Below are 72089 nucleotides of genomic sequence, written 5' to 3'. Positions count from 1 at the left end.
CCACATAGATTTATCCCAAAAAGGATTATTTTCTTTAAAGCAACTCTTGGAATTGAACGATGGTATGTATTGGAGTTCCAACTCGCTGAAAGGTCACCTTAATCGTTTTCGGTGAATTGGTTTTAAACCACAGAAGGATCACAGGCTCCATAACATATAAAATGTAGCACTCGGTCTTCATACGGAGGCCCTCCGGAATAAAAACCAACGAAGTTTATCTTCTTTACTTGAAATCCCTGCCCAAACCAAAAGGGGTCGACTATTAACCCGTTTCCGGGAGATTCTGACCGTATCAAAACTTCGGAGAAAACATCCTAGGTCCTTATGGATGATTCGATTCATCAAAGTCCTTGACACGTTGATCTCCTTAGCCATTTTTGCCATTTATATGTTGGGGTTTCTTTATACTTTTAATTTAACATTCCAGACGGACCTTGAGCGTCCACTTCTTTGTTTACCATGAGCGTTTCCAGTCTTTCGAATCTTTCTAACTTTATATTTAACATAACTGAAACTGATTGAAGTTCTCAAATCTGATAAATTTGAAGGGATTATTTGACAGCACGATTAAGTTTATCTCCTGTTTTTCTTAGATGATGCATCAAATATATGATAGATATATTATATATATATAATTAAGGTTCCTAGAATGGCACACTGTATGTATATTGTTGTAAAGATTTATAATTAACAAATAAAAGTATATATATACCAATTGACAACTGTTGAAAACAAAAATACGTTAATAACTTTAACCACGAAGTCTCTAAAAACACAAAAAAACTAGAATAATCATTTGGAATGAATATATAAAAAATTAATATTGTAATCATTTCTTCTTTGCAGTCTTGTAAAACAAAAAAAAAGAGCGCATCCCATATTCATTTCAGTGTTTCCTGACTAGATATATATTTAGCTAGTAATGTATATCGTGTTTTTCATATTTTTAATCATTGAATATTTTCATATACATAGTACATTTCGAGTCCACATATTTCTTTTATGTTCATTATTATATTGTAGGGTCCATAGTGTTAAGGCATTTCATGAATTCAGAATAAACTAGCTTTTTAAGTCTTAACTATCGAGTTCACATCAAGTAGTGAATTTCTCCGTGGTGAGTTCATGTCGAGACAACAAGTCTCGAGTCTAAGTCCCTACCTCTTCCTCTAATCAAGAGACACTTTACCATTATTATCGTCTATCTATTCTTATTCAGTTTAGGTATGTGATATATTTTTATAACAGGGATCGTTTTACACCTTATAACTTAATTACTATTTGTAAAATGCCTACCAATTCAGAAATAATTAGGTTACAGATTGCAACTTTTTTTATTTTCCCATGTAAAAGAATACAACTATTAAAAATAAGCTGCAAAACAATTAAGTTCAAATAAATGTAAAGTAGTTTAGTTTTTTAAATTTCTGCAAAGGAATGTAGTAAATAAAAGTAGTATTATAAGTGCAAATATATTGCAATAAATGAAACTATTCATGTACTTATTTGCAAATCCTATGCACCAGTAATTTAGTTTATTTCGGTCTTGTTTCTCTAATACCCATCTATGGACCCTCCGATACTCCCGCTTCAAATCCTAACCCAAGTACTTTCTACAGGGGTTTAGCCAACCCTATATTAAAATGGATACTTCAATTATATAAAAATGTATCTTATATCCTTAGCAGTTGAAAAATATTATGTCACTAGCATCAGTGAAAAAATTGAATACTTTTTTACAATTATATTTTATAACTGTAAATTTATAATTTAAAATAGTAGCTGAATAAATGAATATTAAATTTTGTAGACTATACAGGGGCGTCCACAGGTTTATATCTATATATTGATCGATTGATTTTTTTTTTTTTTTTTTTGGGGGAGAGAAGGGGTTGGTTTTTGGATTTATTTTTATAACAATCTTTTGAACAAAATTCGAAAATGAAATTTAAAATATAAAATTTTTTGGAAAAAAATTACAAAACCCATAGCTACTAACAAAAAATTTATTTTTTTTCGAAAAAAATTTCAAAAATCCACAGATGTTCGTTGAACAAGAATTGAAAAATTTTAAATATCAAATTTTTTTTCGAAAAAAAAATCATAAATTCAAAAATTCACAACTGCTCACAAAAAAAAAAATTAAATAAAATATCAAAAATTATTTTTTTTGAAAAATTATTAATTTTGAAAAAAAAATCAAATATTAAAAAAATGAAGAATTTAAAATGTGAAAATTGGGAGGGTGACTTCAGCCCCTCCAACACACCACCTGCGGACGCCCCAGCTATATATATATATATGTTATTTTTTAAATAATCCATTTTCGTCAAAAGAGACATGTTTTATTTAGAAAAAGACATCTCCCACTCCTAACTTTACATTTTCCTTCATCATATTCATTTTTGGGATAGATTAATAATAAGAAGACATTCTTCGAAACTTTGATAATTTAAAAAGTTGCAAATACTTTAGAAACTGATTAAGTACCAAAAAAATACAATAATTATATGAATAATTAATATTTTCATAAAAGATGAATAAGAAATGTGATCCACACAAGATATTAAAAGGAAATTTCAGTCACTGGCGTGGATAACCACCCTAGGCAGTTAACAAATGGTTAAACTGTTCGGGGGTGTCCATAAAATTATATATATAAATTATTATTTTTATTTTTTTTGTTTTGATTTTTCGAATTCAAAAATACAAAGTTCTCCACGGAAAATTAAATTTTTGGAAAAAAAAAATTGATAAAATTATTATTATTTTTTTAAATTTAAAAAATGAAGTTTCAAATATTTCATTTTTTTGGAAATAATTTAAAAAATCCCAAGCTATTCACAAAAATTAAATTTTTTACTCTGCTGCATAATTTGCCGGAATGAGGAAAAGAATTCTAGTAAAAAGTAAAAAATTCTAGTAAAAAGTAAAAAATTCTTTAATTTAGGGGGGGGCTACAACTTCTTTAATCCACCCCCTGCGTTCGCCTCTGCCATGTTTTCAAAAGAAATTTGTATAAAAATTAAACAGAAAAATAGTCCGAGTAAAATGTCGCAACAAAATCAATCCAACGCTTTGCAACCTCATATTCCAAATAAATATTAAATATGTACTTCAATCTTTATTAATCATACTGTTCATACATTAATAATTAAGTAAATTCGTAGTGTTTTTTAGCTGACGCGTTTTTTTGAAATTGGTTATATGAAGAATCGATCAATGTTCATTAAATACAAGACTAGTCAACAAGAGATTTGAAGGCCAAACACAGCAGATCTATTAAATAACTTTCTTTCTCTTTTTTTTATGATGTCATTGGGTGGAGATAGAATAGAGACTTGGAGATAAATACAATCTCATACTTTCAAAAGATAAGGTGTTTACGAATACTATAATTTTCAGCATTTGAGCTAATTTTATCAATTTATAATGTCTAAAGTAAGTTTAAGTTGAACAATATATATATATATAGGTACCTAAATGGTAATTCCATTCATATCCTATTTTTATCATAGACCGTTTATATTCTGTTTAATTAGGCGAAGAAAAGTGTGTGTGACGTATCTATTTGCTTAAGTCCGATAAACACATCATACCACCGATTCCCTAAAGATTCTTCAATAAGGAAGACATGGATTGAGGCCTGTAGATGACTTTAATGTTCAGGAAGCTAGAATTTGTAAAATCATTTCGAGTCTTCTTATTTTAAGCGAGACCTTCAAAATGATCTCTTGGGATTTCCCACTCAAAATTTATTAAAACCCGGTTCCATGCCATCTCGTTTCTTACGAAAATAATATAACAGGCCCCAAAAGATAAAGAAAGCAGAGCCATCAAGCGAAGGAGGAAGAATGAAATTAAGTCGCTTTTAGATTCTGCAATTCTTCAAAACACGATGCCTGAGACTGATCACCATCCTATGCTCCAAAAAGACGAACTTGACCAGACAAAGGAAAAATATCTTACAGATGCAATCACTCAATATGATATCCTAAAACCCAAATCAAAATTTGTATCAGAAATTAAATTCCTTAGAAACAAACTTCTGGTGCCAGAGTAGGAAATTTAAAATCTTTGAAGCATGCGTTGATTATCGTGAATAAATATTTTCGTGGGAACCTTAGTCTATCCATAAAAAAGATGTGTCATATCATCTAAGACTAGTAAGTTCAATCGTGGCTATACAAAAGATGAAATTGTAACTGGACTTGTCTTAAGAGAAGAAGAAGTTGCAATGCAAAGCTTAAGAAGATTTGATTCTTACATTTGATACATGGTTTGATGTTATGAATTTTCGTAGTATATTGGACGAGAAGAAAATGTCATGTGGTTTTGGGTGTACATTGGGAAGAGCAGCGTGGTGCATTAGAGAGGATGGAAGTTTTGATCACCTCCATGAAAATTAGGAAGAAATCGAGAGATGGTTAATACGGGCTTATCTTCCATGGCAAAAAGGGATTATTAAATCTTTAAAATGTTTATACAATGACTTGGTTGAAAATGATCCATTGACTTACATCTTGACAACCAGACTTAACCAAGATTGTGTCGAAAATATCTTCCGTAGGTATATTGGGACTGAGACTGATTTTTGTTTTTGAATTCGACTATTAATCTCGATATTATTATCTGAATATTTTATTTTAGAATTCGTGGTATATCTGGTGATAATTCTCATCCAGGACCGGTAGAAGTCAAAATGGGGGAAAATGCTCAATTCTACGTCCAAGATCCATCTGTACAGATGGAAGAAGATTATGAAAGTAGACCTTGTTATACAGCTCAAATATCTCAAAAGGTTAAAATTATTCCTGATCCCGATAGTGAAGGGATAAACCCTCCAATCGACTCATAGGAAATTTTGAACGATTTTGAACTTGTAAGAAATTGTCAAGAGTCAAAATTACTTGAAATATCCGAGAATGTCCAGTGGGACTGCAATTTTCAAGGGCTTAGTTATGTGGCTGGATACATTGCAAGAAAAATGTATAAAAAATACACAACTCTCGGTACTATTTCGTCCCAAGTTCCTCATGAATCATCACTTTCTCTCTGGATAATGCATTTATCTAAAGGTGGGATAATAGTCCCAGAAGAAAATTTCCTTAAATATTGTTTCCTATTTAATGATGAATTTTCCCAGTTTCATTCTGATTTAGATTGCAACCCAAATTTCATCTTTCTATTTTGGGATTTTTTAAATGAACAATATGGACATATATTCCCCGAGGACGTTTTTAGGTTTTTTTCTAAAGAAAGGACATTTATCAGAGTCAGAGCCTTAAATTATAATTTAAGGGTAAAGGAAGCTTAGAAAAATGAAACAAATTCGGCAATTTAGCACATAATTTTTTTTTTTTTTAAATTGATTTTCTAATATGTTCGTATATATTTTTTAGTATTAAAATAAATTATAAAAATATCCTAAATCAGGTTTCAGTGGTTTTTCTACTAATATGCATGAAAAGAAAAAGGATATTACGCTCCAAATTATAAACTATAATGCTAACACATTTTATTGGTTTGTTAAAAATAAATGATGTGAGATAATTATGATACTTCTATTTTTTATGCTTCCACCCAATGACGTCAGAGACAACCATCCTATTTTTTCCGAGGGAAATAAAAATTGTTGCTGCCAAACCTTGTATTTAAAGAACATAGGAATGTATTTTCTTTTCCATAGCATTTGTCATTATTATATAATTCCTGAGTGGGGAATATCAACCTTTCATCAACAAATTCAATTATATTCAAAGACCTGATTGAATATTCGTGTATGCTCATAAAAGGCGGAATGTGACCATGAGGATTTGTTGGAGTTATAATTTTAAATACTCGTTAGTCTCAAAGTAGAATTGGAGATCGACATCAGAGTAATTCTAGCAAATTAATTGTTTTTTGTAATGCATTTTCAAATATTAAATTTTTGAAAAAAATTTCACAAATAAAATTTCAAATATTTAATTAGGTGGGAAAAAAATTCAAAAATGCATAACTATTCACATGAAATTGAATTTTTTGTAAAAAAAATTTGGAATATTAAATTTTCTAGTTAAAAGTAAAAAATTCTTGTGGACGTCCCTGTTAATGCTTCTTTTCAAAAGCACTAACCAAGAATATTAATATATGCATTTAACGCTTTTAACTCTCTTCAAAATTGTAATTCGTACTTATAAATGGTATGAGGATATAATATTTGACTATTTTTTAAATTAAAACGATTGTTTATATTTACAATTAGTTTTTAGTACTTTATAAGAAAATTCATTCAGTAATATATTTGAACAAATAAAAAGTCGTTAAATAAATTGTGTGAAAATTAGTTAACGGCTAGACATTAAACGGATTGTTTCAATTTTTCCATTGTTATTATTATTGTCATAGAATTGATATTTTATCTAGGGTAATCATATTTCGAAATACAAAAGAAAAAGAGGATATGTCGATTTTACTGTTTTTTATTGTTTTGAAATTGACTTATATTTTATGTCGATTTGAAAATCCCATAAAAAGACGGATATTTCATAAATGAACAAAATTAGTCCCCAGAAAAGATTTAACAAAGGACATGTGTGGGAATAAAACCGACCACACTACTCCGTCTATGTAGAATAAATCAATTAGTTCATTTATGTTTTGTTTTATTTTTAATGACCTTTTCTGTGTACTTTTTTCTAGACTGTATCAATATTTAGTTAAATTACGTTTTTATAGAAAATGAGTATATTTATATTTTTTTAAGCCTACGTAAATAGCCCAAAATTTACAAATGAGATGGTTTTTTTTTTCTCTAACACTCCATAGGGATCCCCCGAGTTGAGTATCAAGTAGTCGCCAACAAGTCCAAGTCTATGAATATTTTTATCAACTATAGTTCTAGGGCTTCAAATATTTTAATCGAGTCAAGTTCATGTACTCAAAAAATAAAAGATACTTTATGGAGTTACTTTTTATCCAGTGAAAATTTGAAATGACTTTCTAGTAGGAAGTCTCAAGTCTAGGTTCCCATTTCTACTAAATAGTCATATAATTAATTAATATATTTATTCTTAGGAAAAACTTTTTAAATGAGTAAACTATAGGATTTAGCTGTAAGGTTTACAGCAAATTAATTTTGTTTCAAATTTAAAGACGGATATAAATCAATTAATTGAGATCTATGTTCACATTTAATTAGGGACTGTATTTCTTAAAAACTCTGAAAAATTAAGATAATAATATTGACTGATAAGGTACTTATATAATTCTTAAATATATAAATATAATAAAAACTTTCGAGATTGTGCAATTATAAAATTTTTAACAAAATTAACTTTGGTATCACAGCACCAACATACAAATTAAACTTCTTTTTTTTGGTCATTGAAATACTCATTTCTTTTCAAATTTAATGTCATATAAAACTTGTTGTATCCGAATACGTGCCAACATGTTTTGCTCAGGAGTTAATTCATCAAAGAGAGGAGCAAGGCTTCGACAAAATAATTGATTTGCTCCTTCATTTTTAGGTACATATTTATCTTCAATATTTTCGACTTTTTCATCTAACTTCCTAGAAGCAGTTGTGCTATCGTATTCACAAATTGAAGGAAATTCTCGTTTTCGACTAGATGACTCCTTGACTGGAACAGTAATTTCCGGTATTGCTGATAGGGTAGAAAATGAAGTTGTGAATAGATTGGAAACATTGAGTTGCTCCGGGGATGAAACAACGACTTCAATATGTGGATCGCTCAAAAACTCTAGCTCGCGGAAGAAATTGCAAGACGGTAAACGCGTTTTCTTGACTTCACTTTTCATTAGGCGATCTCGTTTAGCCTTACATCGAACATAACCCTCCCTAACGTTTTTCCAAATGATTTTTAATTCATTTACTAAAATGTATACATAAATTACAACATTAGTCTAAAATAATTTATTGATAAGAATATAAAACAGAATGAGAGCGTAACTTAAAATAATGTTCATCCAAAAAAATTACTGATTGCAAATTAAAAAATATATAACACCCTGGAAAGAGTAATTTATTTCTCAAATTTACCCGATGCTATGACACTATGTTCTTTCTCCATTATCTCACGGATTTCATTCCACGCTATTCTCTTCTTTCTCACATCCTTGTAGTCGTAATGACTAGAATTCCAAATTGAAGGCTGTTTCGATACCTCCTTTATAAGAGTTTCTTTATCAATCTCAGTGTTTTCAACTTGATCTTTGGATTCATCGAATTCCTCGTCTTCATCCTTTGTAGTCATGATTGATTCACTTGGAGCCATTTTATGAGCAAAATAGTTTTCAAGGTAATATTATGTTAAAAGTGGGTATGCAACAAATATCACTGATCTGCGATAATATGATGATCGCTCGGAAGATATCTAAGCGCATAAAAAACGTTAGCTTACAAATAATGAAGAGAAGCAAGAAGTTCGTCCACTCATGACATCATCAACGCTTATTTGACTCCTTGACGCCCTCTCATAACGTCACTATACCTTGCTCTATCAAATATTAAGCGTAGTGTTTAGTAGAATAAATGCCAGCCCAGAGCTTTGTGTTCGCCTGCCTAACCATATTCTAATTCAACTCTATTCGAATAAAAATAGATAACAATATTATTAAAATATTATGCTCTCCTCCTACAACATTTAAAATTGCATGCCCGTACTCCGCGCGCAGCCTAGCTCTCTTTTTGTGATGACTGGATGAGAATAGAGTTGTTTTTCAATCGCTCGTTCCAAAATATGTTGCTATGAATTATATATTTTCTATTTTATGTCGACTCATATGACTGAACTCTTTTCAAATGATTATTATTATTGACATTGAAAATTATTAAAGAGGATAACATTTTATTCATATGTATATTTTTATTACTGGAGTATTTTTGTACTCTACTAATGTACTGGATTATAATTTTCAAGTCTTCCCATTTTACAAACAATATTTGATATATTTATTATCAAATTTTTACTAACAATAAATAACAATGTGGAACATAACATAGGATCAAAATTTCTACCAATGAGATTAAGCTAAGAATATAATTTATCTTTGAGCGCAGGATCCAAAACTGATCTCAGCTTTTATTTGGGTAGACAGGTTTAAGAAACATCTAAGTTTAAAGTAATTTGGGAGTATTATATTATATTTTTCATAATTAGGAAAATGATCAAATCGATATACAATTAATAATATTCATTTAAAAAAGGGTTTTATTAATTCTGTATCTTGTTCTGAACTCAACATATTTCCATTTTTAGGCTGAAAAATGATGAAAAACGACACGTTTTAGATCCTTATAATTTATTAATCATTCATATTGATACGTAATATCAACTTCTGTATATATATAAATTAGAAATTGTGTGTGTGTGGATGTCCTTTATACGTTTCCAAATGATTAAACATTAGAGGCTGTGTACCTCTTTTGAGCTGGGACAGCTACGACGAGTGTTTCGATTTTTGGGAGGTTATATAAGGGGGGCTTATGATATACCCAAAACCCGTTTTTTGCCGCTCAAAGAGACTAGATAGAGGGTTGAGTTATTTGTCAATAAGTAATTGGCGTTTAGAAAACACATATACGAGTTACACCGTTTTCTAAATTTATTCAAAATCAAAAAAGTTATGAGCTAAAAAAGCAATCGGTGAAAATTGCAATTTCGTTTATTTCCGATTTAAAAAAAAATGAACTTCCAATGAAATATGGGATTAGTAAATGGAATATATTTGTCTGGAAATTTGTTTGTATATAAATTTGTAAAATAAAAATTGATGTTTAACTGAAATATCTGTCATTTTCTGAATAATTTTCAATGTGATTTCCCTCTTCCTCCTTAGCCCAAGCAACGCCGGTTAATCCTATGAATTTCCAAGGATTTTGGTTTGATTTTGCATTTCTAAGTGATCCTATTATTTTATGGGATTCACTAGCAAATAGGCCACATTATCTTGGGACCTGCATCTTATTTTCATACTGTACACTTGTACTTGTATGTATGAAAAAGAAAAAAAAGGATTGCATCTACCTTATCTGCTTTTATTAATATGGTAGAATACTATTAGTTGCCTTGTAACTTTGAACGACTGTATTTAAGTCATTTCTGAGTATTTTTCAATATATTTTCCTCAGATAGGCGATATTTTTTATATATAATATTATGTATATTTTTATAATAAAATGATTTTAGCGAAAAAATCAATAATATATTCAGAATAAGTGAATATTACGCACTAAATATGAAATGTTCATGTGAAAAACCGAACAATAAGATCTTAATTTGTTATCTATCTTAAATATAGAGTTCAATATAATTATATTACTAATATAAACGAATATGATGCCTTGAATAAGCCCCTTTTGCCTTGTGATTTTGAATATTATCTCGACATATATACATGTATATTTTAGTAATAATAGGGAAATAAAATTTTCTAACACATTCCCACTTTCATATTACTTGGAATAGTTAGTAATACAGACCAATAATTAATAGTTCTTCAACTAATATATGATATCTCTACTCGCCTGACAAAAATCTCAATAACGAAAAAAATTTGAATGTCCAAAATAAAACTGAATGAATCAATAGGATTGAAAAAAAAAAAAGAAAGGAGAACTCATAAATAGGGAATAAAATTTTTGAAGAATATCATTGATGTTTTGTTATGTTTTCAATGAATACTAAAAAAAATCTTATTATTATTTCGTTAAATTTTTAACTTATTATTTGTGTGGAGATGCTGGATCTTTACAAGAGTAATATATCAATATGATGACAAGCAATTTGGCTATTAAGAAGAGGACTCCCGGCTCAATTAGTTTAGAAATTGCAATGGCATTAAGATATTCCAACAAAAGTAGACAGAAGTTAAGAGGTCTATTATATATTTTGTATGACACATAATCACTTAACAGTTCCAAGTTACTGCATTTTCTGTAATTAATTTATTTGTGTGGAGATCCTAGTTCGTCGCTTGAGTATCATTCCAATAAGGTGACAAACAATTTAGTTGTTTAGAAGAGGATTTAGGACTCAATACGTTTGGGAATTTCAATGATATTCTGATAATTCAATAGAAGTATACAGAATTTAAGAGGTACCTTATATTTATAAAAAAATACATAATCACATAACAGTTTCAAATAACTATTTAAATGATTTTGCAGACCAAAATATCAAGAAAAGAGAAGCACATTATCTTTAAGAGTCTACAATCATCTTACACTTGTTTTCCAATGACAAAAGAGACTCAGAAGTAATAAAGAAATCAAGTGTGAGCCTGAAGTGTCCAGGTTATATAATTATCCCTATAGACAGTGTTACACATAGTCCAACTTCTAAATGGAATTGATATAAGTGCAATTGAGATGAGTGATTTCTACTTTATATAAATCAAGGACACTGAAGGAATCTTATTAATGGAATAGTTTCCTTACAGTAGGAGACGATGCAGAGTTGGATAAGAACACTCACTGCTCCTCACTGGGTCTTTCAGTTGGTTATTCTGTGGCTTTATGGAACTCCTTAGTTCTTATTTGTAGAAAAATACGATGATCCCGTAGAAGATCTAGAGGAATGTATATATATCTAATTTTTAAATGTCAATGATAAACGAGATCAGAAGTCACTATCATAGACCTTGATATATCCTTTGCACAATGAACGATCCTTCCATTACAGGAGATGACATCTACCGAGTGAAGCATAAAGAGGTGAGACCTTTTGAACAGACCGAGACATTGAAGAGATTATCGGGACGTGTGTGAATTGGATATCCAAGCGGAAAAATAAGAAAGAAGGATGGATGGTTGTAATTCCTCGGTAGGAAAGATCCATATAAATAACCATGAATTAAATAACTTTCCAATCTGTTCCAGCTCTTCTTTCCCCTCCCTCCTTCTCCTGATTGCTGAGTAATAATGGAATTCCAAATCCTACCTACACGCGTCCAAAGGTTTTGTGAATAAAAAAGAAGCTGTAAGTCCTCTTTATACAGTTTATAACTTTAGTCGCAGCTAAAGAGACTATAAGCCATGAAAGAGGAGGCTTCAGACCACCGACCTATATAATTATTAATTAAGTAATTAATAATTACTTATTATATAGGTCAGTGCTTCAGTCTAAAGGCTTTACTTCAGACAAGATGGTTGAAATAAAAAGTAAACAATAACTTTGCAGATTCACGTAACCTCGATCAAAGAATATAGAATATAAATATCCTTCGTAGAAAATTAGGGTTATGTATTTTTTTTTAAACAAATTTTATAATATTTTTTTACCATAATTATGGTTCAGATAATATGAACTATGGTTTTAATTAATAGTTTATGTTTCTGGTTTATTCTAAAGAAAAATTCATAACACTGTCCGAAATGTTGAGTTCTATTAAATTAAATTCTAAGACGAATATTAGTCAAAAGACGTGATATAACAATTAACTCCGAAAGAGATGAAAAAGTGGATACACAAATTTTAGACTTATCAAAATTAGAGATACCTATATATAATTATTAATAATAATTATATATAGGTATATATATTTTTGTAACATTACAAATTATCTAAAAATTTACTACACATACACACATAGAGAATTAAGAAAAAGAAAGAGGATAAAATGGTTGAATGATGATTAATAATATTAATATTATATTAGACTGTATTTTGTCCGTGCCATTTTCATTTTTTCACTGGATATTATGAATTAATTTTGCCTTATAGCATATTTACTATGTGTTTTTGAGGGGTTAATTCTAAGATATTCATCATTACATGTAGGTATTTTTGAATATTTTATTTTAAATTATGAAATGTACACATCACAGTATTTTGAATATACGATAACCCAAAAATAAATTTAAAAAACTATATAATAACACTGCAATTATTTATTTCATATATATCCCGGAAATTTTATGTTTTTTTATAGGCGCAACTATTATGAGCCTTTGATTTAATATGTGACATTATTTTATTAAGTTTTTAAATTACATCAAGTATAATTTAAAAAGATTTTATTAAGTGTTTCAAAAATGGTTTGTTGTTTTTATATGTAAAATAATAGTAATCCAATTACTACTTAACAAAATGATGGGGGACATCGTCTAACAAAAAAATACTTTTGCGGATTTACTTCTTAAAATTAAATTTTCTATTCAAATATTTCATTGATTATCAGATTAAAGAATTATAAGTATATTAGAAGAAAATAATAATGTAAGAACTAAGGTTAATAATTTCTATTAACCTCAGTAAGATAAGCAAATGTAAAACCATTAAACTAGTTACATATTAGTGGGAATATGAAGATCATACATAGATCATATCATAGAAATAATTTATTTTTACAACTATACTACTAATTATGTTATTATTATATAAAGCAAAATTAATAATAATTTTCAGTCATGAAATGAAAATGGGACGGGCACAAAACAGTCTAATATAATATTAGTTTTATTAATCATCATGCAACCCTTTGATCCTCTCTCTCTCTCTCTCTTACTTCATTCTCTATGAGATGTAAATTGTATATATTTTACATCCTTCACCAAAAAGATGATTCCTAACTTTAACGGATAAAATGTTCTATCTAAACTTTACTTTTGGTAATTTTATTTGTAATTATCGTTTGGAAAAATATTAAAAGTAATGTCTGTAGCAATTCCAGAGTGAAAAATATACTCTACGCAAGTTTTTGTAATCAAAAACAATTTTATTTCAGTTCAAAAATGTTGTCTTAGTAGAATAAATATTAATTGTAGTACGTGACTTCACATAGATTCTCTGATGCTGATGAAAAAAAATGGAGTAATAATGTACAAAGTCAATTAAATTTTGCCATTTGATTTTTAACCATAAAAAAACATATTCCCCTACCTGAGGTTAAGTGATGGACCCTTGGTTCACTCCAGATATTAGTAGAACTCATTAGTCATTACACTAGTTCTAGATGTCAATGTAAAATACATTCTTGATAATTATACATGACGCTTCTTTCCCTTAAAATCTATTTAGCCCATAGAGAATATATAGGGTGATAAAGTTATTGAGTTATGTTATGAGTTGAATCTTGTTAGCTATTAATAATACCTGTGGCTTATTAGTTATTACTTATCAATAACAACTAAAATGTTAGTTATTATATGGATGCCCCTTAAGCAATCTATATTCATCTATGCTTTAGTTCCAGTCAATAAATTTTAATACTATTTGGTGGAGCACAAGCTCTTTTCTAGTAACATTACTCCAACCACGCAACCTTTTGTGCTAAAAAATATCATTTTTTGAGAAATTCGACTTGATAAACTCATATGAGCTTTGTAAAATTATAAAGCTATAATATTTGTCGTAGTTTTAATTTTATTTTAACATCACGTGATATTTTAAGCAACTCTTTTATTTTGGGTAATATTTGAAATCCTAAAAATTTGTTTTTGAGCAAAAAATGAGGATATACTTAAAAGTTAGATTTACTCATTGATTACTTAACATCTGGATAAACTATTCTCTTTTAAAATCACACAACCTCTCCATTAAAAGTATTTCTGTTTTGATTTAATAAGTTATATAAATATATTATTTTATCATAAATTAGATGTAAATAAATATTATTTTGCATAGAAATTGATTATTCATTCCATACGTGAAAGATACCTTCAAATTGTGTGGTTCCTTGTTGCAACAGTCGTAAAACATCTGATCGAGGGCTTAATGATAATAAAATAAGAACTTCTTTGCATAACGTTCCAATTTCAAACTTTTTTAATAAATAGAAATCGGCTATACCAATAAATTATATACCTGGTAAAAGATACTATATATTTATTATTGTGATATTACCATATTTAGTAATAAAAATCAAAGTTATAATTAAACAAAGGACCAGTGTAATGTAAATGGCTAAGGTGAGGTGTAAACGGAAAATGTTGAAATAGAATTAAGGGTGCAAAATTTTTTAAGAAAAGATGATATTTCAAATTTGTCAGAGCTCAAACTAAAATTAGATATCAATTGTGTGCCTACAAAAATTATAGTAGGTTGAATGGACGATGAAGTGCAATCAATATCTGTATATTACAAAATCAACGAATTCTTATTTAATTTATGATTGATAACTAGTTTTAATTCATTTTAGGTTGTCCAGTTATTGGATTTAGTGTAATAATTCAAGAAGACTTGAAATATCAAATGTGGAATACTGCAAATAAGATTTTAATGAATGAAATTAGTTATTGGTGGTGGCAAAGCAAATAAATACATATAACGAAGTTTTAAATTTACTTGTTTTGTTTTTAGACTAAGTATGAGGGCGTTACGGAACAAGATGCAATTATTAGAACAAACAGCTTGAATCAAACCATTTCTGATCTAGCTCAATTAATTTCCTATTAAAAAAATATAATTTGTTTCCAAGCAATACATGATAGGATTTTAAAATAAAAAGAATAATTATAGAACTGAACAAGAAATAAGTTTATTTGTTACTTTAAAGGTGAATTACTCTACATCGAGTTATCAATGTAATCATGAGTTATTCCAATTAAAGATTAATAGCATTTTTATATGTAAATATAATGTAATACATAAATACCGGAAGTAAAAGTAGAACTTGCTGTCACAATAAATTGTCATAATTAATTTGTAAAGAAATAAATATCAACCCAACTTCATTAGGTGCCGTGTCTTCAGTTTCAGTAGTGGCAATAATAATGATTTGTTGCATTAAAATAGGCACAATTTGGAATAATTCATGCTTAACATCTTGAATAATCCACACTTAGGTCCTGTATCCATAATATAAGTTTAAAATTGCTGAAGTTAAAGGTACATATTCAAGCAGACATCGTCTATATATGTATATATATATATCTACAGCGGAGGATGAGGCATCCTTAATAATAAACTCTTAAAAAATGAACCACCAACAAAGAATCATCTAGGAAATCAAAATCAAATCAGAAAGTACGGAATAATTCATGCTTAAAATCTTGAATAATCCACACTTAGGATCTGTATTTTCAACGCTTTTAATGATTCAGAAAAGGGAGATAAATTCCAAAAACAAGAGGTAAGACAAGAATTACTAAATGGGAAGTCATCTATCGATAAAAACAGGTTCATAAAGAGACCTTTTTCTACAATACAAGATAAATATGATGAACTACAAAGGAATTGACAATCTCATAAATATGTTATGGGTATTCCTTCAAAAATGTCTTCCTTCGATGTGGTTTAATAAGAGGTCCTTCCTCCATTCTCGCTAATAAAGACGATCTGCAATTAAAGTTAGATCTAAAAAAAATAAAAGAAAATCTTGTATAAAAATAGCTATTTCTCCAACAGAATTGAATTATACTTGATCATTGCTTTTGGAGGACTCCTTCAAGTTTCACCACCAAATAATGAGATTTTTCGACAAAATCTTCTACCAAACGACCACAATTCCATGATTGATAACTTAAGTTACAAATGAGGGGTTTCAATTAACCATCGGATAAGTCCTTATCTCCACGTTCATGATTCATCAATTTAAGAAGAATTGATTCTTCTCTTCTACCATTGTTATTTAATAGAATTTTTTTTTACTTATTTTAAAAGTTCTAATAATGACGTTGCACAGCTTGTGTCAATCCAGATGTTAAGTAATCCATGATTTACTTAAGGTATACAACTAAAAATCAAAGTAGAATTATGTTAAAGTATTAATTATTTAAACTGATGAATTTTTCCTTCAAAAATAAAGTATCAACTTCAGTTCGTGTTTGTAGAGGATCATTATGTAGTACGATTCATTCAAATGTTAATAATTAATTAATATAAAATATTATTTTTCAATTGATCTTTCAATACTAATTTGATTCATTCATAAAGTCGGTATAACCAAGTGTATTTGGGGTCAGAACTAAGATCACAAAATAATATTCCAAACTATAAATTAAGAATAATTTATACTTAGATGTGTGTTGTTTTAATTTAAAAAAATATGTTGATTTATTATTTTAGAGACTGAGGATTTAATATTTAATTTCTAGAGTATGATTTGAATAGATTCTTAAGGTTAGATTTATAATATTTAGAGATCCTGGCACCGAATCTGTAGCTATTTTAAAATTTGCAACTCCAAATCATAAATAAATATACATATTATTTTCTGTGTTACAAACGACTCTGCGAGTAAATACATGTGACTCTGCTGACTTCCGGCTCACTCATCAGTCATAATTATTACTTGATGGGAATTAAATGTACCTAGTCATATTATTTTGATCGTTTTTAAACACGGGAATGGGGATATTGGAAATCGATACACTCTACCTAATGTTTCCAGTTGGTTCTATTTCGGCAACAAATATAAGAATCTTGGTTATCCTAATAAATTAATTACAATTATTTATGCAACATTAATGTAAAATATTTCATATTATTTGAATAACACTTATTCAAATTCCAAATCCATTCAACCCTATTCCTAAATCCACGATAATTTCCCACCTCAATTAAATGTTATTACTTAAATAACATTATTAATCCTTCTAAGCTTTTGAATTAGGGATATTAATAATCGATACAGTCTGTATGAAGTTTTATATTCCTTTCTGTTTGGGAACTAACACATTACAATCGTTATGAATTAATACATTATAATTAAAAAAATAATGGAGGATATAATATTTAATATTATTTGATTAAAACTTATGGTATAATATTTTACAAACCCGATCTGAAGTTGACACTTTATTATTGAATGGCAAATTCATCAGTTAAAATTTTTACTTTATCAATGTTTTTAATTTTTAATGTTTTACCCAGCCAACACATAACGAAATATTAATGCTAGAATATAGTTAAATAAAGGTTGGTTATAACTCAGGTTGATGATTTTACTGACCATCAGGGATAGATATAGTCTTAAGTAGTTTGTCCTGATTAGATTCTTTGCTAATTGAGATTGAGAGGGAAGTCGAGCCGGAGTCTGAAAAGAGTGAAAGAGTAATAATATTGTAATATTAATAAAATATAATATTACACTACGGTGCGATGAATCCAAGAAAAGAAATGCAACTTTATGAGCTATTTAATCTCATTGATAGTAAAAGTAGATACAGTAGAGAAATAAGAGGCATTCCACCATATTCGGGCAAGAGTTATGATTCATCCTTTCTTTCTATCGATGGAGGTTTTTTTTTCCATTTCTTAAAGCCTCAACTGAGACCACAACTATGATTCATTAACCTGTCACAAGTAAATGAGTATTTTCGAAATAGACTCAGCCTCCCAGATACGTGAGTCCTTACTTCTTCTCCTTAGTTATAATAATTAATAATATATAAACAGTACAAGACTAAAGATTACTTCTTTATCATTATTCCTTTTTCTTCTTCTCCTATATAATTAATCTGTTCGAGATACAACAGTAAAGTTCGAACCGATAATAGAAAAGCATCAAAAACCGGCGAAGATGTCATGCATCAAATCTACTAGAGGAAAAATTACGAGCGGCAAAAATGTAGGCCGAAAAATGTAGGGGGAAAATGTTAGTGATAAAACTACCTAGAATCGTTTGAGTGGTTAGTGTCGCTGCTATTCCAAAAATATTTTTTTTCTACAACTAAATTAATAAGCTAAATTATTATTTTAAGTTAATTTTTTACTAATTTTCCAGCAATGAGTCAGGAGTGGTTAGCCAGACAAGCCTAAAGAAAGAAGTGGAAGAGGGTTTGTCAACAGATGGAATCTGTGCGAAATGGATTGAGCGAAGAAATGCTACAAGAAAACAATGTACCCAACGTTGATCAGCTTGAACCGACACAACAAGAACCTATCAGTATTCGGGACTCTAACCTTCCTTATTGTTATTGTCAGATACTGAGCCTGAGAATAGGATGACGACTGGAATACAATTAAATAAAAGGGTTTGTCCTGAGATTATTGAAGATATTAATACTATTAAGTTCTAACATTACTACTATTGAGGATAGTGAAGTGCAAAACTTACTCAATAACTTTGTACAACACTGGGCTTTGAAGCACCATATTAAACACTCGGCACATGATGATCTTCTTGTTATTTCTATTTATATTATAATAATATATATTTATTTTTCATAAATATTTTTTACATGCTATTCTTTTATGAATAAATAAATTATTATTATTTCCGCCTTGGTGTTATATGTACATGTATATGATGTTAATATTTTTAATTAAAAAAATATAAAATTGTGGTAAGTAATATTCTGTGAATTAGAAAGTGTTTTCATTACAATAGGGTTATTAAGGAGTTGATCACAACCATTCAACATCTAAGTGATAACGTTAGATTAGCGTTATTTAAAACTAGTTACTTGTTTTTAACTACCAAAAAACTATGAAATAACGTTCGATCAACGTTATTTGAAAGTAGTGTTTAACTATTAAATAACGTGAATACAACACTTAGACAACTTTCCTGCACAACCATCTATTAACCATGGAGCAGCCAGAATTAACGTTTAGACGACGTTCAGACAACTTAAAGATTACGTTAATATAACGTTATATTAACGTTAAATTGTTGCTTGGGTAGTCTGCATTTAATCCAGATAGCTAGAGGTGTCAATGTATGTAGACTTGAGGCGGGTTACCACATCCATCGAGAGTTCCTAAATGTGATCTATATACATAAAAGAGAGATTGTGTGTGTGTGTAAATATCGTATATATGTTCCCACACTATTGAACCTAGGGGACTGAATTTTTTTGCATGGGTCCCTCTTTTGAGCTCGTATGTGCTAAGACAGGGGTGTGATTTTTTTTATTTATTTTTTTTTGGTGAGGAGGGGTATAAGGGGGCTTATGCTATGCCCAAAACACAAAAACCGTTTTTTGCAGCTCATGGGGACTATAAAGGGGTTTGAGTTATTTATTAAAATGAGATTGGCGTTTCAAACAACAGCTATACGAATAACTACGTTTTCTAAATTAATTCAAACTTAAAAAAGTTATGGGCAAAAAGAGAAATCGGTGAAAATTGCAATTTCGTTTATTTCAGCTACAAAAAAATGAACTTCCAATGGAATATGGGATTAGTAAATAGAACAAAGTTTGTAGAAATTTGTTTGGAGATTAGTTTGCATATAAATTTTCCCAATAAAAACGGATGTTTAACTGAAATATCTGTCATTTTCTGTATAATTTTTCAATTTTTTTCTTTCTCTTCCCCCCATTTTTCCATCAAACGTCAATTTTCAATATATATAAAACAATGCCACAAAACGAATCATTTTGGACATAAAATTTGAGACTCCAACTGATCAATGAAATATTTTCAATTTCCGGAACATTTAGTTCGCTAGTTTTTGCAATATTTGAAATAATGAACCACTTACCGAGGGTTACTTTTTCGACAACATTATTTTTAATAACTTTTTTTGTTTTTGCAAGTACGGGAAAAATATTGATAGGTTTGTTTTTCTTTTACAATTCCAATAAATACTATTAACATTTTTTGGCAAAATTAGTTCCAAAAAGTTTGTTGCAATTTACTTCGCGAATTTCGATTTGGGATTTTTTTTTGAAGTAAATAGAAAATGTATTTACTTTGTAGATTACTTTAATTAGCCGGATTGATATAGTATGAAGAATCCAAGAGAATTAGAATTGTCAGGATCTTTTTCGACAACAACGAAACATACATTAAGTTGATAATTTTGGAAAGGATACAAAAGTGTGCGAGGAGAAGGGAAGAAATACTTATGGTATCATTGATTTTTTTTTAACCAGTATCAATTTATTCTGGTGCTCATTTAATAACACTACAAAAACAATAAAAGTATCTAAGTACATAGAAAAATGCAAATACCAATTAAATTTTCCAAGAACAATAAAACGACATAAAAAAAAAGAAACAAAATAAGTAAAACCCTTGTTCATTAAAATTTCTAAATAATTTCTTGCGATGCTTAAAATAGATGCATCAATTTCCATTTTCTTTGCCTTGATTGCATAAACACAGTACTGTAATTTTACGATTACTGCATTCAGGTTTACGTCACTTTTTGATATTAAAACAAAAAAATCCTGTCGCTTTATTGGTCTCCCAAAAACCATTTCTAATTCTTCTGCCAATGCGTCCTATATTGGCCACAATGTTTTATATTCATATATAATGTGAGATGTTGACTTTTGCTCTTCCCTACAAAAGTAGCAAAGTTTGTCGTTGCTTTAAAATGCTGATACTTCCAGGGTTCCAGTGATCACACTGTAAGAAAACCCTTTTTCAGAAGGAGTCAACAATGGGGTCTGAAAACTATTACAGGCTTGTCTTTCAGTTAGCTGTATGTTTCTTCTCTTTAAAACATTTTTAATCAGTGGTAGTGATGATTCACGCCACATTTTTCTTATTAATACAACTTTTATCTTCACTCATTTACCTCGGCAATTAAATAAATGTTTCAATCTCATTAATTCAAAGACAACTTTTAGTGATTTCAAAATCCCCCTACGCCTTAACTACTATATCTACAATTTGAGGATGCTGGTAAATAAATCCTGTCTTCATTATGTGAGTCCCAAGATATGTAACTATTATTTATCAAATTAAAAAAAAACACACATTTAATACTGATGTATATTTAAAGATTTTCAAGCCTGAAACCTGGTCTTCTAACTCACCCGACATTAACTCTTTGGATCTCTATGTCAAGGTCAAATTAAAAATACAAGTTTGTGAATGTTCTAGCTATTCCATCGCAACATTAAAGGCCAACATTAAGAAATTTAGTGCCATAATACCCACTCAGGATATGCTACCTGCAAGTCCTTCCAAAATGACCTGGAGCTTGAAATTAAGGTCAAAGATTATCATATTGAATCATTATTAAATGTAATATTAATATTTTAAATTTGATTAAATGTTTAAATAGTTCTTAACATTTTTGTTGTTCTTGATGACGCTAGATTATCGCTATTTATTTGTATAAATTTATCCATTTATTGTCCAAATCTTGTAAACCAAAATTTATATTAATTTTATTTTGACTTTGAATAGGGTTATTCACAAATACTGATTCACATTAAACACACTAAACTCAGACTGAGTTTGCAGAGAGGGAAGACTCCCCCAAGTCCTGAATTTTAATATATGAACTTCAAACATATATATTTAGACATATGTACCATGTTAATCAATTTTGTTTTATTTATTTAAAAATCCACATTGCCTTAACTATTAGATTTACAGTTTGTATAAAAATAAAAAAGATTAAAGATGGCAATAGATTAAAAATGTAAATGATTTAAGTGTAAAATAATTTTATACCTATGAAAACTTTTAAATAAAATGAATAGATATGGTTTTTTTTATTGCAACATAAGCATTCAATACTTAAATTTTATTTATTTGTTTTATAAATAAAATATATGTTACACCGGTAAATATGACAGGTTCTCCCCTTAGGGCTTTGGCGTTGAATGATAATGTTTATTGATTTTACTAGAACAAATCCAATAAAGCCAGAATGAGTAAAACCTCTTATTGAAACAGTCAAACTGGTGATCCCGGCGTAATGGGTAGAAGCGGCCGGTTGTAGAAGTGCCTCAAGTGACTTGTGAAATTAAAATTATTTCCTATTAGCGGGACAAACCCAAGTCCTGGTTTTGCCGACTTGAGGTTCAATTGAAATTGTGTAAGGTCTCAGAAGAGACTGAATAATATTACCATTTGCTGTCGGCTGTGGACGATAAAGTTCTTGATGTCTTTGACAATGAGAAGGAGAGTTTGGGGATACTCCTTACTCCCAAGGTTAATAGAAATACAAGGTTATACCATCATGTAATCGAGCTTGCTATAATTTTCAATCGGATGTATTGTACTGACTACTGGGCAAGACAGGCAGATTTTGACAAAACACGCAACCATAGTCTATAACGTCACTATTACTAGAATTTTCAATTTAATGTATCGGACCGGCTGCTGGGTAGGAAATTTTGACAAAAGATGCAACCACTCATCTACTATAACGTCACATTAAAAGTGTGGTGGAAGTCAAACATATGTCGTACATGTGTTATGGTATAACCTTGTATTTTTATTCACCTTGCCTTAATCCGACCTAAAGTCAAAAATTCTCAAAGAATACGAGATATCAACTCAGGACAAAGACTTTTTAAACTGATTGAGAATCCTGGTGCTCACTTTGTGACTGAGATTGTTAGTCATACAAGAAATTACCTTTCGAACATAAACAATCTGCAGGAAGCTATAATCAAGCAGATTCTTGTGAGGAGTCTTCCAGATCCCCAAAGGAGTGGACTCTCAGTGCAGTTTACGGATGTAAGCTTAGAAGAACTTTATAAGAATTGTAAAATTCAATTCAACCATGACGGATACTTCTAGTGTTTTAAATACGATCAAGGAACTCCTAAGACCCCTGCTTTGTGTAACTGAAAGAAAGAAGAAGAATGTTTCTATCATCAAAAACGGGGAAAGAAGGCATTTAAGTATGAGAGGGGTCCCAAACTCCTGACTCAAAAAACTAATATGGCGTCGTACAATTGTCCAGACGTTAAATCTCTATAATTCCCCCAACAAACTCGGACCACTTGATACTCTGTATGGAAGTCCATTTTAAATTTTAAAAAAGTACTAAGAATACTTCTTTCTGAATAGGAGGGAACTCCAACAAAGGAATCCATCAATTGATTGAAATCTGCCTACATGTATTTATGTGTCTCAATAGTTCTTATTTAAATTTAATTTTTGTATTTTATTTAATTTATAATTTCTACTCTCGTGGCTCGGAATCCCTACCCCAAAAGGGAGGGGAGTAGTGTAGCGATTAGCTAAACTGGTAAATATGACCGATTTTCCTCTAAGGACTTTAGTGTGGACTAATAATGTTAATAGATTTTACTAGAATGAAGCCAGTATGTTTTATGAGTATAAGTGAGTAATACGACCTGTTATTGAAACAGCCAAATATATAATTTAATTTAATTACTAAATAATGTTTATAAATTATTCAATATTGAATTAAAATATGTATTACGTTTATTGTATTATTAGACTATTAATATTTTTATAGTTGTTTTAAGATTTTTGTATAAATAAAATGGTACACTTTAGTAATTTAATTATATTTATTAAGATGATTTAAATATAAAATTAAATAATATATATGTATTTTTTTAATAAATTCAAGCACATGAATCTATTTTACATTGAACAGGTGGGTTTAAATTTATTTAAATAAATGTAATTTGTTGAATAACATTACGAAAAAGATGAAAACATTGTTGATGGCACATTCATTGAAGACAAATTTTATTTCTTGTCTTCATGATGGCCCTTCTACAATCATTATGCAAAAGAATAATTTGTGCAATATAAAAGCTCCATTAAATGTTCTTTGCAAACCCAGAACCACGAACTGTACTTCATTAAAAAAATTATAAGATATGGCCACATTAAATTTAATCTTAAGGGAAAGATTTCATCACAAAGGAGCACTTTTATATTTGTGTTGGACGTTCCTTGGTAAATGTAAGGTCCCATCCATCAAAGTCCTGCCAAAAAGAGAATATGAAAGGACTCCTCTATTATTGTACCGACCTTTTTCGCTAATGTCAACTATATTAAACCTTATTGGAGAAAAAAATATATTAAAGTTGTGACATTGAATGTAAATACATGAAAACGAAAACAATACCAACATAGGTTTTGAAACGTACCAATAGAATTAGGAAAATTCAACAGCTCTTTATATTCTAACTAATTGATAGCCAATCATCATTGGCAGAAAGAGCTTTAACATATTCATCCTTACAAAAAATTATTTAAAAAAATTATTATGTTACTTTAAGTTATTGTTAATTTTACCTCAGGAGCTTCTCAGATAGCGTTGAATGTATTATGTACCATACCATTAACATACTTTTTTAACCCATTTATTTTTTTCAAATTTTGTTCTGAAATTCGAGTATATCAATAAAAGTGTCATAATGAATACTAAAATGTTAAAAATAAATGTCCGTAATTGCAAATTATAAAGAAAAAACAAATGCTGCAGGAACGTAACCATCGGCATATAAATCATTTTGTGAGTTATGCACTCGCAACAAACGGTTCTAGAATTTTATGAGTATACAGTTATAGTTTTTCTTTTGTAAATATATATAGAAGAACAAATTTAATAATTATTAAATAAAAAAGTATAATATAAATTTTTAAATTATATTGTCATATTCTTGCAATCATTTTTGATGTAAATGCTCGGTCTTCCTTAGTTGTAATATACCATATTCAGTTGGTCCTATGGTAACAATATTATTATCTTTCCACCGGATAACAACTATACTGGAATTTGTGTCTTTAAAATGTTTTTTGTTCCCCCTAGGTGACTTTTTGTACACCTAGCCACTGATAAAAGGGCACTTATCTACCTTTTTTTTTATTGTCCAAGTACCATCATGACCTATATTCTTGATTTTTCCAAAAGTTCTATAGAAGTGAAAAAATTATCAAAATATAATGAAAACTTTTTGTTAGGGTAAGTTTTTTGAATTTTTTTCTAAGGCTTATAGAATATTTCTTCACCTTAAACAATATTACTTGTAGCTTTTGTTGTATTCTCTATGTTTTCCTTGGTATGATGATATATCAAAGGCGTAACCCTTTAGACCAGCAGCAATCCAAATCTTGTATCCCTACCAGATGGGCTTCCTTCTGATGAATTGCTTTGATGGGTGACATCTAAAACAGTGAATCATATCTTTGTCAGTTTGGCCTAAAACTTCTTCAAATTTGTGTTTAATTTGTCCAGTAATGGCGTAACCTTTTTCAAATTTGTCGTTTGATGTTTGGAATTGGATTTCTGCATCAAAATACTTCATAACTTCATCAAAACGATCTCGTCTCATAAATGTTGCTATACTTACATTATGTACATCTGGATGCAATTGCCAAAATAGTTGGCGACGTAGCACAGAGCAATAACCTGGCACTAACAGTATTCCAAAGAAACATTTTATTCCGTTTGAATTTAGTGTAAAGCCGTGCTTACCTCTTTGAATTGCATAGTTTCTGATTGATTTTTCTAAATATTATATGCCCTCTTCAGACAGAATCAGTTCAAAAAATTCAAGGGAATTTCTTCGAAGACTTGAAGGGTTGTGATTAAATTAAATCAATTTTTAGCCTGATGTATATTGGTTTTATTAATGTCTTCTTTAATAACAAATTCGACTGAAGAAAATACATTTAGCTGTGAAGCAGGAAGATTTTCTAAACTCACGTTATCTTCTTCGCCAGAATCATCATCAGTAATATTTCTATCATTAGGACGGTAATTAATGCTTTTGGAGTTCCAGAAGATTTATTATATTAATCTGACGAATCACTAACATCTCAAGACAAGTCCGAATATTTATTTAGTTCATCTAGTACTTTGTTGAAAGTTAATTGTCAGAAATATTTGTTATGATAGATATGCAATAAATGAATAGCAGGAAATCAAATAGTTCAATATCGATCGTTGCGGTCATGCAACAATTAAAATTTTAGAAATTGACATTTACTATTGGGAAGCCATAGTAGTAGCAATATTTTTGATAAATACTATACATACTATGAACAATGTATCAAATACCACAATTTTTTTTTTTAAATATTATGGTAAAAAAATTACTTGCTTGATCGCAATGACATTTTTTGATAAAGTTCCCTCGTCTTCCCACGCTCTTTAGACAATAAATTATAATAATTTTTTAAAAAATAATACAAAAATAAGGCTAATGCTCATTATTTTTACAAGAACAAAGGTTTTAAGTTCGTAATTTTGTCGTATTTTGCACTACTACAACGAGCAGCTTAAATGGAAAAAGGGAAACTATATGAAATTGACGTTTAAAAAAATATTAAAAATATCATAAATATTTAATAAATATAAAACCATCGTACTTGAGAATCCCTGGATATAAGCTATCTTATGGTAACCGCTAACCTCTCACCGGGACTAATTGGTTCATAATCATACCGAAAACGTTTTCGGCTAGAATGTGTGTCACCAAACTATCTATTAATTATAAATTAAAAGTATATATTAGAAGTTTCGTGATCATATAATTTCATTTCCCGAATAAGATTGTTCAATGCACCTTTTTCTTCCGTTTAGAGAATAAACTTAACCTACTAGCAGATAATGAAGGGTCATTTGATTCCCCTGTATTATCCATATTATAAATATTTCTTATCGTCTTAATGATGTCTGATTCATCTCCATATGTATCAAAACTCATTTTCAATTATATTTTATATGTCATTACAAATTAAAATGTTTATTGTCAATCTTGGAACCATATGAGTAACTAAAGTGCTTCAACATTTTTTTTTTTTTTTTTTTTTGTGGTATTTTCTCTCCTACAAACAAGGTTCATTTTAAATCACAGAACCTTTGTATTTTGACTCAACGAATTTTCGACGCTTGAATTTTATAATATGGAAAGTTCTTAAAAATACATTGTCTATTGGTCCGTTCCAAACCTCTACACACATGTTTACAAATTATCAATAGATGTGGTAAACCGCTTTTACAGTTTCTTTTTGATTCACAAAACCTTTGGACGCGTTTATGTAGGACCTGGAATTCCAAAACTCAGCAATCTGGTGAATAAGGGAGGTGAGAGAATAGCTGGAACAGCTTGGAAAGATATTTAATACATGGTCATTTGGATGGATCTTTCCTACAGAGTAATCAGATATATGTATGGAGCTTTATCCATACATCTATCCCCTAGATTTTGATTTTTTTTGTAATTTACCTACATAATATATATTGGCAAATGCTATTGATTGATACCTGTTAATGACGTATTAGGTCTTTTTCTCCTAAATACAACACGAGTAATTGTACCAAATTTGTGTCATAAAAAATATCCATTAACTTCATCAATCTGACAAATAAATTCGACGTACCAAAGAACTTGAAAGAAATTTATAATACCTACTTACCTGGAATGGGAAATATCATTGTAAATACCGTATAACTTTATAATGAATAAAAATTTAGCAACAATTAAAAATTATAGCATTCCACAAATTTGAATAGACAGGACATAATTGACTCAAATATGTCTATGAAATATTTGCCTGTATGTATATACAAAGTCCAAAATTAAATTGGGATTTTCTGCTTTTCTTGATTTTTGTTCAATATTGTTTTTATGTTGACGTATCACATCGGTCAGTAACGTCTATGATTAAAGTTGATAATGTTGACATCGGAATACAGTTATGTTTGTCATAACTTTAGGTTGCAAAACACAAGCGAAACGTGGAGTTTAATCAAAAAGATAATCACCCCTCTTCTTCATGTGGAAGTTGCTATATACAATTGTGCACTGGATAGATATATCTCTACCGATGAGATCTAACTAATTATTAATAATAAAGTAAATGTCAAAATCATAAAATTAGACAATAAATATACTAATAAAAAAAAATGTTAGAAATAAATCCATCTGAAAGATTTAGAGCAAAAGCTAATTATGTAGTAATGCCCGGCGATATTACTCCTTATTAAGAGCATCAAGAAAGATTTCCCCCCCCCGTTATTTATGCTTATATAACAGCATACTATTATCATGAAGGATATACACAATTGCTAATTATAATGCTACACCCAATGCAACTACCCCCGTTGTTGCGACCATTTAAGCAGTTGTTTCTGCCTATTAAGAGTTTTCTGAACACCATTTCATGGAGCTTATCAACCATAGCTAATCCTTAAGGGATAAAAAAGGAATATTTATTGACTGTAATATTGGAAAACCTAATTATCATACCCAAGTCTTTAAGTGAAGAAACTAGTCTCAGACAAACTAGTTGCAAACCATCCAAAGCTACTACTCCCGTTGTTGTGACAATTTCAGCACTTTTTTTGCCATTGAATGAGGTGTGTATCATAATATTGATAATTTTGGCTAAAATAGAATTATATTTTAGGGTTAGATTAAAAAATTTGAATACTTACTGTTAGATAGTACAAAATTCAGAGTTCCATTTCGAAATTAGTAAATATTTTATACTTTTTACTGATAACTTGATCGTCATTTAGTGTGGATGACTCAAAACATTTTTATATGTATTTCTATAAATGACATCAGTACCAACATCCTCCATTAATTTATTGATGGTTCCTCGTGAAGGGATAGGTTTACCCGTGTATTTCTCCATAAATTTTTTAACATAGATGATTACCAATGGATAAGGTTATATTACATGCAATAAGCATCTTTGTGAGATCAGAGTTTAAGTCTGACTTGATGTATTCATCATTAACTTGATTTTTTAGATGAATATCCATGCTCTTGATATGAAATGAGGATAATGAGTGGCATAGAATTCTAGACAGGGGACTAAAGGCACATTTATATCGACAAATCCGACAAACCATCTGTTTCTCATCCAGTAAGTATTTTCATGGGCCTCCATTTGCATAAATCCAGACAGAAGGCGACGTTATTTTAGGCATTTTATTCAGTTCTCTATCGACAGTCAGCATCTAATATTTTATTAATATTGCATAATAAAGGCGGGAATAATAACGTTCTTGATTGATAGAAGAAGATGTATATTATTTAATCAATGATGCCATAAGTATTTCTTCTCTTCTCCTCGTACGCTTTTCTATTCTTACCAAAATTATCACCCTTATCTATGATTTATACAAGGAATACTCAAACAACTGGAAGTGCGTCTTAAAATTGTGCTCCCTTTTTTTCCACACACAGAGGCCATCATTCTTCTTTTGTTTTAGTAAAAATGAAGAACAAAGGAAATGTAGTTTACAATAGTTAACTATCAAATTCATATTAATTTGTTTAGTTCTTACTTAGTTAATAATTCGGGTACATTGTATAAGTTTGCCGCACCTCATACTTTCTTCTTCTATCTCTAAATTGGAGATAGTGACAGCGGATAGTTGAAATTCAATTATCACAACCTTTTAATAATAAGGAAATAGCTAATATATTATTGAAATAGGAGGAAGGGTATTTCGACTCAATTGGCTCAGGAAGGGACCGGTCATTTTTTTGTATAATGTCACTATAATGGAAGGGAAGGTAATCAAAAAGTGTATCAAAAGCTTAAAAAGTAATACCGGTAGTCCCAAATCCTGTTATGGGCTATAAAAATAGAAGAAAATTTATTGCAGTAATTCATTTTCTCCCCCAAGGCCATATCACAATTAGGTGACATTAACAAGGATCTTAATTAAGGTGTGCCATATGTCTCACTTGCACCTTCTCCTTGCCCTCTTACACAAACCCTATCTCTAATTCTTTCAAATAAAAATCATTCTTCAAAATTGAGGAACGGTCATTGATGTCTAATTATTTCAAACATGTACTTTATAAACATTTAAAAAAATAATCTCCTGTTGTCATTATTTCTGTCAAATCAGTAATATTAATTAATTTTTTTAATATTGTAATATTGAATATTATAATGGCCCAAAATAAGTCAAATAAATACTAAGTCCGTAAAATTCAGTAAGTAAAACAATAAATTGGGAATTTCTCTGAAGTTTTTAAATTTTTTTAATCACTGATAACATTACCATTTCATTTCTATTGAACATATCTAGGAATACTCAAAGGATTCAAGTCTCATACAATTGCAGTGAGACATACAAATTTTTAATCAATCTTATGCAAAAAATTGAATTTCTAATACATTATCCATCAAAACAGTTCAGAATATCTTATTTAGAACCATAATACTTCAAATGAAAGGCACCATTTTGATTCATATAGGCAATATAGGCTTTAGAATTTGTGTCTATTTCTTTTTTCTCACAGGTGGCAAATTTTAAAATGGCTCTACGATAGATAAATCTGCAAAAATCAGTCATCAAAAAGTCTTATGTGCTCAATGATTTTGACGACTCAAGATGAACAGTTCTAGTGGTCATATCTGCAAACAAACAAAAGTATGATGTGTTAACGATAGAAAGCTATAAGGGGATATTTGAAACCCTTGGGATGGGGTAGATGTCCAACTATATCCACGTATACATGCTCGAAAAGGGACTGTGTCGGATTTAAAGGTTGAGGGAGCAAAACGTGAGATAAATATATTGCTGGAAGAGAATTTTGATGCAAATTCCTGGATGTTGGGAATGGGGTACCGATCTATAACTGACTGTCCATTCAGAGATCTGTAATCACCACAAGGATGAACTCCTCCATTTTTCACTGGAACGACATGTAGAGCATTGCTTTGGGACAGAGGATGCCTTACTGTATTAAAGAGTCAAATTCATTTTTAATTCTGTTGAAGCACTGGGGACCCACATGACGACCTTTGGCATGGGCAGGTCGTCTAATGGTATCGATTTAGTGGGTGAATGTATGTTTCAGGGGAATTGTCGTCGAGTAAGGTTGAGTAATGGAAGATAATTCCCAAACAATGGCAAAACAACGATTATGGGATGCCATTGCGGTAATTTCAGTAGTAGGACCAGGGCTCAAGGCTCCAAATGTAGCAAGGAGTACGGCAGAGTTCAACAATTTTCTTCTTTTGAGGTCAACGACCAACCCTTCATGGGTTGAGAAACATTGCCAATGTGGAATGCCCATTGAACTCGCGTCTCAAACCTAAATTTATCTTCAAAAATATTTTTCCATTTCCTGCAAAATTGCTACTGTCCGCTGTATAGAGGTATGAAGTGGGATGGCGAGAGCGATGGTTGGAATGCGTTAGGATGACACTGACGGATGCCCCAGTATCGATAAAGAAACTTAGACGAGTTAGTAGATCTGTCACGTGAAGAAGTATTGTATCGGTATGCGGGCAAACAGTGTGGACTTCTACTACTTACTGTCAGAATTTAAACGGTTGAATTTCTATACTTGCAAGGTTTTTCGCATTTGAGGATCTTGGCTCTATATCTGCTATGTTAGATACAGACAAGTCGGCGGGACAATGAAGTGTAATGCCTTCTGGATGTGGTGTGACTTCTTCTTGTATCTCTGCTTACTTATTTCTCGAGGCGAAGTGACATCTTTTTGAACTGAATCAGTTCACTAAAAAGATTCGCTCACTGCATGAATCACTTCTAAGATACACCCCTCCAATAAAAATACTTTGCGCCATTTTTCAGAATGATTCAAACTGATTTAAAAAACCTGTATAGAATCAATATAGCAAAAATTATAAAGATTAAATTGTTAAGTATTAAATATAAATTTATTTAATATACATTTAAAAACATAATGGTGAATCATTGATTACTGCATTATGTATTAATTTGGATCAAACTGTATTGAATCCAAATTAGTATTAAGGAAGACAAGCTGGCTGACTTTCCTTATGTACTAAAACTTCCATATCGCATGAATGATGCATAACATCTTTAACGTGTCGTCTAGTTAACCCAATAATAATGAAAGGGTTCATTTTAGTTACTATATTATTTTTAGTTAAGAAAACCTGCATAACAGGTGGTCCGGGATATATTTTTGGATATTATATGGGATTTATGATGCTCAAGGAAGTGGCTGTGAATTTTTTCATTTAATAGTTTGAGTAGACTCAAATAAACTGCTACCTGAATGTGAGAAATACGAATAATCTGTAAAGGATTAAGTTCTTTTATTAAATAAGTTCTTTTAGTAAATCAGTTATTTTGATGACTCAGTTCTCCTAAAGATGTAGTTCTTTTAAAGATGCATTCTTTTAGTGAACCAGTTCTTTTTTTAAACAGTTCTTTTAAATGATATATTCTAGAAATCTATAACTAGCCCCGGCATGATCCTATCAATGATGGTGATTGTTGTAACTTGTAGGATTCAATCCAGAGTTGAGCTTGAAGCAAGGGAGAGTAAGAAGGGCGTGAGGGGCCCGAACAATTAGCTTAGAGTGATAGTTTACGTAGATTTGAATTGGGAAAAGAGAAAGAAAAAAAAAAAAGAGAAAAGGGGATTACTAAACGGATGATTGTCGATGAATGAGAAGAAGTAGGTGCGAGTAGTAATACAAATAGAAGATAAAGAAGAGGAATAATGACGGGATTTACTTGTATTTCCCTAGGTATAAATAATATCAACAGATTCCATTTCTTCTCACTATTAAAGATTTATCATGACGTCATTTCTAATGCATAAGCACCATAACTCATTCATATCTGTTTCCCATTCATCATTCCCCTCATCTCCAGTACCGACTACCCATGTCCATCCCTCCTTCTACATCCTTACACAAAAACTACTAACTAGTGTAGAAACATAAGCTGTATGACGTCACTAAATATCATTTTTCAAAGTGGGAATGAATTACTAGGAATGAAAAGGCACGGGATAAATTTACTGGGAATTAAATTACCAGTCACGGTTCGATAAAGGATATGAATTGGCATCATATTTTCGAAAACATGCAACCTCTTCAAATATTCAATTCTACTATCTCCGTCAGTAAAGTTTTAATTTTTCCTAGTAGAGAAAAGGATTGTAATCTCCACTAGTAGAATTATTGATTCTCCTAGGACAGATCATGATCATAATCTGTCCTATGACAGATTAGGATCTATAAAAAAAAGTAAATTCTCTTGCCAATGTATGTAATATGTCACTAAAAAAATATATTGATATTTAACAATGTCTATGCCCTTCTTCTGGGTCTTAATTAAATACTTTTTACAAAAATAATCTTGATTAATTTCCATATTTTTTTTTTTTTTTTGAAGTTTTCTCAAAGTAAAATTTAATAGTATTTAATTAAATATTTCTTACATACGATACTTCTTACTTGATTATACTTATTCATATAATTGAAACGACAACTAATTCAGCTTCTGTAAATTCATTTTTAGAGTCTCCTACTCATTTTGGATACTTAAAATTCGATTGAAATATCTAAGGCATAAATAAATGTTTTAAAACCTGGTGAATCAGACTCAGAAGATCTTGAAAAGAATCATCATGAATGATATAATGTATATTACTGTTTAATCAATTTAGAATAAAGAAATAACAATCGAGCTTATTAATAATGGATGTTAAAAGGTCCTTAGGCTTAAAAAAGATTACATTACTCGCAAAAATAGTTATTATTATTCAAATATTAATTTTTATTTCGCAATATTTCAGACTTATTATTTGGCAACCTTTTATTATTTCTTCAATTATGATTAAAATTCTAGGATTCCAATGGGGAGGATCATAGTAAAAAAATAAATATAAATAATCCACAAGGTGGTTTGATATTCTATAGCTTGTTGTTTAAAAAATGGCACATGCTCGGAATAATTTTGACAGCGCCCTCTATGTGAGAAACATAAATATCCTTCAAAGAGGTGTCTATCTCGTGACGTACCCTAAAAGTGCTAAATAATAAAATTATATCTATTCATATATCGTGTACATATAAACACGCCAAAAATCTAAGGCGGATTATACTTATTTTAGAGGTGCAATATTACAATTTTTATTTATATGTAATCTAGTATGAGCCTTTCGTTCCACGGACGCATAGGGAGGACGGGAACATTTATTCATAAAATACTGGTGGTGTTTAGTCCATGTTTTTGTCTGTCAAATAATTTAAAAATTCAAATAAATATTGCTATTTATAATTTATGTCTGTCTATTTAAATCGAATGTAAAAGTATCTAATTGATTCCAGAACAATAATTAAGACTCCCAAAAACCTGAGTGTATTTCTCTATAAAACCCAGAAAATGAGCAAAATCCAAGTGAACACTTTTGCAGGGTGTCCTCCTGGGTTTGATAAAAAAAGATTTTAAGTTCGTCAGAATTACTTCTGAACGGATATTGTCTACGGCGATACTTCCACATTTACCCCTGCTTTGAAGATGACCGAACAAATTTGCACTCACACGTGAACCACTTTAAAAGTGAAAATACTAATATACAAATTGCTAAAGTTCGGTAAATCAAATGGGCAGTAACAGTAAACAATCAACAGATTGCTACATAACAATCGTCTAAGTACGTTGTTAAACCAAATTTATGATTAATACATTTTTGATTTTTTTCTTGATATTTCTTTTTTTAAATTACAAATAAAAAAAAAAAAAGTTTATTTTGTTACAATATATTATAATTTTATATACTTGTTTACTAATGTTATGTAAATTAAACCCTATTCAATCAAATTTCACTAAACTAACCTGTCACAAAATTTAGACCAAAGTGAAGATCGCTTAATAAATGCACCAACTACATCTTATATTTTGTCTCTTTGTACAAATGGAAGTATTTGTCACCACCAAACAAAATTGCTTTACCTCAAAATGAAAAAAATATCCTGCGTATTATCTTGGAGAGTTCGATTCAATGTTTCAATAGAATACTTATGGCCTATGGGCTATAGGTAATTCAAAATATTATTAAATTATTAATACACTTTTTTGAATTAGTTTTCCAATGTCACTATTTGGCTTTATTTAAAAATTGATGATGAATTCTCATCAATATTGATAAGAATCTCTTCGAGCACCTCTCATAAGATTTGCAGCAATCCCAGACGAATCGACGAATGGAATCTTTATTTCCCTTCTATTTTTTAATAGTAGAGCTGGGAATATTTTCATACTGGAGTCTGCATTATATTATACACGGCCTAATATTCAATAAGTTGTGTTACAATTTTTCATTAAGTGTATTGACTATTTGATTTGCGTGATTGTAATTCTTAATAACAATTTATTTTTCTGTAAATTTATAATTTTGGCAAGAAAAATTTAAAATTAATAGAATGTTACTTTCGACTAGAATTATTTTGACTTATAACTGGTAAGCAAAACTCCATTCTAAATATTCTTTGTTTGAATATAATAGGTCGTATTCACTATTCATATAAATATACTGTGTAGAAAAATAAGTATTTGATCCCTCGCCGATTTTGTAAGTCTGCCCACTTATTGAGGTCCCGAGACTAGATAGGCCACTCCATGACCTTAATGTGCTTCTTATTTTTATTAACGCCTTTGTTGCCATAGACGTAAGTTTTGGGTTATTGGCGTGCTAGAAGATCAATTTTCAGCTTTCTGCCCTGAGATTAGGAGGTTGTTCCCATAGAAACACTCCCAAAAGATAATGTTTCCACCCCCATGCTTGATGTTGGGGATTTTTCTTCGTCCAAACACTGTTGTTTTGTTCATATATAATCAAATGTCCCTCACTATTAAAAAAAGCCTACCATTAAAACGAAAAAATGTTATTTTCTTTGTCAGTGGGAAAACTTACAAAATCAGTAAGCCATCAAATACTTATTTTCTCCTCCGTATGTTGTTTTTCAATTATTATTACAATTTATAATTGCTTATCAAATATAATACTTAAAATTATAGGGGTTAACTTTCAAAGACCATCGGATCATGTTTGAGCTGCGTCCAGATTATGATTATCTATCCATGACGATGTCAAGGAATGTGTTATTGAATCCCTTTTTGTATTACACTATATTAATCTAATAAAAACTGTTTCAATTTAAGAACCCAAGAGATAAATTAAATATGGGTGTGATTCAATCATCAACTTCAGAATATTTATATAATCAAAAAATCAGTTCACCATTTCTTGAAATCAATCGGAGAACATAACTATTAATCGATATTATGTTATGTTATGTGAATATTTATATTAGTTACATGATTATTGAAATTTTATGATTTATATGAAACTTGTAGAAAAAATTGAAGGAAAAAATGGATTTTTTACAACTTCACTGGGCATATTTATTTATTTATAAATATGAAATCAATTGAAATTCATGAATTTAATGATTGAAGTTCAATAATTCATTTTGTAGACATACTTTTATCTGATAAATACTTTATTTTCCTAGGAGAAAGATTTTGGCAATTCATTTCATAAGATTTTTTTTTACAAACATATTGTTCATTTTAATTTAAGGTGTATCTTCATTAATGAATAATTTATCGAAGTATATGAATGTATATAATGTTATCTACTTTTATTCAATCCAATATAATTGAAATACATTGAATGAACATGAATAATATTTTTATATTTTTTAACAAGTTGTAAAATATCAACAAGAGTGTATACTCCTTCTCCAGAGCGCTCTCTGAGTAGAATGTTGAACAAAAATATTATTACCTGAAAAAATGCATTTGGACACAAAACGCCGGTGGTCAAATAATTTAAAATTCAAACAAATAATGTTATTCATAACTTATGGTTCTCCATTTGAATAGAATGTAAAAGTACCTAATTTATTGCATAACAATAATTAACAAACCCAAGAACGCAATTTTTTTTTGGGTAGCCTCCTGGGTTTCATTACTCCTAAGCAGGTATTGTTACTCTCACAGTTATGCATGCCTTGAAGACAACCCAATAAATTGCAAAGATACCAAATCATCAGTAACAATAAACAATCAACATAAAGCTACGTAACAATCCTCTCAGTATGTAGTTAAACCATATTTATGATTAATAATTTTTTTTATATTGTTTGATGATGTTTTTTTTATATCACAAATAAAAAGTTCATAATAATAACCTTTGCAAACTAAACACTGTTCAACCCCATGTCAATAAACTAACCTACACCTAACTTGCCAAAAGTAAAGGTCACTTAATAACTTTAAAATTACTTTACCTCGAAACAGGAACAGGCGCAGACGTATTAGCTTCTTGTCATGTGGGTAATTGTCTACTTGATGGATGCAATTCGAAAGTCCTTGATGGTATAAAATATGTTTTAGATTCAACTTAGCCCGAAACAAAACAATCCATCAGTTTAAGATCCAGGCTTCTGGGGGCCATTTTTCAACTTTTCTGGTCGACTTTTTGCAAGTAATGATGGATCTAGGATCATCAGTCTCGAGAAGGGCCTTACAAATCTTTTGCACGGTCTAGATTGGAAAGCCAGTTACATTTTACACCATGCTGTTTTGGCAAAAAATCATCCTCAAGGTGTAACGCCGTTCCTCCTCTCTAAAATTTAATCTCATTTATATTTGAATCAGCTGTAGTCATGATTCTCAAAACTTATCTATAATTTATTCATATAACAACGTTTCTACCAGCATAGAAAAAATAAAGATGCCACCAGAATGCTACATCATAACAAAATCGCTGGTGGATGCAAGCGCCAATTTGATCTTTACTCCTTCTGTGTGTATGACATACAGATAAAAAATGGCTACTTAATACTAATTTCGAGTAATTTTCAGCTTAATAAGATTGAAATTAAATTAAAACATCAGCTAAACATTACTTTAAAAAACAATCAATCTTTTGAAAATAAAAAATAAAATAACAATTTCTTATGACTTTTCCTTTTTGCCATTAAACACAAAAAAAAAAGAGAGTCAATATTTATCTTGTAACCAAGGCAAACCTATATGGTTAATTAGTAGTAATAATTTTTCAGAAATTTTTTTTAAACTTATGAAAAATTGTAGTTTCTAATTGATTTTGTATGATTTTAGATATGTTTAACTTATTACATAGAATGAAATATTTAATAAATAAGCAATATATAGTTTCATGAAAAATGTTAGGATATTAAAAATAATTCCTTATGTATATGTATATTACAGATATAGTCAACTTATCGGCGTATTTCTATTAAATTTTGGAACTTTTTCGCGCAACCTTGCATTTGTTGCTTATTAAATACTCCATAAGAAGATCAATCATTAAATTAATTAATCAAACGATCAAAATTGACCTTTTTTGACAAAAACTCTTTTGAAATTGTAATTTCAGGCTTTTTCTTCATTTTAACTCTTAATATTTAAGCAATTTAAAAAATTAGGAATTTTTTTTTCTCCAAATAATATAATTTTTTTGTTATAATGTATACTTTTTCAATATAAAAAATGCATACATATTGGATAATAGCTTTAAATATCCATTGCTTGTGTTAAAAGTAAAATATATTATGATATTAGAAAAAATAGTAAGAATATATCAAACTTTTGGTTGGAGTACGTAGCTAAGTATAATATACTTGTAATAGGACAAAAAAAAAACAATTGTTCGAAACACCTTCTCTACATAAACGTCAAGGCCTCACCATAGCATAGAGTGTTTTTTTTTTTTTTTTTAATTCAGATTATTTCACTTGACTACAATATTCTTAGATATTAATGTATATTTGACATATTTCATGATTGGAAATGAGTCACATCGGCTGTGACTTGTATTTATTGATTTGAAACTTTATTTATTTCAGCCCATTTGTTCATAGTTATCCATCTTGTATAGCTGGAATATCCAAAACATATGTAGTAGACAACGCACTCGGGAGAAATAATTATCTTGAAAGTCAGTGTGCGTGAGTTCGAATTCCGGTCTCTCCTAGAAAAAGGAATCAAACATATGGCATATGTATATTGACTTCAATATGTGTCCTAAGTCAGATACATTAATTTATACTTATCCGTTGTTATTATTGTTAAAGTTGTTTTTTAGAGTAATAACGTCATAAGTCTAAAATAAACAAACAAACGAAACATTAATTTGAAAAAAAACGGGAAATTACTCAAAGAAATGTTCAAAAAATAAAATGTTATTGACATAATTGTAAAAAAGTTTCATTTAGTTTTATGATAATGTAGTTTTTCAATTTCTGGACTTTAAAATTGTTGGTTTCCTTCATTTCGTTACTCTTTTTTCATTTCTCGGATATCCGAACTATAATTTATTCATTCAATTTGGTCTCTATGAAGTATGTTATTTTTTCCCCGAGTTTTTAACGTACGTTGATCTTCTCAATGTCCTTTTACGAGCTTTAAAAAGTTATGTAAAAAAGTTAAAAAGTTATAGTTACATAAAAAGGTTTTAAATCATAACTTGATTAAGAATTAAACTTGCGTTCGAAGACTACATAGAAACCTGCAAAATAGTGATTTATTTCACTTCTGACACACAAAAATAAATAAAAATTATTTTTTTAAGTCTCCATATTACGATAGAGTCTCATCAGAAGGGAATTATTTTTCTTTTTTTATAAATTATTATGAACAAATTTACAAATAAAGGGGAAAAATATAAAATTGACTTGAAATAAGGTAAAACGTTACAATTTAAAAACGTATGGAAATGACTCACAATTCTTGTTTAAATGAAAATCCACATGATAGGTCCAATATATTTTTTTTGTAATAAAACGGAAGCAACTGATTAGAAAACACGCAAGGATGGCTTTGTTAGCAATATTCTTTCACTTCTTTGCAAAGTTAACATTTATCTTAGTATGTATATAGGTTTTGATAGTGAATAAAGTAATGTTAACATAAAATATTGAAACTTTGATATCTAAATAGGTTGTACATTTAATTTAGTCATTGTAAAAATATTTGATGTACTAATTTATAAAATTAATAATAATTAAGTGTTAAAAATATAAAAAGAAAAAAAATAGAACAACTTATTATTACTCAATTTCTTCTGTATATATATATGTATACAGGGGTTTGTATAAAAACTCTAAATTTAATTATTTCTACCATTAAACTACTGAATATCAGTAAGAATATAAGTATCCCAAACGGGCTCCTCGCTCGCTTTTCTATAAATCGTATAAATTCCGTACGGGATACTTCATATCTTATGCAAAAAAAGTGATATATATAAAAAATTGATGAGTATGATATTTTTATTTATTTTAAAAATGGATTGTTTAATTTGCTGAGTTAAACTTGTAATTTTAAATAGAATTAAATAAGATTTTTATTATTTTCCATAAACTAAATATGAGACAGTATCTACCCAACACAATAATATTATAATAGTAAAGAGATTACAATTAAATTGTTGGTGGAGATTGAAATTTTTTTCAAACAAATTCTATTTGTCACTAAGGCACAAGGCAACATCGCAAATGTCGCACATCCATCTTGAACGATATATTTTGGTCCTATTCGAACAACTTTTACAAGTTTGCCTATACGGAACAAATAATGGTATGTGAGATTTTGAGGTATCGAATCGTTCATTCTCAATAAGGGCATTAACTCTTTTCTCTGTTTTTTTGGCATCTCTAAAGGTGAAATCTCGACCAAGGATCGAGTAAACCTTGAGCTAATAGTTTTTGGTAAGGATTTTACAAATTTTGAAGCAAAATTATTTGAGATTCATACGATTTTCCCCCAAAGATTTACTGCCTCGCTTGGATAAAATCCAACCATTACAAATACAGAGTTATAATTTATAACTAAAAAGTCTCAAGTACCATCTCCTGGCTTTTAGAGGCGATTTATATGGCTGTGTCGGCATATCAGATTTAGCAATGGCGCTCATTTTTCCATTATATTCCTTGATAACATTAGGACATTTAATATTAGTTTTTGCTTTGGAATCTCTGTCATATCTTTTGATTTTTTATATTGGATGGCATCCTAAGTCTGAGAATATCATCGTAACAATCTAATTATCTTTCCCCCTCACAACAAGGATTCCATTGGTAGAAGAATATTCATAATAACCCTTTGGAATTTTTTTATTGTCCATCGAATTCGACTCCATCAATCGTGGTTTTCTATTCGATTTGCCCTAACAGTACCTACATATCTACAATCATATTTATCCTTCAGATAGTTTACTAAGCTTATGCTTGAGGAAAACATTATAGTCATATATAGTAGTTTGAGAGATGTTCGTTACAGCCTTGGCAAGTATAATGACTCCTTTTGAACTAACTAAAGAATTATATTCGTATTCATTTAACTTTTCATGATGATTGGAAAATGTTGCATTTTATCAGATTTGGACTTGATATATTTCCTAAGGTTATCTACCCATGTTTCCTTGTAGGCTACCATCACTTCGTCAACGGATTGATTTTCTGTACAACTCACATTTAGGAATTGGGATTGTTTTAAAATCGTAGAAAATGCAGGTCTGATTTTAAAAAATCCATCATCACTTTTAGGAACTTCACCATTGTTGTTGAAATAGATTAAGGACCTTATTAATTTAAATTTTTTGGATGGTATAACATCTGATATTTGGGAAATTCGAATGTAAGTATTCTAGTAGTAGTCAATTGCAGGTAGTTCAATCACCCCATCTTCAAAAGTATAAAAAACCCGAGGTATTTAGGCACTATTGTCGAGCATAGAGATTGGTTTGATAAACTATATCTTCCATTAAGTCTTCAGTAAACATTTGAGAAAAGTATTCATATGGTAATCGCAAGTTTTGAGGAAGTTCGTGTCTTAATTGTTTTATTGGTGAAAGGGATATATCCTCCTTTTACCCAAACATATTGAGAGACTTGAACATTAGAGTTGGAAGTTGTTTTTTAAGGTCAAAAGATGGGATCCTCTTCTTCTACATCCTCAACAAAACTAATAGGGTTCACTTTAATTCAATTACTTAATTGCGGATATCATAAGGTATTGTTTTGATATTTAGAATTTCATCAAAACGAAGAAGTTTCAACATACTTTAAGTTCTTGGAACATCCTCTTCGTCATTTAAGTTTAGAACGTAGTCGGGATTAAGTAAGTCTTCATCTACGTCTACGTATCTCGTAAGGGACTTGAGAACGCTAAAGGGGTTTAAAATATATATTTATTAACTTTCGTCGATCACATAATCCACAAGATATCTAAAATGATAACAAAATACTGAAATGTAAATCAGTTGTGTGTTATTCTATAAGGAAACGATATATAATAATACAAATTTCTAAATATCTACTAATAAATCTACATTTTATTGAAGACAATATGGTGAATGTATAGTTTGATATCAACAAAATTTAAAGAGATATTGGTAAACATTTAATGTAGCAACTTGTAGTTACCCAAAGTTATTTGTTACAGATTATCTATCACCAGGGCAGCTTTGTTGGTTTCAACTATTTCAAATAGTTTAATAAAAGATTTCTGGTTCCTCCACATCCCATCTGAGATACCTCTGAATTAAAATTTATGTACTAATTAATGTTAATTTTTTACTACAGTTTCTTATGGGTATTTTTTTACTACAGTTTCTTATGGGTATTTTTTTTTTAAATACTTAAGGGATTTTTGAGGATAATTTTTTAGTGTCTATGTTCACAATTTAGCTTTTTAAAGTTTTCTGTAAAATAATTATGAATTTTAAATACATGATGAAATTAATAGATGGGCATAATTGTCGAAAAATATTAAAATAATGTCATTTTTCAAATTGAATGCACGATGAGTATGAGTAACAAAGGTATTAAAAAACTTTGAATTATGGTTGAGCAAATAACTCTGAGCAATGCATTGTACCAAATAGAAATGAGTACAGAAAAGGTGGTAGGATTTACGAATAGTTAAGCAAAGGTATCAATAGTTGCCAATTCCTACTAGAGAAATGATATTAAACTCTGATTGACTATGATGCTAGTATAAAACGTTTACCAATCAAATACTTTCCATTAACTAATGTTGAAATTATAATACACCTTTATATCCGGATATAAAGTAATATGCAGTAATATCTTGACATACGAGCTTAATTCATGCCTGGACCGGAGTTCGTAAGTCAAAGTAATTTTTTTATTTAAAGAAAAACTTAAGCTTAAAGTAGCTTTCGCCCTTTCTTTCCAATTCCTAGTGTTCATTTGAATCTACTACAGTCTTATACAGCCAAACTGCAAATCAAAAGTATATGTATCTATGTATTTTTTTATCAATGTTGAATTTCCCACTCGTATATTTATGTGAGTATATAATGGACTGTATAGTAAAGTGTTCTACATATGAAATATAGGTATAAAAATATGTTTGACGCATTTTGAAATACAAAAAAGTATTCTTTTAATATTGTTATGTTAATATTAGGAAAAAACAGTCCGCACATTTTTTAAAAAGTATCTAAAAAACACTTGTTATCTAGATATGTGTGTTCTTTAGACCTCTTTAAACCTTACTTTTAATTCAAACATATTCAAACTGATATATTGCCTATTTTTATGGTATAAGTGCCAGAAGAGCCATTAAGCTTTGTTGTTGAACTTCGTAAATAGCACCTCACTTGATCCCATGTATACCTTAATGAATTTTTTTTTCCAAGCAGGCCCATACGCAGCTCTGCTACCTCTAAGAAATCTGCCCTTGGATTGCTTCCTCAAGGAAATTACTTACGACTATATTTGTGAATTTATCATTTTTTTAAAGATAATTTTCATCTTGGACAGTCTTGATCCTTTGTACACATATAAGTTCTCATCGAATCTTAAAGAGACAGATACAAGAGAAAAGTTAGGGATAGATTTGATTTATAATTTAAATAACAAGATACCTCCTATTCTGGTTTTCTTAAAATTTGTAACAGAGGTGGTGGCATCTCTGCATCATCACAATGTTTTATTTTGTTTTCCATATTCAGGATAAGAATAAGTCCTTTCGTATCTGTGTTTAAAATTTTGAATAACTCTTTATAATGATGTAATTTGTTTGTAAAATAATTATTATGTATCAGATTATTGTTTAAAGGCTCGTGTATACCCATGTTTTTTAGATAGACATTTTCCTGTAGTATCTCGACTCGAGTGCGGAATATCTGCCCGGACCCTTAAGTAAATGAAACCTTTCTGCTCCTGCCACATAATGTTTGGAACCACTTTATTAATACTTTGGTTTAATATATCAATAATAATATAAAAAGAATAATTTAATAGTCATGTCGGTTTCTAATATCATATCTATTTTTATTCTTTTTAAGGATCAAAGTTAATAGATCAATATTGATAGACTCTGGGACATAGTCAACTTTGAAGATGCATTTGAATACTATCTCGAGGATTAGATCCAATTTGGGGTGAAAGGCATTGCAAAATTCGAGCAGTAGCCTCGAAGGTTCTGGTTTCTTAAATTTCTTCTTATGTCTTCGAACATCTTCTTTGCAAAGTTTTCTAATTCGATTTTTCACTTCTTCTATTTTTTCAGTCGCTACTTCCCTCCCTTTTTGAATGTATAGGTTCTTGCTGTCTTTTTTATGTCTTCTAAGGCTTTCCATAATGTTACCTTACCAGTATTCAAATTGACTGTGTTTTCTTTTATCATTGATAGTTTCTTCAGAATTTAGTAATAAAACACTGAGTTTCCAAAAATTTATGTTGGAATCTGTTGGTGTTGTAAACGTAGCATGTATTGAATTATTGTTGGATAAATAAAAATGAATTTGTTGAGTAGTTGAAGGCTCTGAAGGAAGAAAAGATATAATCAAGTAGACCGTGTTTTTCATTTTCAGATTTCCATATACTATGAAATACCATCATAGAATTGGATTTGCAGAATTTTTTGTGATAGGTCAAGCAAGTTTAGGTCACATATAATATTTTCAAATTCGGAAATTGATGCAGAGTGACATTCAAATCCCCAGCCAGCAAACATTTAATTTTTTCAGTAGGAGGTAGGTCTCTATTATGAAAGAGAACCAATTCTGCATGCAATGTAGTACTTCTACCCAAAAAATTAAAGCCAACCACAAAAGAATGTCCCATCTCACCTAAAGCTCTTAGCCAGGGAATAACAGACTTTTTATCGGATGACTACTACTCTTGAAGGTTCATGTTTTTCTTATGACCTTGGCGTTTAAAACAATATGAGACTCTTGGACACGGTGCAAAATCTCCACAGTATCCTCAAAGTCTCATATCGGTAAGTAAAACCACATCTATATGGAAGAAACAGTGTTTACTCTTTTGTTGATGAGTGAGACTGTTATACCGGGCCGTGCAAATTATTTACCAATTTTTGTTCAGAACATATTGCGGACATTAATGACATTTGAATGACTTGAGAAAAAATTTATTCATATATTTTTAGAATAATAAAATAGTTTGTGATCCAATTTAATCAATGTAGCCACCATTTGACTCAATGACACTGGTCAGGCGACGTCTGAAGCTGCCCCAGACTTGCTGGATGTAATCAGCGTCTATGGAGGCCCAGGCCTTGTTGACAGCAGCCTTTAATGCATTTATGTTCTTGTGTCGTTTTTTGCAGGCCTTGGTCTCCCCGTGCGCCTAGATAGGAAAGTCTAGTGGGTTCAGATCTGGGCTCTGAGGGGGCCAGTAGTCCTTGGCCAAAATTTCATGTTGTCCTTGAGCCACTCATGAGCTTTCTTGGAAGCGTGGGCAGGTGCTCCATCTTGTTGAAAAACCCAAGGAGAGTTGCCGACTATGGATTTGATCCACTGAAGGACCTTGGACGCCAGAATCTTCACATAATCCTCCGCTGTTAATCTGAGCCAGTGGGGAATCATACCGGCTTCATGGCTTTCCCGTTGGATCTCCAAACATCTCCAAAGCTCACAACACGGTCATTTTGCCTGTTGAAAACAAGATCGACCGTAAAAGTTTTTTCATCTGAAAAAATGATGATGCGTCCAGATGAGCTCTTGATATCATTCAAGATTTTCTTGGCACGCTCAAGTCTGACTTCTCGCTGACGTTCAGTACGCCTCAGGGACTTTCCTCCATCCCTTTTTAATGCCCTTGAAACAGTTGATGTCGACGTTCCCATCTTTCTGGCCATGTCGGCAATTGACCTGTTGGGAGTCCTCTTGAACACTGCCGTTACTTGCCTTGTTGAGACAGTGGGCTTCCTGCCAGCCCCAGGGGAATGCTTGAGATCACCCCCAGCCTCCAAGCGCTTGGAAACGTTGTAAATTGTCTTCAACGAGGCCCCAACCTGTTCCTTAATGTTGTTATGAGACACTCCCGCTCGGAGGAGGGCTGCAATTTCGATCCTCTTTGTTTCCTGATTGGACATGGTCTCATGTGTGGAAGTTGTTACGCTCTCACAGGAAGGATTTTTGTTTATTTTAACAGTAAAAATATGAAACAATCAGATTGGTTGCCACAAAACCTCTTAAAAAGTATATTTACATCATCGGTAAATAATTTTGCACGCCCCGGTATCTTAATACATAAATCATTACTTTATATATTATATAAGTGATTTTGCATTTTTAATTTATTTACCATTACGCACTCTAATCAAATTGAGAAAAAAAAATCCTCTATGAATTTAATTTTTGATGAGTACGAGAAAGTAGATGGGCCTAGAAATATATCAATATTAATGAATTATCATTATGTTATTTCCCATTACTAAATTTGCAAAAATATAGACAGAAGACAATTACAAGAAGGGAAAATATTCCTGGAAAAATAACATTGAACCTAATTGAAAATAGAAAATCTTCATCCTAATAGAAAAATATTTAGGAAATGAGATCGAATAATTACAAATAGAAAAGTTGTGTGGATAAAAGAAGGAAATTTTGAAATTGATTATGATTTAGGGAAAGATATCTAATAATAGATAAGGCACAAATAAATAGCTCAGATGAATATTAATATTACTTCTAAGAATGTATAAATAAAAAATTATCATGGGTGAGAAATTGAAGATGACATTGAAAAACAAGAGTATAGAAGTGGAAAATGTTTTTACAATAATCCCTCCTTGATGACTTTATTTTATCAGGATGTGACAAATTTGATAAAATAGTTACATCAAAGATATCAGACTATTTTTATGTGAGACAAATGATAGACAAAGCGTTTAATTATTTTGAGTTGAGAATTCAACAAACAAAAGCATGAATTGGAATAGATCAAAATGATTACATAGATGATGTTCGGATTGAACTAATGGATAGACAGAAAATAAATGATGATTCTTTAACAAGCGATGATAGAGCCCTGTATTTTCCAGGAATGGTTGGAAAACAGAAATGGATTTCAATTATGACAAGACTCTGCATTTCTTAGGATACACTGGAATTGAGCATGATCACGGGAATATTACCTAGACTCCACATCAAGTGAAATAAAATCGGAAAAACCTGTTATTACATTATTATCTAGAGGAAGTAAGAGTGTTGTTGTCTTTTATTGTGAATTTATGTAGGACTGTGAACCAAAGTTTACCGCCGTTCAGAGGAACGCCCATTCATTAATGGAGCGTTGAACCCAACGATAGTTATTTTTAACGCTAAAAATGGGGTTTTAGTGTTCCCTTATATTAATTCCTTTTGTATTCCAACAGTATACAACTGTAAATATTTCGTGTAGTTGTAATATTTATAATTTATTTTGTAAGATTTGTAATTCATTTTGTAATATTTGTCTACAGTTTTCGTATTGTACATAGCTCAACTTTATATTTACATTGCATTGACACAGGGCAAAAAAAAAATGGGTGATTAGAAATGAAAAGAGACATAAATTCTAGATATTACTTCCATTGTGATACATTATTCTGTTCTCACACCCTGAAAAGGAGGACACAGCAGAGTATTGTGGCACCAAGCTTATTTATAATAACAAGATTTTTTGATTTATATCTAAGTTTAGGGACACTATGAAAACAATAACCCTTATTTACATAGATCTGCCTCCAATACAAAAAAAATGCTTCGGAAACTCAAATGTCGACAGATGGTAATGAACAACCCCAAAAATTATTTAGAAAATCATGATCCCTTGTTTATCTTTAAATTGCAATTCCCTTCAGAGTTTGGGGAGAAAATACGATTTGATTTGATTATTAAATTTTTCAGAAACTCCGGATATTATTATATTATCTGGCACGACGTGCAGTTTAGAGAATCCCTTTTGCTTACCAGAATGCTACTCTTCATTTTCCGCGTTTGATAGGCCCCTCTTACATCCAAAACTATTGATAAAAAACTACAGCCAAAAATCGAATACTGTTGTTATGATGGAAATCTAATCAAGGTCCAATGTAGAGTATGTATTACTCCCTGTTTGATGTAATTGGTGTATACGGCCCAAATGGGATGATCCTGTTTTTTTAACGAAAAACATTGAACAGTTATTTCACGTGTACAGACCATAATGAGTGGAGATTTTAATATATAACTTAAATATGGTCGAGATTCTATTCAGCGTACAAGGAATCATCATCCCCAGTTATAGCGTCCCTCTCTTCTATTTTAAAGACCCACGGGTTTTATAAATGTGCTGACTTAGTAAAAGATTATAGTCATACTTTTTTTCTGTGGATAGGTTTTTTTAGACCTGTATCCTCGATAATAGATCTTTTTCTGTTTAAAAGTTATCCAACAGACACATTAAAGTCGTCTAAAGTGATAGACACAAAAATATAAGGCCATCGTGGTTTATATATCAAAATGAGCCCCATTTCAAAGTAAGTAAGAGTTAGAGGTGTTTGGAAGATTAATTCTTACTACTGTAGGAGATTAATGTGAATGATGGATAATTGATAAAATTGAAAATGCGAAATCAAGTGTTAAGGATGGTCTCCAAAAACTTATCAATCATACTTAAAAACGGTAAAGAATCGAATGATTTTGAATTAGTTTCCAAGGAGATGTGTTATTTTTACTCCATCAAAATGTGTGTGATGCAATTTAAAAAATTCTTCTTTCTGTGAAGATCTCACATGACTGTCTGAAATAGAACTTTCACTATCAAATGAAGATAACAACATGGTTGATAAAGAAATAAAGAAAAGAAAAGAAGAAATATATATGAATATATATGTTCTATTAATAAAAATGAAAAATTAAATAAAGCTCCTGGTCCATCGGGTTTTACCTTTGAATTTTATAAGAAATATATCTCCTATCTTGCACTGATTTTACTCTTGTTTTATGGAAAGGTTCTTAGTGTTTGTTTTTCCCCTGACTTCACTTCAGAGGGACACATTTAGGACTTTCGAATGTTTTCATAGTATTATCATGATACTCAAAGGTTTTAAAAAATTTTGTGATTGTGCTCCTGAAATAGTAAAACATTTTGAGTTATCTTTAGAATGGTAAATGCCAACTAGAGGTTACATTATCAAAAATGTTGTGTGTCCCATAAACTTCCGATATTGCTGCTGATGTTAACTTGACAGCTTGTCTAATTAATAAAATGGCTTTTGTCCCTTATTCATCTATTTTTGGAACAAACACTTAAGTAAAACGTCAATATTCAAAAGAAACAACGGATCATATTTCGTGTGAATATAAATTATTTTATCAAATTGATGGGGACTTTAATAAAATGGTTAGTACATTATTCAATAAACAACTGAGTAAAAAAAAATTCCTCTCTACTTCAAATAATGAGAGAGTGGATGCAATTATTATTCAAATGCAATCTATAGTCTATAAATTATTGACAGTAAAAGAAAACTACTTCGATGTAGTTTTACATATTGCATTGCTAATCTTTATGCGCATGTTGTATTGAAGATTTAAACTCTTTTATTTTTTTAGTTCACCGTCCAATTGATGTTATTTCTAAATTATTTATTTTAAATTAGTCTTGATTGTGCTATATTTTATAATGGTCCTTTTAATTTTCGTTTGTCTACATGTCTTAACGAATTATTTTTTGAGAGTATATTATGTTATATTATAAAAAGATTGCTAATGTTTAGATGCATGCCAATGCCATTGAACTACCAATAACTTCAGTCAATTTTTATTACTTCGTTTAATCTGTCTATTAATCTTGTGATATCCGCAAATAATACCTTCAGTCTAATACAAGCCTTTTCGTCCAATTAGGAAAATAACAATGATCCCGCTATGACGACTGGTCATTAAACTACAAATTGTGGGGTTACACAATACATTCAAAGTAATCAATGTACAATAGACCTCTTCAAATTTTAATTTTTTTTTCATACCTTTTAATATTTGACTCTTTCCCATTTTCCAAGGTCTATAGAAACTAAATATACCAGTCCTTTGGATTTTAGACTGCAGCTATACCTGCCACAAGCGCCTCGAAAACTTATTGTTGGTAGCTCTAAAAAAGGGGGGGGGAACGAGACTGTTTTATTCTTTTGACTATGGCTTCGCAGTGACTTATTGTAAAGCATTTATATGGGGATCAAATCAAAGTCAATGAATTGTGCTTCAATTTGTATAATTATATTATAAACCTTTTATTTGTGCCCATGGGGAAATTTTACCCCAGACATTAAAAAATGTTTGTTTTTTTAAATATTTTTTTCTATTTTTCCCCCTGTCTCTTTAGGTATTCGCCTAAGTTATTATTATCTTGACTTATATGTATACAAAAATATAATACAATACAAAAAATACATTTTGTTCTTCAAGCTAATAACTCTGTACTAAAAAACAATACCATAAAATAGACTAAAAATATATTGATTATTAATGGTTTAAATTAAATTTATATCCCTCGAATTACAGATTTCCGCTAATTGTATTTTTTTCTCGAGGCCTTATAAGAATTGTGGTAAGATATTCAATGACACAGTCCACGCATTTGTAGATTGCCCATCTTTAACCATTCTAAAGCAATTTTTTTTAAATTAAATGTAAAAGGCTTGATGCGTGGAGATGAAAAGTTTCAGAAATCCTGTACTTTTGAGATTTTGTTGAAAAAAAGGGATTCCAGTTTATCTAAACAAAAATGGTCTCTCACGATATATGAGACGGGAAAAAAATCGGTCCATCAAGTGAGCCCGAATCAAAATCAGTTTACAAAGTGAGATCGAAAAAAAAAATCAGGACCAAAAAATTGGTTGAAATCCGTAAAGAAAAAATATCCTATGACCGAACCGGAAAAAAAAATTGATTCTGGACCGAGTCTCAACACTACTATAATGTAATGACTCATCACTTGTGTAGAAAAGTACTCATTCAAAAAAGGGAAGACTCGAAAATACGTATAATGATTACCCGGGTAAAAAAAGAGTACTCCACCAATAAATATATATCCGCATGCATTTTTGAATCTTAACCGTCCATGGGTAATTACGCGCAGAATTTTTTCAGTAATATTAGGGTACTTTTTACATTGATACGAGTCCTTGGGTACAGGTGTTACCCGCCTCATTCATAACACATTTAAAAAAAATGAAATTTGTTATTATGCTTTTGTAAAAATTGAAATAACACTTGGAAATAAAAAAAAATGTATTATTGTTGTCAGTCATCAGGATATATATATTCTAAGATATATCAAATATCCACAATATTCTATTTTTTATTGGAAGTAAACTCTGAGCCAGAAAAACTAGAGGCATGATATTGCTACTTGTATATTTAGGCCTTTTTTCGAATTGGAATCTAGTGAAGGTATGTACTTATTATTTATTTAACTAAGACATTTTTTGTGTAACATTATAAATATGTTCAATGCAGAAGTTGTTTTTTTTTTTTCTTGTACTTTACTTCATTAAACAATTTTGAAAACAATTAGCAAGATTTTTTGGAAAAAAATAAATGATTTCACTCAATTCATTAAATTTTATCAACTCACGAAATAATCAGAATTCAATTGATGATATTATATATACCCAAAAATAAAACTTTGTTATATTATCAAGAGATGTGTAGCCTTGTATAAAATATAAACTGTAAATAATTTATTGGAGAAGGGTAATATATAACATTTATATGTTGTGTAAAAGTTTCAGCTTGTATAAGAAAATTGTGCAAATTGCACTTTTTTCGTCTTTATATGTATAATTTACATGTTACGACTTGTACAAAATTGTAATTTGCACACAACATATATTTTAGTAGATTTGTAAAAAATATATGTACGTGTGAGTGTTTTTGTAAATAGCAATTTCAACACTATTTTTCAAAGATTTTATAATTATTTTTTCATTCTTGAGGATATAACAATTAACGGCTGTGTGCGTGTGCTTATGAAAGACGGAAAGTAACATAGATGCCTATTTTGGGAGTTATAACTTATAAGTGCCTGCTTATGTCTTTGGTAGATACGGAATAGGATTTATTTTTTATTTTTTCATAGCTGTGCGTAGCTAATCAAATATAAAGTAATAACAGCTAACCTGCTTATCTACCAAATACACTTCAAATTGTAAATTCGATTATTAGTCCATTTCTCTCATTTAAAAAAGGAAATATTGTTACGAGTATACTCGTCCTTGACAGTAAACGTTTTCTCAAATCAAGCACAATCTTAGATATCTTTAAACATAAGTAGATGTATGAAGTTTTTATCATATTTTTTAATGGAAATGTGAGCATGCATCGAATAAAATAATATTGTTATATATTTTTTGAATGATAACTTGATGAAATTAAAGTCGAATTTAAATTCAAGTCTGCATAATTTAAAAAAAAAGTTTTTTCTTACAAACTAAGTTGTGTTGGTGCAATCAGGTCTATCTGAATTTTTTTTTTAAATATATATATATAATGGATCAGAAATTAATTAATGTTCTATTCAAGAATATTAAGAACTATACCTTTATTAATGGAAGACTTAATAAAATAAATTAATCTTTCATTCAACACCAATTTACTTACAAAGTACTAAAATACAAATTGATTTAACTAACCATGATATTTTTTTTTTGAGGTATTGAATGGGTCAAGTGAATATGAAACTCAAAATTATAGTTCTTTGTTTGTTATTTTATGAATAATTAACTTATACTGTAGTTAAATTTGTTAGTCTAAGAGTAATGTATACATGAAATGGGTATTCTGACCAACTAAAGGCTAATTTCTTTTAGTAGAACACTTATAAAATGAAAGAAAGAATTGAAATTAAAACAATTGTGGAATAAGAGTCTTAAAAAATTAAGATATTTTTCGGTTGATTTATTTATTTTATGCTATAAAATATTATTATTTTAATTCAATTTCTTTTTTCATTTCATGACTTTTTTACTCTAAAAATGTGCCCTTAAGATTCAAAAAATGGGGGAAATAATACGTGTTATACCTATGAAAAGGGTATTTTACACCGGCGTATTCAGTTGATATGACTTAAAAAATAAAACAAGTAACAAAAGATACTTTATTTGAAAAAAAGAATATATTATTAAATTATACCTTATTGTTACTTTTTCAAACAAACCTTTGTACCTATTGACTATAATAAATATTATGTCATAGTTTTAACACACTAAAATTAATAAATATTTTAAAATGAAATAGCAAATACTGTTGGTTTTTTTAAAGCTATTTAGTCGTTTTGTAGTCTGAAAATAAACAAATAATTATGTTTCATAAATAAAAATCCCTAATAAGGACACAATATCAATAAAAGTAGTATTCTTATTTGAGTTAATTAAATAAATATATAATAAATCAATTTGAAAATAAGATATAAACTTATAATATTGTTTAAAGGCAAATGAAGATAGCGACTTTAGGCTTCCTGGGGATGTTTTGCCAGTAAATTACAATTTGAATTTGAGCACTCAACTCACAATGGGCATTGCAGTTGATGGATTTGTAAAGATTAATATAAAATGTATAAGTGTCACTAATAAAATAACACTTCATTCGAGACAATTGGAAATTCATGATGTGAGTGTTTTAAGTGGAACGACTAATATTACATCATCGTGGTCTACTGGAATTACTGTCAATGACTTTTTAATCATTGAATTAACAGAGAGCTTGGTTATCGATCAAACTTATTCTATTGAAATCCAGTACCAAATGAAGGAATGGGCAACGAAATTTGGTTTCTTTAGAAAAATATATAACAATAAAAAAGGTGAAACTAAGTAAGTTTTAAAAAATAATTTCTTCATATATTTAAAAATTTGAAGACAATTATTCAACTTATTATTCATTCTTAAATCATTTTAGAGAGATGTTTGCCACTCAATTACAGTCAACTCATGCCCGGACTGCATTTCCTTGCTTTGATGAACCAGGATTTAAAGCTACTTTCGATGTTACCTTGGGACATCCTTCTACACTAACTGCCATGTCGAACATGCCAAATGTCTTGATTACAGAAACAAGGTTTTAAAATAAAGTCAATTATTCTAATATGATAAATGTAAAAAACTACCTTATTCAAATTAATTCACAGAAACTAATTTGTATAATTTTACTAATAGTTTTAAATCATGTTCAATAATATTTTTTTTTACATACCTAGAAATTCAGCTGATTATACATATGCCAAGTTTCACACGACACCAATTATGAGTACCTACCTTGTTGCTTTTGCAATGGTTTCAGAATATTCTCATAGAGATGTAAACGCAAACAATGTTCAACTGCAGCTTTGGGCTTCAGATGATTCAACAAGTGAATTAAGTACAGCTTTAGATTGCAGTCCTTCAATTTATAATTTCTTTTACGATTACTATAATTACTCTCAACCATTAAGTTCAGAGGTAAGAAATGTGAATATAAGTAATTTTCCCCTATTTGATAACTTATAATTTTATATGTATAGAAAATGCTAGTGGTACCAAAGTTTCATACCAATGGAATGGAAAACTGGGGGTTAATTACATTTTCTGAATGGTCTTTATTTGATTACGGTGGTAGAGATCTAAAGTCTTTGGACTATTTAGACCGATTATATTTGATTATTGCTCATGAGTTTAATCATTTGTGGTTAGGTAATTAATTATTTAAAACAACAAATCAAGTTAAACAATTAATATTTAATCATATTTGATATAATAATAATTATATAACATTTTCTACCAATTACACCTTTAAGCATATTTTTGTCTTTGTATTGACATTGTTTGATCCTAATTGTTTTATCTCGAAAACATATAAATGACCTTTATAACCAAAAGTTTCTACTTTCGTGGCCTACAAAAAGAAACTATATACGATCACTATAATTTAAAACACATAATAAATAAGCAAAATATTTTTTTAAGTAACAAACATTAAATAACTTTTAAAATATTATTTTTTTTAAGATGATTTTTTTTAAATATGAAGATTTATGTTTTTACTTTACGAGTACGCCACACTATGATTTTTATCATAGTGTATCGTACTCGTAAATATTTTTTGAGACTAAAAATAATAACTAGTATATTTTAGATATAATATACAAAATTTTCATATGAAAAAACACTTTGCGGACTACAAATGCAGAAATGAGGGTTTGCATTAGTCATTTTTATGTTTATCGAAATAAAAGCAATCAGGAACAATAACATTAGTTTGATCCCAGGCCAAAAAGCTTAAATTTCAATCACTAGTTATATCTATGTAGATTATTTTATGGTAATTAATAAGTGACACCATTTATAGGAAATATTGTGACACCCAGATGGTGGACAGACCTTTGGCTAAATGAAGGTCTTACAACCTATATGTCTGTTATAGCAGTCCACAAAACTTATACAAACATTTCTATTATGGATAGACTTATTTTACAAGGTCAAATTGCTGCAATGCAATTTGATTCTAGTCCAGCATTCCCTCCAATTAAATCGAAGGGCATCAGTAATAACGCAGATATAAGTAAAATGTTTCATCCAATTACGTACATAAAGGGAGCATGTATAACAAAAATGATGAGTGGTTTCATTGGAGAGACAAAGCTTCAGAATGCTTTTAGGACATATATTAAAAAATTGTAAGTCGAACCTTTAATAGGGAGTGAAAAAATATAACTTTTTTGCCATGGTGCTTCTTATACTTTAACACAATGCTGCAACATTTAGCCAACCGAAATCTAAATTTATTATAGTTATTTAAGACATAGAGGGATAAAATTATCATTAAAATTTTCAATCGTAGTTGATTTGGTCTTAAAAGCCTTTTTTTTCATCACTTTTTGAGTATAACTTCGATTCAGAGACTTATTTCGGAATGAAATAACTGTATAGATGAAAATGTACATAAATAAAAATTCATATAAATATTCCAACACTCGAAAAATAACTTATTTATTAAGTTATATTGAATAAAGCTCCTACAAAATGTGTTTCATTATAATAAATCCAGTGAAATCAAGGAAAATTGGAAGGTATGGAAGCTACTATTTTTTTAAATTACTTTATATTATAGCTCAAACTAAAAAATTAACCTTAGATCACTAGTTCAAAAAATATAATTTAAAAAAATGGGTCGTTTTTTATTGATTTTTCAGTTTAACTTTTAATTTCTTCAATAGAATATTTAATTACTTAGTAATGTACATTTACGTTAAAATGTTTGGAAATTCAATAGAATTAAGTTGATTATTTAAGTAATTGCAATAAGTAATTAATATTTTAGAGGCACGAAGATTAACCACTATACATATATATATATAGATATCCCATGTATTTGATTAGTATTTATTTTACTTCTTACAATTACTCAAAAATTGACTTAATTATGTTTAATTTAAAAATCTTTTTTGTTATAATCTTAAATTTTCTTTAATATAGTTATTTTATTTAGAAATATGGGTCTGAATCGAAATAATACTCTAAAAACAGATTTTAAAAAAAAAGTATACAAGGCCAAAGATACTGCATTTCAAAATTTGAAAGATCGTTTTTATTTTCTTTTGCTTATTTAACAATAATAAATGTAGGCTTTAGCCGTCGGACGTTTCAAGACCTGAATTTTGTTGTATAGTGTAATATATCTGAAAATATTAAAAAAATTAAGTTAATTTAGTAACAGATCTTCAATTTATAGTCCTTTAAAATTTTCATTGAGTTCTTAAATATTTTTATCGAGTCCTCAGATTTATTTTGAGCTCATTTTTAAGTACATAGTTCTAATAAAGGCTCAGAGTGTTCAGGCTTTTCTTTACTTTAATATAAAATAGCTTTTAAGGCCAAGTCGAGTTGCAAGTCTTAGCTATCAAATCTAAGTCAGGTCGCAAGTTTTTATTGTGAGTTTAATTTGATTCTTAACTCCACACCTCTGATAAATACATAAAAATATATAATAGTATAAAATGATGTATGAAACATTTACCAATGATTTAAAATTCTGAATTAAAATTAAGATTTATATATACTATAAAAACTTAGATTTTTTATTTATACTCGTTTTTATCAGTCTTTTTTTATTCCTTAGTGCATACAAAAGTGTAGAAGAAGATGATTTCTTAAATGTAGTTGATAACATTGTTACCGATGTAAAAGTCAGTGACATTATTAAATCTTGGACTGGACAAGGTGGTTTTCCTCTAGTCAATGTCAATATTGATTATAATGAAGGGAAAATGTCAGTTACTCAGGTAAAGATTTATTTAGAGTGTATGCATGAATTAGGATCCGGTCATATTAATTTTTTGGGGATAATACCGATTTTTTGGGAGAATAAAACGATTAGCAATTAATGTTCTAATTTTTTTATTATTCAAATTAAGTAACTTAAATTATTTCGATTTTTTGTTCATCAGTAATATACAGAAAAATTTGTTTGATTATCGATAATTGTCGACTACCCTACAGCGGTCAATTTATCAATTTGGTCCAGTAATAAATACTGATTCTAATGCGTTTTTATTTACCAACACAGGAGCGATTTATTTTTGGACCCCCTACGAGTCACACAAAAGATCAGAAATGGTGGATTCCCCTTACTTATAAAGTAATTAAAGAAAGTGTAACTGAAATCAAAACAGTTTGGATGAATAATACTGAAGCATCAAAAGAATTTGAACTTGAAGAAATCAGGAGCACTCCAACAGCTTCGTTTATATTAAACTGGAATTTCATAGGTATAGATACAAAATGACAATTTTCCATTATACAAATAAAACAATTTATAATTAACAGGATTTTATAGAGTAAATTATGATTCTGCGACATGGGATAAAATAATTAACCAACTTGTAAAGAAAAACAGTGTCATTATAAAATATAGTCGAATAGCATTAATTAGTGATGCTTTTACACTAGCTAAAGCTGGTAAACAGAATTACACTCTGCCATTCAAATTGATTCAATACCTATCAAATGAGGAGGAACCTTTACCACGGGTTCTCTTTTTTGAAGAAATGAAAAAGATAATGCCAAGTGTTTTCAGCTTTGAATTAGACGAGAAGCTTATGGTAAATTGAGTGTTATTATAATTATTATCAACTTTGGAAATAATTGAATTTTGTTTTATGGTAGGATTATATTAGAAGCATATTTGTCACAAGACAACTCAACTTTGACCCTCCAACTGAACGAAATTATTATAAGAAATATGATTGGTCTTTAGATCAAGAGTTTTCGTGTCTATTGAATATTAATAGTTGTACGCAATACTATCAAGAAAAATTCAAAGAATGGATGGATAAAACTGGTAGCGAAAAACCAGTGTAAAGCTTGTTTTTGATTTATTTATTACTGATTCAAAAATAATTTATACAAATATCCCATTTTTTTTTTTTTTTTTTTTTTTTTATATTTTAGAGTTGATCCGAATGTTGCGGAAACCATGTTATGCACTGCAATAAGGAATGGAGGCAATAATGAATGGGAATTTCTTAAAAATCAACTATCAAATACATCATACACTCCTGGAGAGAAGAATCAATTCCTATCTGGTCTTGCATGCTCTACAAATGTCACTAGTCTATATGAGTAAGTTAAACACCGAAAGGTATTACTAGAGTGGTAGAAAATATGCCCTAAAGTGGAGGAATGATTCTTGATGTTGACAATATGAACATTGTTTTTTTATTTTCAAAAGCTGTAATCATTATTGAAGAGAGAACATCTAAGAAAAACGTGCGTTTGCACATGAATAACGGAGATCAACCATGTGGATTTGGTCGGGAGTTAGAAGTGTAAGTCCTTGCTAAACTCAGAGTAGAATTTATGATCGACATCCAAGTGATTATTTGCAGGTCATCTAATGAGATGTCCTACCATATTAAATGTTGTTTTCCCAAACATTCTTCAAATTACCAGGGTTACCATGTTGATTTTTCGTTTGTTCTTTTTTTACATACCGGCAAATCATATTTTCTACCTCTCTCAGTATGACTTATTAAGGAAATTATATAAATAACAATTACACAATTCATTCAGAGCTTACAGATTTTACATGTTTGATTTATATTTTTTTTTAAATAACTTAAAATTGCCTCATCGTTGTAAATTATCTTAATGGTTATTTTTTCTTTTCTAGGCTTCTGTCATATACTAAGAATTCATTTGTGTCTTTTAAGTATCTAGGTGGGCAAATTTTGAAGGGTGTGATGAAAACAATTTATGGAAGAAATGCTTTGTTCCAGTACATACAAAATAATTCAGTGGCATTTAACATAACGTAAATATTTATACATAAAGTTTTACATTGTTTGTGGTATTCTGTAAAATATTTTCATATTTTTTCATAGATTTGGGGCCAAAGTTTTTACAGAAAATGCGTATGAACTTTTAACATTAACTAGAGAAAAAAATGATATTCATGAGGTGAATCCTTACCTACTTATTGAATTATTTTTCTTCACTTTGTTATAAAATTTATATTATTACCTTAGATCGCTTGTTTTATCAAAGATTCTACTTTCTCTGAGGGTACTAGAGAACAGAAAATTGAAAAAATTAGAGAAATAAGAATTAAGATTACTATTAATAAGGAAATTCGTAAGAAAGTAAAGAAATGGTTGTCAAAAAATGAAGAAAACTAAGCAGCTCCAAAAACTGTAACACAAACTCCCAATTTGGATCTATCCCATTAAAGTTTGTGTCCTGTTAAAAAAATATCTTTATGATAATTTTATTTTCAAAATGTATATATGTATGTTAAAATAAAATAAAAGTACTTTATTTTTCAATGCTTCAAAAATGATTATATGACAACAGTAAGAACTAGCTTTTTGAAATAAACATATATGCAGTGGAATTTATTTTCAGCTATTTTTATGAGTAGGGGAGTTTGAGGATACATTTTACCAACAAGTCGTTTTTTTGTAGTTCATAAGTTTACCAATTTAAAGGATAACTCAACGCCCGCGCAACATGACAGAGGTAACTGAGTTTTTGAAAAAAAAATCCACCTAAGAAAAATAATTCCAAAGTATTTTTGGTGTAGTACAATAATGTATAGCCATTTATTGGTGATTTCGAGACTAACCATAAGTAGGATACTTGATACACCAGGAGGAGATATGGCAAAGGGGAGGAGGAGACATGGTAAGGTCCCTTTGGGCATTCCAAAAAGAATGTAAGGAAACGAGTACATGGGAAGGTAGTCACTCAAATTAAAAAGATCAATATTCAAATCGAAGAAGTATCGAAAACCAGATAATGATGGGCATCTTGCAAATGCATGGAAAATTGAGTTAAAATTCTTACCACAGTTCTTACAGGGAAAGTTGAAGTAAATACACCCCGTCAAAATTTGGAACTACGCCGTAAATTTCCTATTTTTCTAGACAAAAGTGTTGTTTTCACATTTTTGTGGCATTAAAAGAAGATCAATATATTTTTGACAAATTTTCTGACATCCTACAGAGGTATTTTTATCTTTTTCATCTTGAACAACTTAAATGACTAAATTTAAGAGAAAATAACCTTGATGGAAGCGAGAATACAAATTTTGTACTGCGGTCGGCGCACCTAAATGTTTCTTTTTATCTTCATTGTACTGACAATTTCGATACTTAAATAATAAAATATATAAAAATTATTATTCAAAAATAGTTATATTTTAATTGAATATTTTTTTTTTTTTGCATTCATTTATGTTTTATCTATACTTTTGGTCCAAAAACTACACAAAATCATGAAATAAAGCATTGTGGAAAAACTTGAAGGCCGAAGAGGTAGGGTAAAGGACATACTTACATCTCTAAAAGAATGATTTTTGAGCTTCTCACATCTTAAAGAATGGGGAAAAATGCAGAAATATATAAAAATTCAAAAAAGTATTTTTTTAATAGGTCTAATACTACACATTACAGCTTGATAGTAAAATTGACAAATTTTGTGAAGTTAAACTTCTATCAAAAGTTTTTTTTATAAATGTATTTTTGTGCAATTTTAGCTCAAACTCCGGTGTATAGGTACAGTTAATAACAAACTAATCATATTTTTTGCTCAAATTATTAATTTAATCTTAATCGAGTATTTACTTTCCCCCTTCCCCCACTTCCTAAGAAAAATCATGCATTTCTTTTTTATGAATATATAAATGGCCTAATATAATCTTATATTCATAATAAAAACCTGCAATATACGGGAAATATACTTCACTATATGAGGAGAGTCAGAATAATACGAAATACCTCATTATGTGAAATTCTAGTTGTTTAAAACTCCGTTATGCGGTGACTTCCTGTATATTTATGTAAAATTTACAATTTTTTCATGAGTTATTTTTATTTTATGTATAAAAAAATTAATTAAATTTGTCTTATTTAAATTAATATAAATTTTTCATTGATGAAAATTTCTAGGAATTTAGTTTAGAAAATTAGGCTGAGATTTATAAAAAGAGAGAAAAAAATTAAGAGTGTTTTTAGATATGCGTCAATTAAATAAGCGATGCCCAAATTAGATGAATAATAATTTATAAAACATTTTCTTTAGCTTGATAATGGCTTTTGATCATATTAAATAAAATATGTTTTTTTTTTTTGCACTCTTATATTAACATACATATGTTAAATTCAACACAACACTAATTATGAGTACCTAGCTTCTTGCCTTGCAATGGTTTCAAATTATTATCATAAAGATTTTTTAATGCATCGGATGTTCAACTACAATTTTGGGCTTCAGATGATTCAATAAATAAATTATCTACATCATTAGATACTAATCCTAATATTTATATAACTTTTTTTATAATTACAATAATTACTCACAGCCATTTAGCATAGAGGGAAGACATGACAATAAAAAGAATTAATTTTTACACTTCTATTTGGTAATTTGGTTTCATTAGATTACGGTGTTATGGGCCTAGTGTCGTTGGAACTTTTAAATTATTTATATTTGGTTATTGCCCATGAATTTCACCATTTGTGGTTAGGTAATAAATAACTATTCTAATCATTGACAACGAAACTAAAATATTAATTCCATCAAATTTGAATTGTCAGGTATCATCAGTCAAGCAGAAACATAAATGAACCCCATTTTTCTCCACCAAATACTTGTGATAAAATTGAGTAAAAAGTACTTAGTCTTACTATAAAAAACTAACTGTTTTTGATTTAATTAATTAACAAATTCGTTTTTCTATAACTATAATTTGTGATTAAAAGAAAGTCGAAATCCGTGGGAGTGTAATTTTTTTAAGACTTAGTTGCCTAAAAAAATATTAGAAAAAAAATATAACTTTAATTATTCACTCCTGTTTTAAAAATTCAAAAGTATATGGAATGGTTATTCTCTTGAATTCAATATGGGATTGCGCCCAGGCGATTCCTAGAGGAAAAAATTATACTTTATGTATATGGATTTCCCCCAAAAGATTATTCGGTCAGATGGAGTATATAAAATACAATAATGTTTAATTATACTTAATCAGTGCAACTCCATCTAACTAATTAAAGGAACATTAAAAAAAAAAGATTAGCTGACTTTCATTTGATATTGAATAATAATTTACAATCGTATGTATTAATAAATTATATATCATTTTTCTGTCAAATGTCCCAAATTGTATTTCAGCGAAATGTCCGTTCGGCAAATTTTCCTAAACCAAAACATGTTTGTCCAACTGTCTTCTCAGTTATAATATTAAAATCTCTGAGCTGTAGTGTTTACACTCACCGTTATTGTGACCTACATTTTTAATGCATCAAGTGATATTCCAATCACGAATCCACTTTTTTATTCTATTAAGTCTTTTTTATGTTTTTTTTTATATTTTAATGTTATTTTAGCCTATAAGTTAATATTTCATACAAAATCATATAATTAATTTTTAAGTCAATATGTGAACCATTTAATTTATTGTATAGGTTTACATTAAATATGGAATAAAAACAAACCATATTCTCTTTCAAAAAGTAAAGAATATTTGATAGTCTGATATGTGATATATCTGACCGTATATCAATATGAACTGTTAAGCTTGAAATAATGAGAAATTCAATTTCTAGGAAATCTCGTGACGGCCAAATGATGGACAGAAATATACCTAAATGAAGTGTTAACAACTCATATGCCTTATCTATCACTCAACAAAACGAATAATAATATTTATTCAATGGATACTTATTTATTGTGTTCTAACGGATGTAATGGATTTGTGTTCAATCTCATTATCTCCTCTAATGAAGCAAGCAATCGTAATTATTAATGCAAAAATTTTAGAGTCTTATTTTATCACTAATTTCAACCCAAAGGGGATTAAATATAACAAAAATGATGAGTGATTTCATAGAAGAAAACATTCTTCAGAATACTTTTAGAGCAAATGTTAAAAAATTGTAAGTTTAATCTCTTTATATATTTTCAGGATTTAGACAAATATAATTTTTCTACGCTATTGTTGATATACACATCAAAAGAGCTTTAAGAAATAGCTCCTAACAAATATAAAAATTTATATTTTTAGTACAAAACTAAGCATCTTTTTTTGCAAATAATTACTTTATACACGGAACTTGCGCTTTTTATTCATATCCTATTTTTGACTAACAGAAGGTTGTTGTTCCTTGAATTATGCTAAAAAAATATATATTATTTTAAATATTTTTCTTCTAATTAAGATAACAATTGGTCAAATCTCTAGTTTATTCACTAAGGGTCCTTCTTATGCTTTTTATACATTTTTCTTCTTTGTGCATAAAAAAGTATTTTTTAAATATAGTAGTTGAAAAAGACCCAGATTTAAATATCAAATATCAAATTTTTAAATCTTGGACTGGACAAGGTGGTTTTTTTTGGGGGGACGCATTTGGATACAAATTCAAATAAATAATGTTATTTAATGTTAATAACTTATGTTTCTCTATTTGAATGAAATGCAAAAGTACCTAATTTATTGCAGAATAATAATTAAGAAACCAAGAACGTAATTTTTTTTTGGGTAGCCTCCTGGGTTTCATTACTCCTAAACTGAAATTTTTCTTTTTGTATATGTAAGATAGAAAATTATTAAATTTATTCAATATGGCCACCCTCGGCCTTCACCATAACCTCAACCCCTTTTGTAAAATCCGTGGAAGTCCTTTTGATGTACTGCTTATTCGATTTCGTCCATTACAGGCTTGATAATAATATTAAAAGATGCTGTTGATTTGTGGGGTTTGTTACAGGCTGTTTTCTCAAATTTTACCTAGATGGAGAAGTCCAACAGGTTCAAGTCTGGGCAGCTAGGACGCTACATTTTATTCGTCCTATACGAGTACATGTTACCTTTTAAGTACTTGTGAGTATTTTTGTCGGTGTGGCGGGTGCTCACCTTATTGGAATATCTATGGAATGCCCTGATACTCTTTCTTCATCCATAGAATGACATGGTACTTTGCAATCTCATGTATACCTAACTATTGACTTTTTCACCTTCATTGATAAATATTGGTAGGCACGTCTTTCCATCAGATACAAAAACACTCAAAACTATCACTGAGGCCAGATTTTTTGTCTTAAAAGTAAATTTTATTTCATTTGGAATATTTTTAAGGTTCAACAAAGAAATAAAGCGATAATGACTGTTGCTGTAAATACAATCAAACTGAAGAATCTTCTCTTCTTAGACGAATATTATTGGTAAGTATTATTTTCAATGAAATTGGTTCACTAGATCAAAAACTAAAAGAAACTTTGTGTGTGTATACTTAATTACACCGTATAGGGTATATGACGATGAACCAACAAAAATTCGTATTTTTGACATCTTGGAATCCCCATTGTTAGAGTATATCCATATAGAAAAAAATATATATAACTACTACCAAGTTATTTTTGAAAGCAGTTTGGTATTGTGAGGCAGAAGAATTCACAAAGCGGCTTGTGTCCTTATTAACGTATCGAGTTCTCAAATACAACCCTCTTTGTTTACAGCTGAATTTTTTATCAAGATATTTCAAAATTTGTAGGAAGAATTGTCTAACTCCCAACAGCCAATTGGTACCTTTTTCTGTGTATTTTCGGAAAATACGTTGAGAGATACGATAAATTTAACAACGTAGCATAAAATAATTTCATTTATAGATTGGGTCAATGTATTTATGTACATACATTCTATTTTTTATCAATGTACTTTTAAGTTAATCTATTTTATAGGTACAATTTATTTCTGACTCTTATACGACTCTAACAAAAAATCGAAAATGGTGTATTCTCCAGATTTATAAGGCAATTACAGAACGTGAAAACTCAAGTCAAAAAAATTTCAAGGAATAATAAGGAAGCATCTAACGTTTTTGAAATTGAAAAAATTAAGAATACTTCAAAAACTCCTTTTATTTAAACTGGAACTTTACAGGTGTTACAAGAATATAACATTCATCCATAGTACTAAAAACATTTTATAACTTACAGGAATTTATAAAGTTAATTATGATTCTGAGAGTAGGAAAAGGATAATTAATCAACTTATTAAGGATAATAGTGTCATCAAAAAGTATAGTTGAACACAAGTAGTAAAGGATGTCTTTACATTTGCTAAGGCTAGTAAACAGAATTACACTCTTCCATTTGAATTTATTCAATATTTACAATGTGAGAACGAATCTTTACCACGGGTTGTCTTTTATAAAGAAATGAAAAGATAATGCCAAGCATTTTAAGTGTTGAGTTAGATTGGCAGTTCATTGTAAATTGAGTCTTAATCGTTTTATTATTTTTTACATTCCTTTGTATATTATATTCTTGATTATGAAGATGGAGCTCATCTACTAGTTAGAACAGTAAGATGCTTTATGATCAATTTAGAATTCCTGAAAATTATATTTTTCTGCAGGTGTCCTCATTGCAAAGACTTCAGATTATACTTATTGAATTGGCAAAATGATTTTTTTTAAAAAAGGTCACATTTTTGGCTTTGGTGAATATGAAGTGTCTGCTAATTACTCGGTCATTCATATGAATCGCCATAAGATAGAATAATCACTCATACACTTTTATGGTAGAAAAACTAAGCAATGGAGTTGTCAAGGGAGTACTCATGAGAATATTAATCTTATTTACAAATAAAGTGATATATATATATAGACAAGTGATTCTATTACAAACAGAATATAAAATATACTTATTCAGTGGAAATTTAACTGATATACTGATACCCATACTAGAAAAAACTCTTATCAATGCAAAATTTGAATTAAGACGGGAAAGGCGGAATGAGGATGTTGTTCCAATCTATAACTAATAGAAGACTCAAAATGAAAGGAAAAATAATTTGCTCTTCTCTTCCTGGATTTTACTCAGGCCATCGATTCTTTGGAGCATTCTATCCTTTTGATAGAAATAAAAAAATATGGGGTTTGTGTTACTTGCTCATTATCGACACTGGCATCGATATTCAAAATAAATTATTATTTAGTTAATGTGAATATAAAGGAATATATATTTTAATGATAAATAATTCTTTATTGTTGAAATACATATTTGTCAACACAAAAGAAGCTGGAATATTTTTATGTGTATACTCCGACTAACTATCATAAATTGCGATTAACAAATGATTCTTAATAACTCTTTGAAGGCACTGCAAATTTAACTCTTAAAGCAGCTAAAACTGATCATCGCAATAAGAACATAATAAACTGATCGTTTTTATATGAAAGGCCAAAGTATCGTAAATCAAATAAAAGTTCTTAACTTTAGATAACATTCTTGGATATGTTAACTTAATTTTAATTTGATGTCGTTTTCTAAATAAGTCATTGCACACGATGTTTTCTCTCATGTCCTGGGGTAGAAGACGTCTTTGATTCCATAATAGAGTTATATTTTGAGTGTTAAGGCTTTGAGCTACACTCATGATGTCTACGGACGGCAATACTGTTGAAATGGAGATGAGAATATCATAAATCTAAATACAACATACTAATGACAAATATCGCTATAAACTATAGTGTTCCTTGCTCACAAATATGCTATATTATCAGAAGAAGAGGCGGTTGCCTGTTATGAGGCAAACTACTGAGATGATTAGGGGATACCCTCAAAGGTCTGATGGTAGGAGAGTACGAGGAAACGACAGACGCTTGTGAGTTAAGTGTAAAGTTCAGTACAATTGGAACAATCTAGGATCGGAATAGAACAATATTTGTCTTTTAACAAACCTTCTTTCTTGCACAAAGGGGATATATTCTACAGTATCACTGGTTGCTAAATAATTAATCATTATTGATTAACATAATGAAACTCCCTTTTTAAGCACTCTCCCAAAACAATAGGGCATTCTTAAGTCTCTAGCTCCTTCCTTAGCTTTGTATGCGAAAAATCGGCATTTCATACCGCATGCGTGTATAGTCAGACAAATCAATATATCTAGGGTTTGGTAATGCCCGTGAGGGAGTCTTCCAAAATTGTAGTCACCCTTAGCGATTCCATTGTTAGCAAATAAATAAATAACTTGTGCTAGGCAAAAATGGAAGATATTGAAACACTAGAAAGAAAAAGTATAATTGCATTGAAGATATTATATTTATATATTTAATTGCACATGCATTCATTTTATTAGGCCTTTTTATAATAAAAAAATACATCAATTAAAGCGATAATTCCACTTTCAGAGGAATATGTTTATACGTAGATAATCTATGAATGATAAAAGAGAACACGTACCAATAGTTTTTCTTTTATAATCGCTAAAGTGTATTTTATCTCTACAACAATCCCATCCTTGGGATGATTCATTATTGATTATGAAACTCTTTACTTAGGCCCTTTTTCAACATATTTGGGCATTCATTTTTGGTTTCGTTGAACCCTTGCATTGTATGCAAGGGTTCGGGAAGTCATATTCCGCATGCGTGTGTAGTCAGACAAATCAATTAACATGAAAAAGGTGTACAAAAAGCTTGCGAATATTCCTGAAGAACTTTAGTCGCTCTTGGCGAGTCAATAGTTGATAACTAAATAAATAACTTGTGCTCAGAAAAAATGGCTCTCAAAGCAACTTCAATTGAGTCAAAATTATATGATAAAATAACTCAGTCAGTCAAAGTTCAGAATAAAAAGTTGGATCGTAAACCAAAGGAAAAAACGCAGTCTGTAAGATTACTCGTATTTGGAACAAAAGTTGACTGCGAAGCCGTTTTTGACCAATTTGCTGATATATCCATATGTGGACCCGATATTTGGAAAAAATATTCAAATTATGTTGTTCCTTCGTCGTTAAATCCTTATAATTTTGTGAATAACAAAACATTAAATTGTCTTGGAACCATTGATGTTTCTCTTTCTAATTTAGCAAAAGAAAACAATAGCAATGAAACAACACTTTATATCTTCAATGAAGTCAAAACCCTTGTTTTATGCGGAAAGGACTGGATGGGACTGAAATGTGTTAATAAGAGGTCTAATCATTTGAAATGTGATGTGATTGGTCTTTGTTCTGGTCTTGAAATTTAACCTTTATAACAATTCTTCCAAATTTTGAGAGGATTAAATATGTTTGATTATTTTCTTTTTATTTCATAACATAATCAATATCCAAATTTTTTAACAAATCTGAATAATTTATATATTCTTTCAATATATATGTTTGAATTTCATAGAGTTAGATACCGTTTTTTATTATCTTATTTATTTTTTCGCTGGTTTTGATAGCGACCACAATAATTATCGACTACTTGTAGTAAATTTTGAAAGTTTTTCTCGTTTTTTGATGTGCCTATATAATAGAGCTGTGGACTCGACTCACATGACTTGGACTTGAGTCATACTCGTGTCATTAATATAAGGACTTCTGACTTGAGTCCGACTTGAACTAAAATTACTCGTGACTTGACTTGGACTCGGGGAGTGAATGTTTGTAACTCGAGTCAGACTTAAATATAAATGATTTGTGATTCATAGAGGATGAAAATTCATATAATGTGAAAACAAGTTTAGAAAAAGAAAAACATTCTGATACACTAAATGATGCATTCGGATAAATGGATCTGCATCCCCCCATCTTTTCTGTTCCTAGGAGTTCATATTTTTCCATTTGGATATCCTATCCTCTCTTCAACGTCATTTTCTGTTAAAGGGATCTCGCCTATTTGTGCCCCACTCGGTAGATATCATCTTTTTTTATGGAAGGATCGTTCATTGTGCAGATGTCACTTCACTTCGAGATAGTGCCTTTTGATATTGTTAATCATTATCTCTACACATAAATTCCTCCATGATCGATGAAGCATATTCTCTTTAAAGTAAGCCTGAAACAATTATTTTTGTTATTCAAGTCGACATTGAATTTAACAGAAATCCTGAAGTGCCAAAGACTTGAATAATTGGTAGAAGTTCAATTAGGACGTCTAGTGACCTGTTAGGGGATACAAAAACCTTAGATTGTGGTTGACCACTAAACCTTAACATGCTTCCCTAGTTGATGAATTTAGGAGGCTTGGACTTAAGAAGACTAGTCATTCAATACTTAACTAGATTTATAGTCTGGAGAGTTATTTGACCCTAAATAATATATGGAGGTATCCATGGAATTGATGTCATCATCTTGTCAAACTGGAACCATTTATCTGGAACCAAGTGAATGAACTTGGACTCGAGACTTACGACTCGATTTCGACTTGAGAACAATTTTTTAAGAAAATCTAACGACTCGATACCTGACTTGAACTCCATAGCTAAGTCTTGTGACTCGACTTGGACTCCAAATCTAGTATATTGTGGACTCAAGAAAAGCGTTAACAGTTATCACTATGGATCTTAAATTAAAGTTAGGGACTTGAAATGAGCTTTCATGACATCTGAGCACTCGATGAAAATATTGAAGGACTTGTAATCAATATACTTACATGAATCATTATTTTTTGTCTAGGCCAAAAAGGCTTATCTATAATTCAATCTAATAGTAGCACTATAAAAAAAACGAATATTATTGAAATCAATAATTCATAAAATAAGCTTTCACACGTCTACAAAAACTAAAAGACACACAAATTTAATAAAAGACATAAAATAAAACAAAAATTAACATATCACGCAAAGATAAAGACAAAAACTTGAAAAGAAAACACTGAACTGTAGAGTTTGTTTGTAAAAGGACTATCCGTTTTTTCACCGATTTTGATGATTTTTGGTGAGCTGGCTTTTCTATATGAAAGAAGAGTGTGTGTGAAATATTAGGGTTCTGTGACTCACCTGGGCTGTTCTAGGCCCACTCAAAATTCGGCCTAATGGGTTGGAACAGTGTTGTTCAGAAGGTCATAATTACTCTCATAGTCACTTGATTTAAACAAAAATTACGTCAAAAGATGCACAAGAACACAAATTATAATTTATATTCAATCATAGTCTTATTTTAATTCAAAATAAAGTTTGGGGTTCTGTTACGTCCTTCAAAATGACGCCCCTTCCATGCAGCAAACCCGATTTTGTTTTAAATTTGGTAGAATATGTCTCAATATATGTTGCAAATATATCTAAAATTTAGAGTGGGATCTAAATGGGATCACTTCCAACAAAACCATTATTTAGAGTATGTAGAGCCGCTTATATAGTACATTTGTATTATTCTTCTATAATATTTAAACTCGTATTTTATATAATATACATATTTTGTGTTGATTAATAAAATGAATTAGGATTCTTATTTAGATAAGTATAATAAAACTGAAAATTTATATATTTTATTAAATAAAGGTAATATACTATAAAAGCGGCTCTACATACTCTAGTTAATGCTCACATTGCAAGTGGTCCCATTAATATCCCACTCTGAATTTTGGATATATTTGACAACATATATTGAGACATGTTCTACCAAATTTAAAACAAAATCGGTTTAGGTGATTGGAAGGGCTGTCATTTTGAAGGACGCACCAGAGCCCCAAACTTTATTTTTTATTAAAATAAGATTACACTCTTTGCCCCTAGTGAAAAAAAATATGTTACGTAGCCACCCATATTTAGAACAATATTAATTAAGTGATTTTCGTTTTGCTACTTGGTTTATCTCTTTGTTTTGCATTATATGAGCTTTAAACCTAAATGAATAGAAATGGAGTAAGTTATTGATCTTGAAGTGAGATTAACTAAATTTTAGTCCCTTATTTTGAGGGGAAAATATATTTAATTCTACACTACTAATATATTTGGAGGTAATGCCTAACTTATCACAAATTTTCATGCCTAATAAATATAATATGCCCCTCCGACTCGTGAACAAATTTGTCCCAACTAACCTTCATCCCGATTTTCAAAGAGTACAATTAGTAAGACAATGAGAGTTTATTTATATTCATAATTAAACCTCAAAGTGGACACCCTTTGTAAGGCCTTCTAGATCTTAATTTACTTAT

The 72089-nt window shown here is 29.6% G+C and overlaps 2 protein-coding genes and 3 long non-coding RNA genes across 5 annotated transcripts; 3 read left to right on the top strand and 2 right to left on the bottom strand.

The window, feature by feature from the left end:
* The first annotated feature begins 3309 nt into the window (after nucleotides 1-3309).
* Nucleotides 3310-5432, top strand: LOC121125832 (uncharacterized). Its single transcript, XR_005866761.2, has 3 exons — nucleotides 3310-3441; nucleotides 3543-4570; nucleotides 4651-5432. It is a non-coding gene; the product is annotated as an uncharacterized lncRNA (long non-coding RNA).
* A 1736-nt stretch (nucleotides 5433-7168) lies between these two features.
* On the bottom strand, nucleotides 7169-8782 carry LOC121125824 (uncharacterized). Its single transcript, XM_040721066.2, has 2 exons — nucleotides 8048-8782; nucleotides 7169-7880 (listed from the first exon to the last, which is right to left on the bottom strand). The coding sequence occupies exons 1-2, from the start codon at nucleotides 8280-8282 to the stop codon at nucleotides 7378-7380; spliced, it is 738 nt and encodes a 245-aa protein (XP_040577000.1). The 5' UTR covers nucleotides 8283-8782; the 3' UTR covers nucleotides 7169-7377.
* On the top strand, nucleotides 7383-8023 carry LOC139906513 (uncharacterized). The gene is made up of 2 exons (XR_011782088.1): nucleotides 7383-7514; nucleotides 7569-8023. It is a non-coding gene; the product is annotated as an uncharacterized lncRNA (long non-coding RNA).
* A 6679-nt stretch (nucleotides 8783-15461) lies between the features above and the next one.
* Nucleotides 15462-18103, bottom strand: LOC121125816 (uncharacterized). The gene is made up of 3 exons (XR_005866758.2): nucleotides 17902-18103; nucleotides 16369-16683; nucleotides 15462-16304 (listed from the first exon to the last, which is right to left on the bottom strand). It is a non-coding gene; the product is annotated as an uncharacterized lncRNA (long non-coding RNA).
* Nucleotides 18104-51915: 33812 nt separating this feature from the next.
* Nucleotides 51916-60550, top strand: LOC121125808 (aminopeptidase N). Its single transcript, XM_040721048.2, has 14 exons — nucleotides 51916-52075; nucleotides 54116-54498; nucleotides 54584-54742; nucleotides 54882-55122; nucleotides 55185-55353; nucleotides 56009-56336; nucleotides 57779-57941; nucleotides 58226-58427; nucleotides 58486-58760; nucleotides 58825-59015; nucleotides 59110-59280; nucleotides 59831-59971; nucleotides 60042-60117; nucleotides 60186-60550. Exons 1-14 carry the CDS (start codon nucleotides 52022-52024, stop codon nucleotides 60333-60335), a joined length of 2703 nt encoding a protein of 900 aa, XP_040576982.1. The 5' UTR covers nucleotides 51916-52021; the 3' UTR covers nucleotides 60336-60550.
* Nucleotides 60551-72089: the final 11539 nt, after the last annotated feature.

Source organism: Lepeophtheirus salmonis, chromosome 1 (genome assembly GCF_016086655.4).
Source record: "Lepeophtheirus salmonis chromosome 1, UVic_Lsal_1.4, whole genome shotgun sequence".
Lineage (NCBI taxonomy): Eukaryota > Metazoa > Arthropoda > Copepoda > Siphonostomatoida > Caligidae > Lepeophtheirus > Lepeophtheirus salmonis.
The sequence above is the reverse complement of the archived record's forward strand: the minus strand, read 5'-3'. Positions and strand labels throughout refer to the sequence as shown.

Excerpts from the sequence above, each read along its gene's own strand:
- LOC121125824 (XM_040721066.2), bottom strand. The coding sequence starts at position 8,282 with ATGGCTCCAAGTGAATCAATCATGACTACAAAGGATGAAGACGAGGAA. Across the intron at positions 7,881-8,047 it reads ACATAGTGTCATAGCATCGG|TAAATGAATTAAAAATCATT; the intron begins GTAAATTTGAGA and ends TATACATTTTAG.
- LOC121125808 (XM_040721048.2), top strand. The coding sequence starts at position 52,022 with ATGATATTGCTACTTGTATATTTAGGCCTTTTTTCGAATTGGAATCTA. Across the intron at positions 54,743-54,881 it reads GTCTTGATTACAGAAACAAG|AAATTCAGCTGATTATACAT; the intron begins GTTTTAAAATAA and ends TTACATACCTAG. Across the intron at positions 55,354-56,008 it reads GTTTAATCATTTGTGGTTAG|GAAATATTGTGACACCCAGA; the intron begins GTAATTAATTAT and ends CACCATTTATAG.